The sequence below is a fragment of the Helianthus annuus genome, chromosome 2 (genome assembly GCF_002127325.2).
Source record: "Helianthus annuus cultivar XRQ/B chromosome 2, HanXRQr2.0-SUNRISE, whole genome shotgun sequence".
Taxonomy (NCBI): domain Eukaryota; kingdom Viridiplantae; phylum Streptophyta; class Magnoliopsida; order Asterales; family Asteraceae; genus Helianthus; species Helianthus annuus.
This window is the reverse complement of record NC_035434.2, coordinates 167452092-167524180: the sequence shown is the minus strand read 5'-3', so window position 1 is coordinate 167524180 and position 72089 is coordinate 167452092. Positions and strand designations below refer to the sequence as shown.

The 72089-nt window shown below is 39.1% G+C and overlaps 1 protein-coding gene across 3 annotated transcripts; it reads left to right on the top strand.

Annotated features, from left to right (window-relative positions):
- The first annotated feature begins 53315 nt into the window (after window positions 1–53315).
- LOC110927069 (serine/threonine-protein phosphatase 6 regulatory subunit 3) lies at window positions 53316–63087 on the top strand. Of its 3 annotated transcripts, XM_035985500.1 has the most exons (20): window positions 53327–53480; window positions 55362–55465; window positions 55572–55658; window positions 56115–56190; window positions 56305–56379; window positions 57130–57183; window positions 57699–57758; window positions 57834–57950; window positions 58454–58548; window positions 58640–58845; window positions 59854–59951; window positions 60044–60147; window positions 60236–60401; window positions 60809–60931; window positions 61432–61514; window positions 61594–61726; window positions 61809–61838; window positions 62297–62367; window positions 62438–62697; window positions 62728–63087. In XM_035985500.1, the coding sequence occupies exons 1-20, from the start codon at window positions 53433–53435 to the stop codon at window positions 62919–62921; spliced, it is 2184 nt and encodes a 727-aa protein (XP_035841393.1). In that variant the 5' UTR covers window positions 53327–53432; the 3' UTR covers window positions 62922–63087. The 3 variants fall into 3 exon arrangements, with proteins under 3 accessions (XP_022026353.1, XP_035841393.1, XP_022026354.1); XM_022170661.2 differs by having other exon boundaries at window positions 53316–53480; window positions 62438–63049; XM_022170662.2 differs by lacking the exons at window positions 53327–53480; window positions 55362–55465; window positions 55572–55658 and having other exon boundaries at window positions 56144–56236; window positions 62438–63087.
- Window positions 63088–72089: the final 9002 nt, after the last annotated feature.

Below are 72089 nucleotides of genomic sequence, written 5' to 3'. Positions count from 1 at the left end.
TTACTACGTAACATGGCACATTTGGATTCCATTTTATGGTAATCTACGTGAGCTTGTGATGGATGAAGTTCACAAATCTTGTTACTCAGTACATCCTGGTTCAGATAAGATGTACCACGATCTCAAGACTACGTACTGGTGGCCCCACATGAAAGCTAACATAGCGACCTATGTTAGTAAATGTTTGACTTGTGCTAGAGTCAAGGTTGAATACCAGAAGCCATCAGGCCTACTTCAACAACCAGAGATCCCGACATGGAAATGGGAGCAAATTTCCATGGACTTTGTTATTGGTTTACCTAGATCTCAACGGGGAAACGATATTATTTGGGTGATAGTGGATCGATTGATAAAGTCTGCACATTTTCTGGCTATCAAGGAAATGGATAAGTTTTCTACTTTAGCAGACGTTTACCTGAAGGAAGTAGTTTCAAGGCACGGGGTGCCAACCTCCATCATATCTGATACTCTGAGTTGTGGCACGCGATGCATAGATTCGTTGGCTCTCGATTAGACATGAGTACAACATATCATCCGCAGACGGATGGGCAGTCTGAGCGCACCATCCAAACCCTTGAAGACATGCTTCGAGCATGTGTAATCGACTTTGGTAACGGATGGGAAAGGCACCTACCCTTGGTAGAATTTTCGTATAACAACAGTTAGCACACCAGCATCCAGGCTGCTCCGTTTGAGGCATTGTATGGATGAAAATGCCAATCACCTTTGTGCTGGGCGGAAGTTGGTGACAGCCAAATCACTGGCCCAGAACTCGTCGTAGACACAACAGAAAAGATTGCCCAAGTACGACAATGAATGGCGGCAGCTCGTGACCGTCAGAAGAGCTACGCTGATAAGCGCAGGAAACCACTCGAGTTCCAGGTTGGGGATCGAGTGCTACTTAAAGTCTCACATTGGAAAGGTTGGGGATTCATGTGGAATTTGGGGGTGTGACAGTAGGTAGTCTATTTATTAGATAAGTAGCGGTAGTGAAGGCAAATGGCCAAAATTTTAGGGGCATCTTGGCATGATAAATAAGGGATAAACCGGTTTTGACAATGTGGCGATGGCGCCGTTCAGCGTAGCCATTATGTTCGGGTGTGTGAGGAGGAGAAGTGAGATGAGAAATGCCACAAGAAAGTAGGTGAAAGGATAGTTTGAGATATTCTCCACCATTGTCCGAAAATAATTGCTTAATTTTTGTTTTGAGAAAATTCTCAACAAGGTTTTGAAATCGAATGAATGTATTAAGAGAGTCTGATTTACGTTTTTAATGGGTATATCCAAATGTATTTTGTGAAATGATCTACAAAAATTATGTAATATTTGTAACCATCAAAGGATGTGATTGGTGATGACCAAACATCGGAAAATAGTAATTCTAGAGGTGTGTTAGAATGCATGGAGGGTGAATGAAAAGGAAGTTTATGACTTTTATTAATGCAACAAGAATTACAGGATTCATGCTTGCTAGAAATAAATGGAACAAAAGAAGCTAGATGTTGTAAAACTCGCAAATGTGGATGTCCTAGGCGGTGATGCCACGAAGACGCTTTGTTTGTTTGCAAGTGGAACGCTTGTGGGGACTTGGTTGAGGATAGCTCATAAAGACCATGACTAGTGATTCCCCGAAGAATGGTTCGACGAGTGTGAAAGTCCTTAATGACAAAATAAGAAGAGACAAATAAGATTAGTATGTTGTTATCAAGACATAAATGAGAGATAGATATAATGTTTCGAGAGATAGAAGGGACGCAAAGAACATTTTTTAGAATGATAGGAACATTAGAAAAATAAAGAGTTATAGTGCCAACGTGAGTAATTTTATGAGACGAACCATCACCGATGATAAGATCCTTGGTACCATCATATGGGCTATGCATAGAGAGTGCATTAAGATCATTTGTAATGTGATGAGAAGCACCACTATCCTTAAGCCATGATAGATCGGAGTCCATAGTAGGGTGTGTTGCCATCATGTGTGCTTGCGGTTTTGGTTGGGGATTGGTTTGGTTGTAGGTAGGAGGTGTGATTGAGGGGTGGGTTTTCTTAAAAAGTAGGCAGGAGGTTAAGGAGTGGCCTTTGGTAAAACACCATTGACATTTGCTGAGAAAGGGACGTTGATTTGGGGCGGAGTTGGGAGTGGGAAGCAGGTCGGGGTTGTTGTTGGGTGGTCGTGAGGACCATGGTTTGGGGGACTGACGGCTGTGGGCTGCAAAGGCGGTGGCTGGCTGGTGAATGGAGGCGGAATCGGGTGGGTTTTGGGAAATAGAAAGCTCATGATTAATGAGTTTTTCATGAAGTTCATGGAACGAGATTGGATTGTCACGAGCATGGACAGATTCAATCACAGGTTTATAGGTTTTGGGATCTAATCCTTGAAGGATAATGTCAGTGACATCCTCAGGATCCATAGGTTTGCCAAAATGGCTAATACATCGACTAGTATTTTTATGGATTGCATGAAGTTGGTGATGGATTGGTCAGGAGATTTTATGGATTTTTTGAGACGATGCTGAAGTTGTTTGATGTGTCCACGAGAAGGAGAGGCATAGGTGGATGCCAAAATCTTACAGTCATCAAGGGAAGTTTTCGCATTGGTGATGAGGGGGACAATCTCGGCAGAGAGGCTGCCGATAATTGCACCGAATAGGAGTCGATCTTGGCGGTACTAGGCGGGGTAGTAGGCATGTGGGTTAGTGGAGCCGTCGGTGTTTTTGGTTGGAGAAAGAGCAAGGTGAGAACCATCAATGAATTTGTATAGGTCCAAACCTTGGAGGATGGCTTCTAGTTGGGTTTTCCAACTAAGGTAATTTGTAGAAGTAAGTTTTAGGGATGAAGGGAAATTGACCATGGTGACCGATTGGGTGGTGGCTGGGCCGGTGGGTAAGGTGGTGGTGGTGACGATGTTGTCGGCCATGGAGGAGAGAGGTGGTTGTGTTTAGGTTTTGCAAAACCTGGCTGATACCATATAAAAGTATCAAAACTGATTATTTCTCATCGATACAAGAATTACATTTATACAAAAGGAGAGCTAAAGACTAGGCACTAATCTAGCTACTGATGATAAATTTAGGGTTGGCAATTTTACACGAATACACTAATACACGACAAGAACCTACACGAAGTTAACAGGTATCGTGTATGGCCTTAACATGTATTGTGTACCAAACAGGTAGACACGAGATTACCTGTTAATTTTCGTGTATAAACAGGTTAAATACCTGTTTACCTGTTAATACCCGTTAGTACACGATAAGAAATTAAATTAAGTAAAACTCATCAGCCATGTGCGTGTGGGTTCCTTAATTCCTTTCTATTTTCATTCCTCATTCAATTCAAAAAAATAAAATCCTAAACTCCCTCTGTAACTCTCAGATAGCATGTCGTGTTCGTGTTTTTGTTCGTTAACAGGTAATTTTCGTGTATAACAGTCGAACAGACGTGTTAACAGGTATTAACAGGTAATTTTCGTGTATATCGTGTCGCGTTCGTGTTTTAAAAAAGGACACGATAAGTTATCGTGTCGTGTTCGTGTATGGGGTTTCGTGTATTGTGTCTTATCGTGTCGTGTCTTATCGTGTACGGGTAAACACGATATGCCAGCCCTAGATAAATTACATAAATTATATAGTAAGTTACAATCAAGTAATTAATTTGGAGATTCAATTTTCTTTGGTGGTTACAATCAAGTAATTAATTTGGAGATTCAATTTTCTTTGGTGGAAAATTCGGTTTTGACCGAGGTGGTTCTTATATTCTAAAAGTTCTGCAATTATTTAGAGTTCTGAAATGAACCCAACCCTACTTTATTATACATATATCTTTTGATAAAATATAATGATCTCCATATCAGATTTATTAATTATGAGTTACACAAAATATAGCAATATATTTATTACATTTAATATTAAAGATATACACACACAAATGCAAACAACACAAAGTGAGTGCTAACTCACATGTTTAACTTTCATGCAATAATGTACAAGTGTTTTGAAGCACTTTTGTACAAGTCATTTGAACATGATTAAATAAATATAAATTTAAAGTTACAATATTGTCTCTCAAGTTTTTATATATCATACGCTTTTCTATTTGTTTTTCTTTCAACCGCCTTATTGACACATTACTCACACTTTTTTTGTTTTTCCTTCTAAAATTTCGAATATACCGTTGCGACGTGTATATACTTATCTACATTTTAGTGTGAATTTTGTTCGACGTAGAGTCGTGTGTGTGATAATATGCAAATCATCAAAGCACACACGTACAAGCCATCAAAATTACCTCAAAGATTAGATTTTTGACATGTTCTTTTTCCTCGATGTAAATTTTATTCAAAACTGTGCAACGTGCTTATTCGTTTCAATACTTCGATGTAAGTTTTTATTAAAATTTAAATACACCATTGCACATGCCTCTTTTTATCTACGTTTCCACATTATTTTATTTAAAACAGAGTCTTACTAATTTTCCACCACATCAACACCAATTGGTTATATAAACCCTACATACATTAAGACTAAATTGAAACAATAGAATAAGCCACACATACCTCTTTTGTTGATTGAAGCACTCCAAACAAACCCTAAATCGCCAACGAAGAAAAGAAACGTAACATCTGTTGAAGAAAACAAAATTAGTTAAACGGAGATAACCAAAGGCAACCACGATGAAGGGAAAGAAAAGAGGCGTAACACTAAAATCTTACCCGGGGTAAAAGAGCAAACGGAAAACCAGAGACATGGAGAGTCGAAGAGGATTACTGTGGAGAAGACTGAGTTTTATGAGAGTAAAAAACCAAAGGCGAGAAGGAAAGAGAAACAATGATAAACAACTAGCAGCACACTCGTTATAGGTAAAAAAAGGAACTTCATGAAACTTTCTAGTGGCGGAGCTAGTCCGTTAATTTAGTGGTATCCCAAAAAAAATTTGTGTAACACCCCGAAAATATGAAACGTTATATTAAAATTTAAAAGTATAAATAAATGGGAAAATGAACTAGAAACTTTTAACCTAGTTAGTTAATAGACTAGAAATAGCTTATGAAGGGTTAAAGGCTACTAAACAATAAGTAAAAAAAAGTTGAGGGGCCTAAGTTGTAACAATTAAAAACTTAATTGTTAGTAACATATAAATCAAACCAAACACCCCACAAAAGGGATGTCTGGTCGATCAAAACATCAGGGGCGATCCCCACTTCTCCAAAACCCTAGAATCCCATTAATCTTGCAAAATTGAAGGATTAATCCAAGTAGAAATCGAGAATTGAGCCTAAAATCATAATCCTCATCACAAGAGGATTGTAAGGTATGTGAAATCTAATGAAATCTTTTAACTTGAATTTCTCATGATTTTGGAAAATCTAAAGAATTATGTTGCATGTGTGATTATTGGTTTGATTAGAATTGATAAGGTGTTTAGAAGTGAAACCTAGCTAATTTCATGTGAAATCATGACCAAATTCAGGAAAATTCCATGAACACCTTGAAGGTGGGTTGTGGGTTTTACATGGTGATGATGAACACTAGGGTTAGATGATTATCCTAGTGTAAATGGATTATAGAAAAGTGATTTCAGGAAGGTATGATGATTAAAATGCTATATGAGGGCTTTTTTTTGATGTTAAGTTAACTAATTAATAAGCTATAAACATGAGTATGAATGATGTAGAAAATTCTGCCCTCATAGTGTTTGTAGAAATGCCTCAAAGAAGGCCTAAAAACAGAAATTTAAAGCCTTAATGCCAAATTAAGATGTTTCGGTATATTATGCGTAGTGAGGTCTAAAGAGAGTTCTAAACATGTCTTGAATTGAATTCTATAGGACAAGATACCGGAACGTCGAGTGGACAAGCCGGTGGTGATTCGCGGTTGAAGGGCGTGCGCTAAGGTATGTAACTTGACCCGTTACATTAAGCAAATTTAAATCATTATAATATGCATTGTGAAATTTTAGAATAAAGGTTGCTATGAATCTAGGCGATGATATCGCTATATTGAATAATTGGTCACAAGTTTGTTAGAACTCGTTGGTAGTCGTCAAAAGGAAGAAATTCCGTAGACGAGCCAAACGGGTCGGATAATCAAGTGAGGCATGATTAATGCTTCGGTTTGTGATAGATTGATTGTTGATATTGGTTATATAATGATGTGTGTAAAATGCAACATATAAAACACATCAATTAAGGAATAAAACTAACCCTTTTTAAGTACTAATGTTGGAAAAAGAGTGTTTTTGTCTTCCTTTTGTATTTTCAGGATGAAATGAGCTCAAAATCACAAAAGAAGCAAAAAGACCACTAATTCTACCATGAATACAAGAAAAGGAACAAAAGTGGACTGCTCGAACCCTCAACGGCACCTCCCAAGACAAAGAGAAGAAAACAGAGTCTGAACACGCCCCGTGTCCAGCGAACACGGGGGCGTGCCCAGGAAGCAGCAGAAAAGACAAACCAGTAGAAGCTTCCATTGCTCACCACGGGGCCGTGTCCAGCGAGCACGGGGGCGTGGTGAAAGTACAGCAGGCGCATTAATTGTAATTCGCAATTACAATTAATGAAGAGAGAGAGTGTCAGACGGGCACGGGGCCGTGTCCAGCGGACACGGGGCCGTGTCCAGCGTTCTGTCCAGCCTATAAATAGAGGAGCTTGGTTTCATTCTCTCTCATCCCTTGGCACACCACCTCTCTCACACCTCATCCACCACCCACCACCACCATATCACCATCATCCACCACCATCATCCATTGTCCATCGTAGAGTGTGTGAGTCGTCTCGGGATCCAAGATTGATCGTAAGAGTTCTTGACAATCAAGGCCATGTTTGCCTAAGTCTCTTACATCACTTGGTGAAGACAAGTGTTTAGTATAATACTTTTTATTTTTAATCTTTTGCACTTTTTATTTGGTTTTGTATTAATGACTTTAATAACTAGTTACTTATGTTGAAGATGATCTTTCCTTATCGTTTGTCCGTGGTGTCTTGGCATTATTTTACTGTCTATATAAAATAAAAGATTTTCACCATTCATATCTCCACGGTCTATATGGAGGTATGTTGGCTACCTGGTCGGGGGTTAAGGGAACGGTTTGGTAAGGGTCTTGCCCTTGTTCAGCGTTTAGAGGTCCTGCTTGGGACCTGGGTCAAATTTAGTAGGATCTCCTTCAATGCCCATAGGTATTGGATGGCGGGGATCCAAACTCTTTGACCCCCTCATAAGTTAACTACTATTAATACTATAACCCGGCTATTTAGGACTGTATCCCTGCTGACTCAGACTACTTAGCCGAGGGTAACGTCACCGCCAAACGCGGGGCCTACCATAATTTGCATTAATAACTTAATTCATTATCTTTCAATAATCCGACCCTTTAGGATTGTATCCTTGCTGACTCAAACTACTGGGTTGAGGGTAACGTCGCCTTCAAAAGAGGGGCCTACTACAATAACTAAGATAATCTCTTAAACAAGTGCAAAAGTGCGAAAATAATCAAAGGTTATACTAATACACGTGTCGGATCCAAGTGATTCATCTTGTCTATCTGTTTTTATTTTATTTTATTTTTCAGCATTTAGTTAGTTTTTATTTTTCTTAGTTTAAAACATTTTTCTAACTTTTTGATTTGGTTAGACGTTGAGGATAAACCGGTATTAAAAGCTCTTGTGTCCTTGGACGACCTCGGTATCTTACCAACACTATACTACGTCCACGATGGGTGCACTTGCCCATATGTGTGTTTAGTGTTAGTAAATATCGTGTTTTATAAATTTAAAACTTGGCTAAAAGTGTAAAAAGGGCTTAATTATATATTAAAAACATATTACACCTAACGCACATCAAGTTTTTGGCGCCGTTGCCGGGGACACAAGGATTTTAAGAAAGCTTAAAATCGACGGCCTAATCAGTTTTTCAAAACTTTTTCAAAACGCGCGCATTTTTCTGCATTTTAGTTTAGTTTTTGCATTTACAGTAGCCTGAACACGGGGTCGTGCTCGCTGAACACGCCCCCGTGCTGCATATTTTAGAGTAGATACCCAGATACAGAGTCTGAACACGGGGCCGTGCTCGCTGAACACGCCCCCGTGCTCAACGTGACCAGTAAATTTAATTAAAACGCCCAGATACAGTCCCTGAACACGGGGCCGTGTTCACTCAACACGGGGCCGTGTCCAGCTTCTGTTTCCATCTTATTTTTGTTTTCTGGTCCCGAGACTCAGTTGTGATCTGTTGAGTGATTCTCATGGATCAATACTCAAGAGGTTACAACTACACCTATGATGAGGATGATTATAGAGGTAATTATTGCACTAATTGTCGTAACGCACGCTCGGTTCAATATGATACTTCATATCAACCATCCAATTCATACAATCATTATGAGGATGCCAGGTACGAGCCATCAACTTCATACACATCCTATGAAGACCCAAGGTATGAACCTCCTCCCTCATACTCATATTTTGACGAACCAAGGTATGAGCCTTCGTACTCATACTTTGAGGACTCAAGATATGAGCCACCACCTTCATACTCTTATTATGAGGAACCATGGCGTGAACAACCCACCTCATATGGGTACTATGAAGAACAAAGTTTCGACCCTTATCCATCATACACTTACAATGAAGAGCAATGGTGTGAACCATCTACTTCATATGAGTACTATGAGGAACCAAGGATCGAACAACCGGATTCAAGCTTTGAGGATCCGAATTCTTTCAATCTCACCGAAGTAACTAATAGGATAATAGAACAACTTAAAACTATCGAACGTTGCATAAAAGAATCTCGCGCAAGGGAAGAGGAATCCCGCGCAAGAGAAGAGTTAAAAAATGATAATAACGTAGAGATAGTTGAAAGTGTAAAAATGGAAGAACAAGAAAGTGAAAAACAGACACATGAGTTAAACAACGAAAAAAGTGAGGCCGACAACGTTAAAATTCAAGAAGAGTCTAATTTTGAGGAAATTATTCTCTTGTCACCTACTTTCGAAAATCATTGTTTAATAACCCCTCATGCCAAGTTTTTAAAAGAGTTAAACACTAATGCTAAAATCAATGACTTAGTAAGTGTTAAGTTAACTAATGATCAAACCTCGCTAATAAAAGAAGATCCTTTTGAAATTAACATTACACCGGTTCCGTGTTTCTTTCAAAATTCGTTTATTAGTAATATCACTATTGATAAAGATCTTTGTGTTAACATAATGCCTAACTACATTTTTGAAAAGTTAAGTATTAGTGATTTTACTCCACTTCAAATACCCATTTTTCTATCCGACCGAAAAGTAATGAAATCAATCGGTGTAGTTGAAGATGTTTTGGTTCAAACAAATCAAATGGTAATCCCAACCGACTTCGTCATCTTAGATGATGCCCCCTAGTCTTGGGAAAACCTTTTGTACAAACTCACAAAGCTTTGAAAAACCGGAAATTCAACAATCTACCTCTTCAATTAGGGGCATTCAAAAGAAGCATAGATCTTGAGCGCTCAATGAAATATCCTTTTGGCAATAATGACCCCCTAATTGAAGATGAAGCTGAGCCACCCGATACAACCGACGAAGAAGACCACTTTGTCGATGAAGAGGTAGCCATAGAACAAACTTTTAAAGTTCTTGATCTAGATGAGCCGCAAAATAAGGTGTCTCCTAAAGACCCACCCATTAAGCTCAAAGAACTTCCTAAAGGTTTGGAATATGCTTTTCTAGGCAAAGATGGTAGTTTACCTGTAATTATTTCGTCTAAATTAAGTAGCATAGAAAAAGAAAAATTAGTTAACCTACTTAAAAAACACAAAAATGCGATCGCTTGGAAGCTTGTAGATATTAAAGGAATAAGTCCTTCCATGTGCACGCACAAAATTTTAATGAATGATGACTACAAAACGGTGATTCAACCACAACGAAGAGTGAACCCCAATGTTCAAGAAGTGGTTAAAAATGAAGTCATCAAACTACTCGACGCCGGACTAATCTACCCTATCTCCGATAGCCCGTGGGTAAGTCCCGTCTAAGTAGTCCCAAAAAAAGGAGGTATGACGGTGATAACTAACGAGAAAAATGAATTAATACCCACGAGAACCGTCACAGGATGGAGAGTCTGCATAGATTATAGGAGATTAAATGAAGCAACAAGGAAAGACCACTTTCCTTTACCCTTCATTGATCAAATGTTAGAAAGATTATCCGGTCATAAATTTTATTGTTTCTTAGATGGTTTTTCAGGTTACTTCCAAATACCGATAGCACCAGAAGACCAAGAGAAAACAACTTTCACATGCCCCTACGGAACTTTTGCATATCGACGCATGTCATTCGGTCTATGTAATGCACCTGCAACATTCCAACGTTGTATGGTCGCCATTTTCCATGATATGATTGAAAAAACCATGGAAGTCTTCATGGATGACTTTTCCATCTTTGGAGACTCATATGATCAATGCCTCGATAATCTTGAACGAATGCTATCCCGATGTGAGGAGACTAACCTCGCCCTTAACTGGGAAAAATGCCATTTCATGGTAACAGAGGGAATAGTACTCGGGCACAAAATCTCAAGCGAAGGAATGGAAGTTGATCGAGCAAAAATAGAGACTATTTCTCGATTACCTCCTCCATCCTCCGTGAGAGCAATCAGAAGTTTCCTAGGGCATGCCGGATTTTATAGAAGGTTTATCAAGGACTTTTCAAAAATTTCAAGACCTCTAACAAAATTGCTTGAAAAAGATGCACCCTTCATCTTTGACAAGGAATGCAATCAAGCATTTCTAACCCTCAAGGAAATGCTAGTCAATGCACCTATCATGATAGCGCCAGATTGGAAATTTCCTTTCGAAATCATGTGCGATGCAAGCGACTTTGCTGTTGGAGCAGTCTTGGGACAAAGAAAAGAAAAACATTTCCACCCAATTTATTATGCTAGTAAAACTCTTAATGATGCACAGGAAAATTATACAACTACGGAAAAAGAGTTACTAGCGGTGGTATTTGCTTTTGATAAATTTCGTTCGTATCTTGTTCTTTCTAAAACAATAGTTTATACAGACCATGCAGCCATCAGGTACCTCTTCAAGAAACAAGACGCAAAACCTCGTTTGATAAGGTGGATTCTACTCCTCCAAGAATTCGACATTGAAATCAAGGACAAAAGAGGAGCAGAAAACACTGCTGCAGATCATCTCTCACGCTTAGAAGACCCAGCTTTGGAGACAACCAGGGACGAGCAAATCAACGAAAAATTTCCCACGGAGTCCCTGGAAATGATGGAAAGCAGACAAGAACCATGGTATGCCGACTACGCTAATTTCTTAGCCAGCGGTATAGTCACCAAAGGATGGTCACATCATCAAAGAAAAAAATTCTTTGCCGATGTAAAGCATTACTTTTGGGAAGACCCCTATCTTTTCAAAATGTGTACCGACCAACTCATCCGAAGGTGTGTCCATGGTAATGAAGCACGAAGAATACTCCGTCATTGTCATGAAGGTCCATACGGAGGACATCATGGTGCCGCAAGTACCGCAAGAAAGGTATTTGATTCGGGATTTTACTGGCCAACCATTTACAAGGACGCACAAAACCTTGTAAAGACATGTGATGCCTGCCAAAGATCGGGTAATATTTCTTCCAAAAACGAAATGCCTCAAAATGGCATTCTCGTTTGTGAAATCTTTGATGTGTGGGGACTCGATTTCATGGGACCCTTCCCACCTTCAAAGGGAAACAAATATATACTTGTGGCAGTCGATTACTTGTCTAAATGGGCAGAGGCTGAGGCTCTTCCAACAAATGATGGAAGAGTAGTGGTAAAATTCCTGAAAAAGTTGTTCTCTCGTTTCGGGACACCAAAGGCATTAATAAGTGATAGAGGTACCCATTTTTGCAATCATCAACTCGAAAAAATATTAACAAGGTATGGGGTCTATCACCGGGTCTCAACAGCATATCATCCTCAAACAAATGGGCAAGCCGAAGTGACTAATCGAGGTTTAAAACGAATACTTGAGAAAACCGTAGGAATAAATAAAAAAGAATGGGCTGACAAACTAGACGACGCTTTATGGGCTTTTCGAACCGCTTATAAAACCACTATAGGCACAACCCCATATAAACTCGTCTATGGAAAAAGTTGTCACTTGCCAGTAGAAATCGCTCACAAAGCCTACTGGGCAATAAAAAACGTAAACTTAGACTTAGAAGTTGCCGGTAAAAATCGATTTTGTCAAATAAACGAATTAGAAGAACTTAGGAATTATGCATATTCTAACTCCGAAATTTATAAAGAAAGAATGAAAAATTTGCATGATAAATATATTAAATCTAATGAATTTCGGGTTGGAGACCAGGTTCTATTGTTTAATTCGCGACTTCGATTGTTTCCTGGTAAGTTAAAGTCTAGGTGGTCGGGACCTTTTTCAGTCACCCATGTTTTCCCACACGGTGCAGTAGAAATTAAAACTCGAAATGGGACACCATTTAAAGTCAATGGCCAACGGCTGAAACTCTACAGAGGATCCATTGAGGATGAGGAAGAGGAAATCGCACTTCAAACGGTCAACGAATAAACTCATACCCGACATGTTACAGGTAAGTATACGTTCAAAACCGGTAAAATCATCTAACCATTTTTCGGAAATAAGGGGCATGCACACGAACACGTAAAAAAAAAAAAGAAAAAAAAAATTCAAAAACTTCACCCGGCACTGGGCCGTGTCCGCTGGACACGGGGCCGTGTCGAGGCGACTGTCGGGATAAAACCCTTTTTCCTATCAGTTACACCATTCCACACGCCCCGTTTCGCCGAAAACTCTCTGGTTAGAGGCGATTTTCTGCAGATTTCGAACGTCACCACCGAACCTAACAACGTCAAGGTATGATTCTATCCTTCTTAGTAGTTAGATTAGTTACTTGCATGTAGTTAAAACATCAAAAATTGGGGGAAATCTAGAGTTCTTCATGTTCATCCGGATCGAACTCGAAATTTTTGATGAAAATTGTTAGTAGTAGTTTAGAGTAGAGTAGTAGGAAGTAAATAGACATGTATTGTTGATAGATTTGTCCGATTTCCAACTAAAAACACAAACCCTTGTTCTTGAACCGAAAAACACAAAATTGAAAGGGTAAATGGTTTGATTTTGGAAAAACGACACTTAGGGTTTCATTTTCGGGGGAAACCGCTGCTACTAGGCTAAAAATTTTCAGGTTTTCGAAACCGGGACGAAAAAATGAAAATTAGGTGTTACAGAAGCCTGGACACGGGGCCGTGTCCGCTGAACACGGGGCCGTGTCCAGCCCACTGTTTGCAGTTTTCAACCTGAATTTCCATGTTTCGCGCTAACTTTTGCTGTATTCTTTTCAGATGTCTAGATTCACACGGTTTAATGCCAGCGAACTTGACGCCAGGGCACGCTACGAGGTCCTACAAACAAGGCCCGAAGAGTATCCAAGGCGGGCATGTACTGATTTGCTGACAATGGTAAACCAACTGGACCGCTTCAACAACATAGTGACGGGTCCACTGCACGTCGCATTGACTACCCGACTTCGGTCGGTCCATCAATGCACATTGGAATTCTATAGCACGTTCGTCTTCAACTCGAGATGTGAACCGTTTGATCACGAGGCGGTCGAATTTCGATGTGGAGGTACGACCTATAGAACCTCCATGGCGCAGTTCGGATCCATCATTGGGCTGTACAAAGATGAAGAAGCGGGAAATGAAGAGAATACCGGGGGATTGCGAGACTTGGACGCAACTGAACGCCAAGCCGCATGGGCTCAAATCGGTGATGGGATCTACAACCCAAGCAGCACAAAGAGCACCAAACTGAGGGACCCGTTATACCGTTACATCCACAGGCTCCTCACGTACTCGCTGAGCCAACGCCATGACAGTAGTGGCGTTGTTGGGTTAAAAGATTTGGTTGTCCTTCACTGCATCCACAACCGGAAGCCTCTCGATGTTCCTTACCTCCTACTACGGAACATGCACTTGAACCGCCTTGCCTCTGCTCCTACACCAATCTTCTTCGGGGGATGGGTGTACCGTCTTTTCAAGCATTTCACGAATATCCCAAAGTCCTTCGAAAGGAGTCCATGGTCGGGACGGGTTGATTATCATATCTGCCGAGCCATGAACTTGCTCTATGAAGCGGAGGACGGGACGGTGAGCTTTCAGAGGACACAAGGCTACGCATGGAACCCGCAAGAGGCTCTAGTTCTTCATGCACCACCTCCACATTATCAATACCCTCCCCAAGGCGATCCGGGTCAATCCTCCTCTCAAGGAGGCGGTTTTCCTAATTTCCAAAGTTTACATGATCTTTTGCAGGAAAACCTCATGTGTACCAGGAACACCTACAACCTCGCCAACAACACACACCTCCGGGTTGGAGCTATCGAACGAAGTGTCAACGATATACAAGATGATATCGGTAGCATCCGGGAGTACATGGCGAGGCAGGGAGGCGGAGGTGGAGATAGTGATGAAGATATGGAGTAGGAGGCTGGGAGGAGCAAGGGGCTAGCTGGTGATGAGCCCACAGGTTTGATTACCCTTCTTATCCATCAAACAATTCATGGCCTGCGTGCCATTTGTCGAACAATTTACTTTCCTTAACTACTTTTTATCTTTATTTTGTTTTTACTTTATGTTTGGATAATATTTGACAATGGTAAGTTAGGATACTTTGTGCTTGGTTGGATGGTATTGAATGATTGAACAGGTGCAATGCAAGGGTTAGAGTGCTAAACATTGGCACTTGCAGCCCTAGGATGAAGAAACCGGGGGAAAAACCTATTTTTGTGGCTAACAGACTGTCCACACGGGGACGTGTCCAGCCGACACGCCCCCGTGCCCATCTCCCAGTTCTGCTGTTTGGCTACTGACCTGCAGATTTTTGCCGGACACGTGGCCGTGTTCACCCAACACGCCCCCATGTCCACCCTCTGTAAGTTTTTCGTTACTGGCAGTTCACCACGGGGCCGTGTCCAATGGACACGGGGCCGTGTCCAGAGTGCCAGTAACACAAATCTTTGTTTTTAAACACACTTTTACATATTCTAATCAACCAAAAACTTTATTTTTGGACACATTGAGGACAATGTGTAATTTAAGTGTGGGGGGAATGCTAAAACCTTGAAATTTTGCAAAATCCTAAAACAAGCCTTACACAAAACTCTATTGGAACCGCTAAACACCCCAAATTTTTTCAAAAAACTTTTTCATTTTTTTTTATTATTTACTTGTCTTAGTTTAAGTTGGGAATAACAAGTGATAAAAGAGTTATATTTTTTTAAATTACAACCGATAGCGTCGTGATAAAAAGAACTAACATAAGAAAATTATGAAACGGTATAACAAGTCTAGTTAAAAATTCGATTATATATGCTTGGTCACATTAAAAACCCATTCCCACAAAAGTGAGTTTTGAGCCTTTATTGAGCATAAAAATATACATATTTAGATTAAATGCTCATTTTTCGTTTCTTGTGTGAATAGCCGCTCGGTCTTTACAAATCTAGAACTTGCCACGACGATACATTCCCGGTCCTTACCAACTTAAACCCAAGTAAGTAAATGATGGAGGCATTAGGACTAACTATTTTTCTTTCAAAACCTTTATTTTTCATTTTTTTTACCTACCCAAAATCCCCCTAGAAAACCCCTTTGAGCCTAAACTTTTCATTTCATTACCCCCAAAACAATTTTTTTTACCCACCAAAAACCTTTTTCATTTTTTCACCTTTATTTTAGTAACAAACTCGGTTTTTCATAAACATACCCTTTACGTGACGAAAAAAAAAAAATATGAATAATGAAGTCAAAAACAAACAAAAGCTACAAAAGCTTGTTTGGAGAAATACTTCAAAGATAAATGTCACTAAAAAAATAAGGTATTTTACGAAAACCGACACTTGTTACGATTTTCGCCCTTTTTACTAACCACTAACCAACCACCCACCTTTAAACCCAAGCCTTCACCCCAAAAGTCCTCTTGATATTTACAAAGGTAAAAAGTTAAAAAGGAGGAGGATTGATCGCTTGGCAAGCCTATGGAAAACGTAAGTCCGTGCCGCTCTCGAGCGATTCACTTAAATATACACCTTCGGCCGAGTGATTGAGTGATCTCCCGTGAGGTATGTGAACTTGTATATAAATGGAATTTTGATAAGGCATGTTATGCCCAAATAAGTAGTTTATCTTATGAAAAGTTCAAAATAAATCATGACGAATAGGATTGTAAATAAAATAAAAATAAAACCTATACAAACCTTGGATTCCCGACACTCTAGGACAAGCTAAAAAAAAAAAAAAAAAAAAAAAAAAAAAAAAAAAAAAAAAAAAAAACTTCTCTTCTACCTATTCCATTTGGGAGTGTAAGCCACATTAAAAGAGTTTTGCTTGAGGACAAGCAAAAGTTCAAGTGTGGGGGTATTTGATGTGTGTAAAATGCAACATATAAAACACATCAATTAAGGCATAAAACTAACCCTTTTTAAGTACTAATGTTGGAAAAAGAGTGTTTTTGTCTTCCTTTTGTATTTTCAGGATGAAATGAGCTCAAAATCACAAAAGAAGCAAAAAGACCACTAATTCTACCATGAATACAAGAAAAGGAACAAAAGTGGACTGCCCGAACCCTCAACGGCACCTCCCAAGACAAAGAGAAGAAAACAGAGTCTGAACACGCCCCGTGTCCAGCGAACACGGGGGCGTGCCCAGGAAGCAGCAGAAAAGACAAACCAGTAGAAGCTTCCATTGCTCACCACGGGGCCGTGTCCAGCGAGCACGGGGGCGTGGTGAAAGTACAGCAGGCGCATTAATTGTAATTCGCAATTACAATTAATGAAGAGAGAGAGTGTCAGACGGGCACGGGGCCGTGTCCAGCGGACACGGGGCCGTGTCCAGCGTTCTGTCCAGCCTATAAATAGAGGAGCTTGGTTTCATTCTCTCTCATCCCTTGGCACACCACCTCTCTCACACCTCATCCACCACCCACCACCACCATATCACCATCATCCACCACCATCATCCATTGTCCATCGTAGAGTGTGTGAGTCGTCTCGGGATCCAAGATTGATCGTAAGAGTTCTTGACAATCAAGGCCATGTTTGCCTAAGTCTCTTACATCACTTGGTGAAGACAAGTGTTTACTATAATACTTTTTATTTTTAATCTTTTGCACTTTTTATTTGGTTTTGTATTAATGACTTTAATAACTAGTTACTTATGTTGAAGGTGATCTTTCCTTATCGTTTGTCCGTGGTGTCTTGGCATTATTTTACTGTCTATATAAAATAAAAGATTTTCACCATTCATATCTCCACGGTCTATATGGAGGTATGTTGGCTACCTGGTCGGGGGTTAAGGGAACGGTTTGGTAAGGGTCTTGCCCTTGTTCAGCGTTTAGAGGTCCTGCTTGGGACCTGGGTCAAATTTAGTAGGATCTCCTTCAATGCCCATAGGTATTGGATGGCGGGGATCCAAACTCTTTGACCCCCTCATAAGTTAACTACTATTAATACTATAACCCGGCTATTTAGGACTGTATCCCTGCTGACTCAGACTACTTAGCCGAGGGTAACGTCACCGCCAAAAGCGGGGCCTACCATAATTTGCATTAATAACTTAATTCATTATCTTTCAATAATCCGACCCTTTAGGATTGTATCCTTGCTGACTCAAACTACTGGGTTGAGGGTAACGTCGCCTTCAAAAGAGGGGCCTACTACAATAACTAAGATAATCTCTTAAACAAGTGCAAAAGTGCGAAAATAATCAAAGGTTATACTAATACACGTGTCGGATCCAAGTGATTCATCTTGTCTATCTGTTTTTATTTTATTTTATTTTTCAGCATTTAGTTAGTTTTTATTTTTCTTAGTTTAAAACATTTTTCTAACTTTTTGATTTGGTTAGACGTTGAGGATAAACCGGTATTAAAAGCTCTTGTGTCCTTGGACGACCTCGGTATCTTACCAACACTATACTACGTCCACGATGGGTGCACTTGCCCATATGTGTGTTTAGTGTTAGTAAATATCGTGTTTTATAAATTTAAAACTTGGCTAAAAGTGTAAAAAGGGCTTAATTATATATTAAAAACATATTACACCTAACGCACATCATATAACATACTAGAAATACTAGATTTTAATGTATTGATACCATAGAATACTGAAATCCGAGGGTCGGGGTCTTGGTGTGATGCCCAGCCAAACAAATAAAAAAAAAAGAAAACAACAACATGAATTTCCAGGTACCACCGTAAGTTACGGCGGTACCGTAATTTACGGTGGAGATCAAAGGCTTACGGTGGTTCACTACTGTTTTACGGTGGACCAAGGGCTTTCCAGGACTCACCGTAACTTACGGTGACACCGTAAGTTACGGTGGAACCTGAATAGCTTTCATATTTTCGTTGTTTCTAATGTGATGTTAAATCTTGGGATTATATTGTATATCAACGTCAACACTAATAATTTGATGGTTTCGATCATAGGTAATTTGGTGGATCTTACGGGTGGCGATCAAGTGATTGAAAGAAGAACCGAACACTTCATTTTGAAGCTTCCGCAATATTTTAGATCTTTTGTAGTATTCGTGTATGGGTTGCAAACACATGTTAAACAAAATTATAAAACGTTTTAACTTAGTCCTCAGTTGACTAAGGTCTTTGTTACTTATGAACTTCGTTAACGAATGACATGTTGTTTAATCAATATCTTTACTAGAAATGTGTTGTTTATCATTAAAAACTAGTGAAAAATTTAAGGGTGTTACAAGTTGGTAATCAGAGCCTAAGGTTGTCTACAAAGTGTTCGGTTCAAGCTTGATCGACCGTCCGGTAAGAACTAACTTCTGTTAATAAATTTTATATTACGTAAAGAATGAGAAATGAACAAATATGCATGAAAAGAGCAAGTAAGCTCATTTAAATACAAGAACGATCAAATCAAGTTGTGAACTTGATTGAATCAAAAGCAAGAACGATCAAATCAAGTTGTGAACTTGATTGAATCAAAAGCAAGAACGATCAAATCAAGTTGTGAACTTGATTGAATCAAAAGCAAGAACGATCAAATCAAGTTGTGAACTTGATTGAATCAAAAGCAAGAACGATCAAATCAAGTTGTGAACTTGATTGAATCAAAAGCAAGAACGATCAAATCAAGTTGTGAACTTGATTGAATCAAAGCAAGAGCGATTAAATCAAGTTATGAACTTGATTGAATCAAACAAGTAAAGCATGTGTTATAAATGGAATGTTTTAACAACTTGTGTAAACATTTCAGAAATAGAGATGGCTGATAAAGGTAACGATGATGCGGTGCCAAGAGTCACCGAACAAGTGAGGGAAGCGATTGCCGAATGTAACACCCCAAAAATATTAATGTTACATTTTAAACTAAATATTAGTAGTAAGTTAAGATAAAAGACTAGGAAAGATAACCTAGTTAGTAGGAATCTTAACATAATATGACAAAGTATAATTAAAAGCCCTTGTTCTATAGCTCATGTATAATTGAGGGACCAAATTTGTCAAATCTGGAACTTCAATTATTACTAGTAAAATAACACACCAAACACACACCTAAGTGTGTGTTTGATCGACCAGAACGCAGGCAACAAGGGGATTCCCCTCAAACCCTAACATTCATAGAATCCATCAATTGAAGGTTCAAATCAAGTCCGAATTGAAATCTGAATATAGAATTGTGATCACCTTGACTAAGGGATCGTAAGGTATGCAAAATTTCATGATTTGGTTCTACCTTAAATTTTAGATAAAATCATGAGATTCAAATCTGAGCATGCATGATATTTGTTTTGATTAAAATAGTGTATAGGGATGAACCCTAGTAGATTTCTTGTTGAAATTTGGCCTAATTCTTGTAAAGTTCATAATCACCATTAGAGGTGATATGAGGATTTTGTAGAATAGTATGGGAAACTAGGATTATGATGTTATCCTAGTGTAATTCAGGTTCCATGAAATAGGTCCAGAATTATTGATGTGAAAATCTTGTGAAATTGCTTAAATTAAAGTTCATCATGGCTAAATGATGAATGATTAACTTAATTGTGAATTTTCAGAAAATCGTGCACATAAGATGCTCGATAAAATGCCTAAAAGACATTGATCGACACAAATTGTGGTGTTGATAAAGTAACAAGCTTTAGTCATGAGCCGAATGGTTCTAATGGTAATTGGCTTGTATGTTTTAGGCAACACGAGCGAGGCGTCGGGAAGTCAAGCCGGTGCGGACGCTCGTTTAAAGGGAAAGCTTTGAGGTACGTGGTTAACACTACTATAATATTGATAACTTAGTTTTCATTTTGAATTGTTTACTAGTTATGAACAATATAGAGTTGTGTTGGTTTGGTTGCTTAAGTGAGGAATTTCATAATGGCAAACCAAACGGGTTAACATTGGTGGGTACAAACCGGGAAACGGAAGTACCCCATTCGTAGACCATAAACCCATGTGTCGGGTAATGGGAAGAATAATATTGACACGCAAACCGGTAATGGGAGCGTGTGTGTTGAAGCAAGGGATCCAAAATGGGTCATACTTGTTGCAAAGAATTGTCCCGTACTGCTCTTTGATGACTTAAAAGTGCAAAAATTGGAACAAACGGGTCAAAACAGCAAAACATTCAGAAGCTACCGTAAATTACGGTAGCCACCGTAATTTACGGTAGAGAGTGAATCGTTACGGTGGTTCTTTACTGATTTACGGCAGAACCATAAATGTCCAGCGCCCACCGTAAATTACGGTGACCATCGTAATTTACGGTGGAGCCCAGCCAAAAATTGTCAAGCTTTGTATAATTTCATATTTCGAATCCGTTTTAAGCGTACTCTTAATTATGTGAAATTTTGAAGGATTCTAACATTATTATTTTGTTAAATTTCCAGCTTTCAAGTAAGTCAATCAAGCGGATGGTGATCAACACAAGGCTTATGAATCGAACACATTAAAGAAGTAGTTCCTCACTTTTGTCTTAGATGTTCATTAGTGAAACTTTTGTAATAAAAGGAATACTTATGTATCCTTTTAGTGTTGTGGTGGAGTAAAACGCTTATGTGCTTAACTAGGATTAATATTAATGTTTGTGCTTTTAAATGATTATGAACTTTCTTATTTAGTCGGTAAAAACATTGAGTATTTTAATGAGAGTGTTACAAGTTGGTATTCAGAGCTAAGGTTAAAGAGAATTGTGTTCGGTTCAAGGCTTGATCAACATCCGGTAAGAATTTAATTAAAGCAAATTAAATTTAAAAAGATTAAAAAGGATAACGATTTATTGTGTATGGGAGGAGTATAGTGATAGACTCGAACCCGGGAAGTACACTTAGTATAAATGATAAGGCAAAGTTATATATACTTGGCCGAATAATGAGTACGAAGTCTCATGTAAAGGCATGAGAGCGATTGAACAAGATTATTTATCGAATCATTTTAATATTTCAGTAAGAAGATGTCGGGAGGTGCTAGTGACAATGTTCTATCCCTCACTACCGACGAGTTGAAAGAGAAAATTGCCGAGGAAGTTGGAAGGGCCATCGAAGTTAGCCTACCAAGATTTGTGGAAAGAATGCAAAACACCTTACTTTCGACTATGGAGGAAAGAATTGGTGAATTAAGAGAAGACCTTACCAGTGATAGAGGCAAGGCCAAGGAAAAGAAAGGTTGTTCTTACAACAAGTTTATGGCGTGTAAGCCCCCAATTTTCAATGGAGAGGTAGATCCAATTGCTTGTCAAAGGTGGATAAGCGATATTGAGGGTGTTTTCGAACGAACGCATTGCGATGAAAGTGACTTCGTGGCTTATGGAACTGGCCAACTTAGAGGCCAAGCCAAGGATTGGTGGGACAACCTCAGAAACGAAAGAGGTGTTGAAGCAATAAGGGCAATGACTTGGGAAGATTTCAAAGCACCATTCCTCAAACATCATAGCCCCAAGGCAGTGATAAATAAGATAAAGGAGGAATTTATGCAATTGAGACAAAAAGGTGAAACTGTTGATAAAATTACGGGGATGTTCATGGATAAGCTCAAGTTTTGTGATGACTTGGTCAAAACTGAAGAACAGAAAATTTATTATTATCACACCATGCTTAGGGCTGAATATAGGGAGTTCATGACCCCCTCACATTATGAAAGCCTCACCGATATAATCAATGCGGCGCGGGAACGCGAGATTGAACTAAAAAGGCAAGTTGAAAGAGGTGAGAGTAGGGCCTTGGATGAAAACCCGAGTCCCGCAAAGAAGCCAAAGGTAGCTGAATCTTCGAAGAAGGGAAGTGCAAAAGGAGGTTCTCCGAGTTGCAAAACATGTGGACGCACTCATAAGGGTGAATGCTACTTCAAGAACAAACCTTGTGTGGCATGTGGCAAGATAGGGCATGGGGTTGCAAATTGCCCAGACAAAGTAACGGTGTGCTATAAATGTTACCAACCGGGTCATAAAAAGTCAGAATGTCCGGAATTGGTGGGAAAGAAAGAGAGTGCCGACTCTAGGGATGAAACCCCAAAAGCTAAGGCAAGGTCGTTCCAAATCACTGCTGCTGAAGCAAAAATGGAACCCGACGTGGTTACAGGTATATTTACTGTAAATTCGATCCTTGCACGTGTTTTATTTGATACCGGTGCGAATAAGTCTTTTGTTTCACATAGATTTATTCAAAACCCCATGTTTACATTAACGAAATTACCTATGCCAATGGAAGTAGAAGTAGGTAATAACAAAAGTTTTCTTGTCTGTGACGTATGTCGGGAATGCAAATTGAATATCGATGGCGAGGAATACTCCATTGATTTAATACCCATGTCCATGGGTGAATTTCAAGTGGTCGTCGGAATGGATTGGCTATCCCGCTACCATGCTAAGGTGATATGCTTACGTAAGGAGATACACCTAACGTCTCCGAGCGGAAGGCGTGTCATCATCTATGGGGAGAAGGCTTGTAATCCCATGATATGCTCGATGGTAGAAGCCCGCAAGTTTATACTACACGGGTGTAAGGCGTATTTAACTTACGTACGTGACGTCAAAAAAGAAACGCCAAGGATTGAAGACGTACCTGTGGTGCGTGAATTTGAAGATGTCTTTCCCGAGGATCTTCCGGGAATGCCACCAGAGCGCGAAATAGAGTTCGGGATTGAACTGACCCCGGGTGCTAAACCAGTTGCTAAGACACCTTATAGATTGGCACCGTCAGAACTGCAGGAATTAATGTCTCAGTTACAAGATTTACTTGAAAAGGGATTCATCCGGCCTAGCGTGTCTCCTTGGGGAGCTCCCGTGCTATTTGTAAAGAAGAAGGACGGGAGCATGCGGATGTGTATTGATTACCGGGAGTTAAACAAACTCACGGTAAAGAATCGATACCCACTCCCGAGAATCGACGACTTATTCGATCAATTACAAGGCGCTAGCTGGTTTTCAAAAATCGATTTGAGATCGGGTTACCACCAATTAAGGGTAAAGGAAAATGATGTACCAAAAACGGCGTTCCGAACACGATACGGACATTACGAATTTCTTGTGATGTCCTTTGGATTGACGAATGCGCCCGCGGCTTTCATGGACCTCATGAACCGGGTTTGCAAGCCGATGCTCGATAGATCGGTGATTGTTTTTATAGACGACATCCTCGTTTATTCAAGAAACGAGGCGGAGCACGCTAACCATTTACGAGAAGTATTGGAGGTGTTAAGGCGGGAAAGATTATATGCTAAATTCTCAAAATGCGCCTTCTGGTTACGAGAGGTGCAATTCCTAGGGCACGTCATAAGTGCCGAGGGAATATTGGTGGATCCGTCGAAGGTGGAAGCGGTGTCAAAGTGGAGCCCTCCAAAGAATCCGTCCGAAATTAGAAGTTTCTTGGGGTTGGCAGGTTACTATCGGAGATTCATTCAGGATTTCTCCAAAATCGCAGCGCCGTTGACCAAATTGACCCGCAAGAATGAGAAGTTCGTCTGGGGAAGCGATCAAGAAAAGGCATTTCAGACATTAAAAGAAAAGTTAACCTGTGCACCGGTGTTGACTTTACCGGATGGTACGGAGGATATGGTAGTGTATTCGGACGCATCACACCTAGGCCTTGGGTGCGTGCTAATGCAAAGGGGAAGGGTGATCGCATATGCCTCTAGGCAACTTAAGCCGCATGAAACAAAGTACCCTACTCATGATCTTGAGTTGGCGGTCGTGGTCTTTGCCTTGAAAATCTGGAGGCATTATTTGTATGGTGTGAAAAGTACTATTTTCACTGACCATAAGAGTTTGAAGTACTTCTTCGATCAGAAGGAGTTAAACATGAGGCAGAGACGTTGGTTAGAAGTGGTGAAAGACTACGACTGCGAGATCCATTACCACCCCGGAAAGGCTAATGTGGTGGCGGATGCCCTTAGCCGAAAGGACGAATGCGCCCCAATACGAGTACGGTCTATGCAGTTGGTAGTAACTTCAGGTTTGCTGGAGCGTATCCGAGAAGCCCAAACCGAAGCGTTAAAGAAAGAAAATTGGAAGAAAGAGCGTATAAAAGGGATGGTAAAAGACCTTACGGAAGGAAGTAGTGGGATGAAATGCCGGAATGATAGGATTTGGGTCCCAAACACATGTGGTGTTAAGAGTCTTTTGCTTGACGAGGCTCATAAGTCTCGCTATTCGATCCATCCCGGAGCGACTAAGATGTATAGAGATTTGAAGCAAAACTATTGGTGGCCGGGGATGAAAAGGGATGTGGCTAAATACGTGGAGAAGTGTTTGACTTGTTTACAAGTCAAAGCGGAGCATCAAAAACCATACGGCAAGTTGCAACCATTAGATATTCCAGTTTGGAAGTGGGAACAAATTACAATGGACCTGCTAACCAAACTGCCCAGAACTAGCCGTGGTTTTGATGCCATTTGGGTAATTGTGGATAGACTAACCAAAAGTGCACATTTCATCCCTATCCGAGAAACTTATACGTCAGAGAAGATGTCGGAAGTGTACACTAATGAGATAATAGCACGCCACGGAGTGCCGGTATCCATCGTGTCCGATAGGGATACCAGGTTCACTTCAAAATTTTGGTGCGATTTCCAAAGGCAAATGGGAACTAAATTGTTCATTAGCACCGTGTACCATCCTCAAACGGATGGTCAAAGTGAAAGAACAATACAAACATTGGGAGATATGTTACGGGCGTGCATAATTGACTTCGGGGGTAGTTGGGATGTTCACCTACCGTTGGTTGAATTTTCTTATAATAATAGTTACCACGCAAGCATCGGTATGGCTCCGTATGAAATGCTATACGGTAGGAAGTGTCGAACTCCGGTATGTTGGTGTCACACCCCTATTTCCACGTGTCTCACCGGTGGGCCCGGTGGGGGATTACCGTGACGATGTTGGCAACAATATAGTCAAACCACACAATTATATAATGCACAGCGGAAGCATAAGATAAATATATAAACTTCAACCTCTGATTGTAATATCAAAATGTATTACAGGGGTTGAATATATCCACAGTGGATCGTAAGTAAACATAAAGTATTGTTCCATCAGATACTGCAATCAAGCTTGCGAGGCTTATCCCGACGCTAGGGAGCTAATACCAGCCAATTACGTTTAGGTACCTGCACTTAATCTTTTTGGGGAAAATACGTCAGTTTACACTGGTAAATACATTCAACTGACACATTTGAAAATGTTTATTAAATTGATTTGAATGCACAAGGCACAAACTCTTTTATAACTTGGGAAAATTCATAATGATCTTGTGAACGTTTTACATGTTCTTTTATGCGTTCAGTAGCGCGGGTCGTGCCGGGTTAAAGATTTATAGACACACCACGTTTGCGTAAAACCGTAGTATAAAAACCAACGGCTACGTCTTTTAATTTTAATGTCGACACTTTATACCGGGTGTACGCCTACACCGGGATGTCGATGGTCGTGGCCATTTCGTAAAATGATGCCAAGGATATCCGGGACAACGGTCATTAAACCCCCCAAAGGCTTATAAGCAACAAAACTGTTTAAATGAGCCAATCATATTTAATCAATTAACCACCTAAGCGATGGAATTATATAATGCTCAATCAAGCGGTATTAATATACCGTAACCCAAGCCCATATAGGGGAAATAAGTTAAAGTATTTACCTTTGCAAGTATTAATCCTTAATTTAGATCAAGTCACCGATAGCTTTTACTGGGGCTCCTAATCTGGAACGAAGGTTTTAATTAACCTCTTAGAATCCTAACGGTCCTTATATTAGCCGTAGCTCAAACCGGTTGATTCCGATACATAGATATGGTTAATTCGCACGAAAAGGCGAAAACCGAGAATGGAGTATGATTTGGACCCAACAAGTTCAGTGACTTGTTTTATATGGGTTTATAGTTCATACTATGGATTTTGGGGTTCAAATGATATTATTTGACCCGTATCGGCTAAATTATGAAAACTAGTTTCATAAGCCGAACCGTGTGCGCAAATAGGCGAAACGGTTAACTATGAGAGTCGTACGCTTATTTCCTAAGTCAACATGCCTTAAATGTGTTGTGGTATCAGTAGGATACCTTCCGTGACGCCCGTAACGAGTTTAAGTTAATATTATGCCCCGTAGGGGCTTTTCGGTCATTTTAAAGACTTTAAAAGGGCTTTTCGAGTTCTACAGGAAATCTGAGTTTCCCGATCAGCTTATAAAGCTTAAAATACTTTATTTATTATTTAAAACCAGTAGCAACTGGAATCGGGTCAAAAGACCTTGTAGAACTCCCGTTTTGGCCAAAAAGGGCATATTCGGTATTTACCGAACCGTAGCCATAACCGCAGGTTATGAGCAAGGTAAAAATTATTAAAAATCTTTAAAATTCCCAAAATATTATTTTACCACAGTGGGTAAAAGTTTTGGTGACGAAAACTTGGGTTAGATGGGCGTTATGCTAATTGCGCCGTTAATTACAAAACTTTCTTAAAAGTGCGCCTTTTAGCATAACTCTCATTCTAGGCCTCGGATTGACGTGAAACTTTAAGGACATGCTTATAATTTAACAAGCAAGGTTTTGGTCCGTTCACGTGTCCGAAATACTCGTTTTAATTTTAAAAAGGCCGATACGGTCAACTTTTAGGCGAATGACGGAAATACGTAAAAGACTCGGATAACTCATGAACCGACCACAGAGGCGTATACCATCATGTGACCTGGTCCTAAGAGAGTCCTAAGGTATATTTATACCTCACTAAAACGGGTCAGAACTGAAGTCAAAGCAAAAGTCAAACTTATGCGACTTTCGGCTCCGAACCGGTTCAATATAGTAAATGATCGATTCAAACGAGCGCAAACAGGTTTATATGCTTATTATCATGTTTTATGATTGTCAAAACAGGTTCCATAACATATACATTACAGATTATGCATAAATCGCTAAAATAGTTTTCTGTTGACTTTTTAACCGCACGTTTGACTCGACATTTGACATAGTTAGAGTGGTGATCAGGGGGAACCATTTTAGAGGTTTATTACCCACGTAAATACCAACTCATAACCACTTTTGATTCGTCATAAGACTGAACCATTACTGATTTATTGTAAAGTCAAACCGTAGTTACGACGGTTTGGTTTTTAGCTAAATACTAAGCAAATGTGGAACCACAAAGGTTGAATTACTTACAGAAGTTTAAGAGAAGACTTAAGAACACAGAGGAATGCTTTAGAGCTCTTGGAATGATCAGATGGGTGAGTTTTGAGTGTGATGAACTTATGTTCACAACCTTGCTATTTATAGCCAATGTTAAGGTCCAAGATCATCACAACTCAGCCTATACTGATCATGGACGATGGCCATATGTCCCCTAAGGTGTATGGGTCAAATGTAGGGTGCCCATGCCTCATTTATTGGCTCATGATCGTTCAAATGCTTCAAAAGGCAAGTAACTACAATAATTCTGCATCTGGGCGTCTAATGCGGCCCGCATGGAGGTTCCATGCGTTTACAATGCGGGCCGCCTGGGATTTAAAGATCAGACGTATAGTTGAGGAGGCTCGCGGCCCGCCTCAACTTAACCCAATATGCAACGCGGGCCGCGTGGGGTTAAGATTTCAGAAATTTTAAATCTTTTGTCATGATTACAGAATATGGTAATTAATATCGAAATCTTTCGTAATGATTTACCTGACCTTTCGGTTTTGAAGGGGTAACTTTGCGGTTTGGCCCTCGGTTATTTACCGATAGGGGCCTCGTGTTATTTACCCGCATTATTAAGTCCCCGGTTTATTTATTAATTATATTGGAAAGCCTTAACTTTCACTGTTGACGCTTTTAACCCTTCTTCTACGAATTCGGTCGTAAGTTTCTCGTTTCATATCGAAACTTCGCGAAATTCATATATATTATTTTAGTGAGGGTATAATACCGTTACAAAGTCTTTGGAACGTTAAAGGGTCACTCAGAGGTATTATTAAACATGTTGACACAGTTAACCCCTGTAGTTTGTAATCTCTCACTTTCTTTCGCGTTTTGTTTTTGTACGATCTATAATTTATTCGTTTGAAGGTTTAAGCATTATTTAGGGATACTATACAGTATATTTACCCTTGTTGACATTTTATAACCCTCGAATTTATATACTTTCAAGGTTTGTCAAAATTAGTCCTTTATTTATTATAGATGCCACGTGTAAACAAATGACACGTGTTAACACATCATTGGACACAAAATTTCGAGGTGTTACATCCTCACCCCCTTAAAATAAATCTCGACCCGAGATTTACTCAAATAAATAGGGGTATTTTTCTTTCATTGTAGCTTCGACTTCCCACGTATATTCAGGACCTCTACGAGCATCCCATTTGACTTTTACAATCGGTACGTGCTTTCTGCGAAGCTTCTTCACCTGTCGATCTTCAATCGACAAAGGTTTTTCTATGAACTTTAAGCTCTCATCTATATGCACATCTGTGTGTGGAATCACCAACGATTCGTCGGTGAAGCACTTTTTGAGATTGCAGATGTGGAACACATTGTGAATTCCATTGAGCTCTTCAGGCAAGTTTAGTTTATAGGCAACTGATCCGACTCGTTCAATGACCTCAAAAGGTCCTATGTATCTCGGACTCAGTTTGCCTTTCTTGCCGAAACGCATCACTCCCTTCCAGGGTGACACCTTAAGTAATACCTTTTCACCCACTTCGAAGTGAAAATCCTTACGCTTTGGATCAGCGTAGCTCTTCTGCCTATCGCGGGCAGCCTTGAGACGTTCCCGGATCTGGACAATCTTGTCCGTCGTCTGGAAAACAATCTCTGGTCCCGATAATTGGACCTCTCCTACTTCCGCCCAACAAACAGGCGATCTACATTTCCTACCATATAATGCCTCAAAAGGCGCAGCCTTTATGCTGGTGTGGTAGCTATTATTGTAGGAGAATTCGATCAGGGGTAGATTTTTATCCCAGTTACCACCTAAATCGATCGCACATGCACGAAGCATGTCTTCTAGCGTTTGGATAGTACGCTCACTTTGACCGTCCGTCTGTGGATGGTAAGCCGTACTAAAGTTTAAACGCGTGCCCAAAGATTGCTGGAAACTTTTCCAGAAATGAGATGTGTATCTAGTATCCCTGTCGGAGATAATAGACACAGGTATGCCGTGTAAGGCTACAATCTTATCAACATAAAGTTGGGCTAACATATCGGAGCTATACGTCTCCTTGATGGGTAGAAAATGAGCTGATTTAGTCAGCCTATCGACTATGACCCATATTGTATCGTTTCCTTTCCTGGTTTTGGGTAACTTGGTTATGAAGTCCATAGTTACACATTCCCACTTCCACTCGGGAAGTTCAGGCTGTTGTAGCAAGCCAGACGGCTTTTGGTGCTCGGCCTTGACTTGAGCACAAGTCAAACACTTTGCTACGTGGGCGGCTACAGACTTTTTCAAGCCTATCCACCAATAATTTGCCTTTAAGTCTTGGTACATTTTGTCAGCACCAGGATGGACTGAGTATTTGGAACTATGGGCTTCCTGGAGAGCAACATCTCGTAGTCCTCCATAAATCGGAACCCATATACGTCCGTTTAGCCTAAGAATTCCATCCTTGCTAAGAGTCAACTGCTCCTCAGTTACTCCCAGCTTTTCATTAGGATAATTAGCTTCCAACACAGCCTCATGCTGCGCAGCTAATATCCTTTCCATTAAATTATTCTTAACCTCAATGCTCTTGGCATTGATTCGAATGGGTTTTACCCTTTCCTTTCTGCTCAAGGCATCGGCGACTACATTCGCCTTGCCGGGATGGTACCTGATTTCGCAGTCATAATCATTCAGGGTTTCCATCCAACGGCGTTGCCTCATGTTCAACTCTTTCTGGTTGAACAGGTGCTGGAGGCTTTTGTGATCAGAATAAATCACAAATTTAATACCATAAAGGTAATGTCTCCACAACTTTAGTGCAAATACAACGGCACCCAACTCCAAATCATGGGTGGGGTAATTCTTTTCATGCACCTTTAATTGCCTTGAAGCATAGGCAATCACCTTACCCTTCTGCATAAGAACACACCCCATGCCTGTGTGTGATGCATCGCAGTAGACTACGAATTCATCTGTACCTTCAGGTAGTGTCAGCACAGGTGCGTTGCTTAGCTTCTGCTTCAGTATTTCAAAGGACTCTTGCTGCTTTGGGCCCCAAATGTACTTTTCTTTCTTCTTGGTCAAAGAAGTCAAGGGTGCAGCAATCCTTGAAAAGTTCTCAATAAACCTTCGGTAGTATCCTGCCAAACCCAGGAAACTACGAATTTCGGTAGGCGTCTTTGGCTCTTGCCAGTTCATGACTGCCTCTACCTTAGCGGGATCCACTTGGATACCACGCTCACTCACAACGTGTCCTAAAAACTGAACTTCTCGTAGCCAGAATTCACATTTCGAAAATTTGGCGTAGAGTTTCTCACGCTGTAGTAATTCGAGAATGCAACGGAGGTGCTTCTCGTGGTCAGCTTGGCTCTTGGAATATATAAGGATATCGTCGATGAAGACTATGACGAATTTGTCCAAGTATGGCTTGCAAACGCGATTCATGAGATCCATGAACGCAGCCGGTGCATTTGTGAGCCCAAAAGGCATCACAAGGAACTCGTAATGACCATAGCGAGTCCTAAATGCTGTCTTATGTACATCTTCATCTCTGACCCTTAGTTGATCATAACCCGACCTCAAGTCGATCTTTGAGAAGTAGCTTGCCCCTTGCAGCTGATCGAATAGATCGTCGATCCTTGGTAAAGGATATCTATTCTTTATGGTAACTTTATTCAGTTCTCTATAGTCGATGCACAACCGCATCGATCCGTCCTTCTTCTTTACGAATAGGACAGGGGCTCCCCAGGGAGATGAACTAGGTCTGATAAAACCTTTCGCCAGCAGTTCATCCAACTGGGTCCTCAGTTCTTTCATTTCCGTCGGAGCTAATCTGTAAGGTGCTCTTGCTATCGGAGCTGCTCCAGGAATGATGTCAATTCTGAACTCCACTTGTCTATCTGGTGGCAAACCAGGTAGTTCTTCAGGAAAAACCTCGGGGTATTCAGAAATGACAGGAAGATCCTCGATCTTCGGCTTTGGTTCTTCTAATATCACCTGAGCCATGTAAATTACACAGCCTCTCTTCAAACACCTTGAAGCTTTCAGCATAGATACGTCTTCGGGCAATCCGTAATGCGTATCCCCTCGAATGGTAAGAAATTCACCACTCGGAGTCTTTAAAACTATCTGTCTTTTGCCGCAAATGATTTGGGCCTGATTACGGGATAACCAGTCCATGCCTAGCACAATGTCAAAACCCGCTAATTTGAAAGGAAGTAGAGATAAAGGAAAAGAATGGTTCCTAATGGACATTTCACATCCTTCTAGAACAGTAGAGACGGTTTCTATCGTGCCGTCTGCTAACTCTACTTCGTATTTCACGTCGAGGGTTTTGATAGGCATATTTAGTAGTTGGCAAAATTTCTGGTCTACAAAGGACTTATCAGCGCCAGAATCGAATAGTACTCTTGCAAATATATTATTTACGAGAAAAGTACCTGTAAGCACATTGTCGTCCTTAACCGCTTCCTTTGCATCCAAGCGAAAAACTCTCGCATTCGACTTCTTCGTTTCTTCCGCCTTCTTGGCATACTTCGGGCAATTACTCTTTATGTGCCCCTTTTCGTTACAATTATAGCAGGTTGCATCCTTTATCTTTTTGCACTCCACTGTCTTATGATCCTTGGACTTGCATAGCCCACAGGATGGAGTCTTTTGTTGCGACTGTGAACCAGACGCAAACCTACACTTCCCGGAGTGAGGTTTCTTGCAGACCTTGCAGTGAGGTCTTCCATCAGCTTGCCCCTCCTTCTTTGCTTCCGACCCTTTCTTGCCCTCACCGTTTCCACGGTGCTTTTTCCCAGACTTTCGTGAGGTATCATCCTCACGTTTTCGCTTTTCAGCCTCCTTGCTCCTTTGTGCCCTCAGACGGACATCATCGAGTGTGAGAGACAAGGAGAGGTCAGTAACTGACCTGAAGGTCGTTGGCCTAGAGGCCTTTACGCTGGCCTTGATCGCCGGCTCTAAGCCCCCAATGAAACGGGCAATCCTTCGCGGTTCTGGTGTCACAAGATATGGCACCAGGCGTGACATAGTGTTAAAGCTTGTCAGATAAGCTTGACAATCCAGGTTTGTCATCACTAGTGAGACAAAATCAGCCTCAATCTTCTCAACCTCGTGCTGAGGGCAGTAGTTTTCTTTTATGAGGGTAATAAACTCCCCCCATGACATTTTGTATAAGGCAGACTTACCTGAAGCCTGCACCAGAGCTCTCCACCACGCCAGGGCCTCGCCCTTGAATGACTGGGACACAAACTTAACCACGTCCCTCTCAGCGCACCCGCTAATGTCCACAATCGTGTCCATCTCGTCTAGCCAGGTGATACAGTCAACCGCACCTTTTTCCCCTGTAAATTCACGGGGTTTACATGATACAAAGTATTTGTAGGTGCAACCCTTAGCACTGGACGCATCAGTATATTCTCTATCGCGATGAACGCTGTGCTCAGTAGACGAATGTTTGTCGTCATCTTTCTTGGGTTCAGAGGGTGGTTTGGAGTGTGTCTTCGGTTTTGAGGGTGGTTTTGACACAGTTCTGCCTTGGGACTCAGTATTTTGACGATCAATAGCTGCCTGAACAGCATTGTCAATCAGAGCCTTCAGTTGTGCGCCTGTCAAATGTACTGACGCATTGTCATAGTCATCTTCATTTGTGTGGCTGTTCTCTCCATTGGGATCCGCCATTGTAACTTGAATCTGTTACAGAAGATAACAAAATTTTATTTAGGCGATTATTATACAATTGTCTTTTATGACAATTTGTCAACCATGGTACAGAGACCATATTTGGTTAACTTATTATTTCATTATATATTAGGATCTGAATATCTCCTATTTCAACTATATAAATAGTATTGGCGGCATAAAGCCTAATCATGATGATGTTTTATAATATTAGCCGAGATTTCAGAGAATCAAAGGCATAGAGAATTGAACCGTAGTTCTTTTATCTCTTTCTGACAGAGAGTCATAGACTACCACTGCCTTTTGTTTTTATAGGACAATTATTATGGCCCATAGGCACTACACCTCTAATGGATGTTTTAATATGGTTGGCCCGTAGGCACTACATCACAAATGGATGTTTTAATAATATTGGCCCGTAGGCACTACATCACTAATGGATGTTTTTTAATAATACTAGCCCGTAGGCACTGCATCACTAATGGATGTCTTTATAATATTGGCCCGTAGGCACTACATCACTAATGGATGTTTTAATAATACTGGCCCGTAGGCACTGCATCACTAATGGATGTCTTTATAATATTGGTCCATAGGCATTGCATCACTAATGGATGTCTTTATAATATTGGCCCGTAGGCACTACATCACTAATGGATGTTTTTATAATATTGGCCCGTAGGCATTGCATCACTAATGGATGTCTTTATAATATTGATCACCTTCATTGGTGATTTAACCCACGATTTATAAATCATTTAGTTGGGTTTGAAATCCTTAAAGGATTACTGTATAAGAATGACGTGCGTGATGTTAACGAATCACATCTGCCATGATTGTTAACATGCGTACAGAGGTTAACAGGGAATCAGAATCCTTTCAATTAGGTCGTACCATCTTGACTGGATCTTAAAAGACACCAAGCTAGGTTTCACCTTTCAAGATTCTTTATTTAGGCAGATCAATATAAAAGGAATGGTTTTGATTTATTTTATATATATTAAAACAAAACTCATAACATACATTCCAAAATCTCAAATATAATTACATATTGCCCTAAACGGGTCTTTCAAATAGTACATACCTCCAGAGAGGTTTTAAAATAAGTGACAAGTCCACGCAGGGACTAATACAAGATAGGTGTCCATGCAAGGACTAAAGATAAGTCCACGTAGGGACTGAAATACGATAAGTTGTCCACACAGGGACTTATTTTAAAGTCGTAGTTACATTCGTACAACTATTAAGGGCTAATGGTCACGTTTCTTCTTTTTGCCCTTTAGTAGGTTCGCCAAGCCCTTGAGAAATCCTCGGTGGCTTTTCTTCTCTTCCTCGAACTCTCTCTCCACACGATCTAGTCGATGGAGTATTTCTTCCTGTTCAGGAGGAGAGAAACGTGGTTGTGGCGCTTGATGCGGAACAGGAGGTCTGGGAGGTATTGGATACCCATGAGCTGAGTAGTCCGGTGGTCCCATGTTTCCATGTGCTCCGTCAGGGTAGCGCGCATTATATCTTGCCGACACCACATATGGGTCGCGCTCATAGCCGTAGTTGTATTGTGCTTGTGACGGTTCGAACGGGTTGTATGCCGTCGGACCTGTATAAGCAGGTATGGGTTGGTCATACCCAAATGGTGGCGAATTTCGTGCAGCTGGTGCGGAGTTCGCCTCCTGTATAGGACTTGAAGGTCCTTCTTCTTGTAGCGGCGGATAGTGGCTACTACTAGAATGTCGAGGAGTGCTGAAGTGGATACCCCCTCCTCCTCGTGTAGACATACGAGCATTTGTCCTCCTACGCCTCGGCGGATCAGGTATTACTGGTTGTGCCGGTGGCGGAGGTGGTGGCGTAACTGCCTCAAAGCGTGAATCCTCAGAGGGATCCTGTGGATGTCTCGGTTGTTGAGATGTCTGTCGAGATGGTGTGTAGTACCATTCATGTCGGTCAAACATCGCTTGGAAACTGTCAGGTCCTTGATAGGGCGTTCCATGGAAGGATGACCCATCAGAAACTTCTATCGGATGCGTGGGCGTACCACGAGCTGGTTCAGTAGGATCCTCATCTTCCTCCATGGGATCTTCAGAAAAGTGGTCTTGTGGCCCTAGTGGAACAAAACCTGAAGGTTCCTGTATGTAGTCAGCCGGATTAAACTGACCTATGTAGTATGGAGTAGGGTCGTCATACTTCGGGTGCGAAACCGAACGTTGTAGAGGTATAAAGGAAGGTTGTGGGTTGTTGGGATTATTTTCTGAATCTGGCCCAAAGGAGTGCCGGTAGGATGGCGTCGAGCTGTGCGAAGTGGAATGCCTCGCGGGTTCGTAAAGATCTCTTCGTCGTTGTGGCTCTTCGCTCCGTGTCATCGAAGGATGTCTTGTACCAGATGGTCCAGCTTCGCTATCGTGATGTGTCACGATTTCTCCTCGGCCTCTTCTTCCCCTTCCTCTTCCTCGGAATATAACAGGTGGCATTTTCCTGCTTAAAACTTATAAAAAAAATCAAATCGAAAATAAAGACAAAAAGGAGTAATAATCCGAATTTGTCCTAAGTTCTTGTCTAGACTCAAGTACGTGCAATTGTGTCATTGAGATTAAACACAATAGGGTAGTGTTTAATTCACTCAATGTTGGCTCTGATACCAACCTGTCACACCCCTATTTCCACGTGTCTCACCGGTGGGCCCGGTGGGGGATTACCGTGACGATGTTGGCAACAATATAGTCAAACCACACAATTATATAATGCACAGCGGAAGCATAAGATAAATATATAAACTTCAACCTCTGATTGTAATATCAAAATGTATTACAGGGGTTGAATATATCCACAGTGGATCGTAAGTAAACATAAAGTATTGTTCCATCAGATACTGCAATCAAGCTTGCGAGGCTTATCCCGACGCTAGGGAGCTAATACCAGCCAATTACGTTTAGGTACCTGCACTTAATCTTTTTGGGGAAAATACGTCAGTTTACACTGGTAAATACATTCAACTGACACATTTGAAAATGTTTATTAAATTGATTTGAATGCACAAGGCACAAACTCTTTTATAACTTGGGAAAATTCATAATGATCTTGTGAACGTTTTACATGTTCTTTTATGCGTTCAGTAGCGCGGGTCGTGCCGGGTTAAAGATTTATAGACACACCACGTTTGCGTAAAACCGTAGTATAAAAACCAACGGCTACGTCTTTTAATTTTAATGTCGACACTTTATACCGGGTGTACGCCTACACCGGGATGTCGATGGTCGTGGCCATTTCGTAAAATGATGCCAAGGATATCCGGGACAACGGTCATTAAACCCCCCAAAGGCTTATAAGCAACAAAACTGTTTAAATGAGCCAATCATATTTAATCAATTAACCACCTAAGCGATGGAATTATATAATGCTCAATCAAGCGGTATTAATATACCGTAACCCAAGCCCATATAGGGGAAATAAGTTAAAGTATTTACCTTTGCAAGTATTAATCCTTAATTTAGATCAAGTCACCGATAGCTTTTACTGGGGCTCCTAATCTGGAACGAAGGTTTTAATTAACCTCTTAGAATCCTAACGGTCCTTATATTAGCCGTAGCTCAAACCGGTTGATTCCGATACATAGATATGGTTAATTCGCACGAAAAGGCGAAAACCGAGAATGGAGTATGATTTGGACCCAACAAGTTCAGTGACTTGTTTTATATGGGTTTATAGTTCATACTATGGATTTTGGGGTTCAAATGATATTATTTGACCCGTATCGGCTAAATTATGAAAACTAGTTTCATAAGCCGAACCGTGTGCGCAAATAGGCGAAACGGTTAACTATGAGAGTCGTACGCTTATTTCCTAAGTCAACATGCCTTAAATGTGTTGTGGTATCAGTAGGATACCTTCCGTGACGCCCGTAACGAGTTTAAGTTAATATTATGCCCCGTAGGGGCTTTTCGGTCATTTTAAAGACTTTAAAAGGGCTTTTCGAGTTCTACAGGAAATCTGAGTTTCCCGATCAGCTTATAAAGCTTAAAATACTTTATTTATTATTTAAAACCAGTAGCAACTGGAATCGGGTCAAAAGACCTTGTAGAACTCCCGTTTTGGCCAAAAAGGGCATATTCGGTATTTACCGAACCGTAGCCATAACCGCAGGTTATGAGCAAGGTAAAAATTATTAAAAATCTTTAAAATTCCCAAAATATTATTTTACCACAGTGGGTAAAAGTTTTGGTGACGAAAACTTGGGTTAGATGGGCGTTATGCTAATTGCGCCGTTAATTACAAAACTTTCTTAAAAGTGCGCCTTTTAGCATAACTCTCATTCTAGGCCTCGGATTGACGTGAAACTTTAAGGACATGCTTATAATTTAACAAGCAAGGTTTTGGTCCGTTCACGTGTCCGAAATACTCGTTTTAATTTTAAAAAGGCCGATACGGTCAACTTTTAGGCGAATGACGGAAATACGTAAAAGACTCGGATAACTCATGAACCGACCACAGAGGCGTATACCATCATGTGACCTGGTCCTAAGAGAGTCCTAAGGTATATTTATACCTCACTAAAACGGGTCAGAACTGAAGTCAAAGCAAAAGTCAAACTTATGCGACTTTCGGCTCCGAACCGGTTCAATATAGTAAATGATCGATTCAAACGAGCGCAAACAGGTTTATATGCTTATTATCATGTTTTATGATTGTCAAAACAGGTTCCATAACATATACATTACAGATTATGCATAAATCGCTAAAATAGTTTTCTGTTGACTTTTTAACCGCACGTTTGACTCGACATTTGACATAGTTAGAGTGGTGATCAGGGGGAACCATTTTAGAGGTTTATTACCCACGTAAATACCAACTCATAACCACTTTTGATTCGTCATAAGACTGAACCATTACTGATTTATTGTAAAGTCAAACCGTAGTTACGACGGTTTGGTTTTTAGCTAAATACTAAGCAAATGTGGAACCACAAAGGTTGAATTACTTACAGAAGTTTAAGAGAAGACTTAAGAACACAGAGGAATGCTTTAGAGCTCTTGGAATGATCAGATGGGTGAGTTTTGAGTGTGATGAACTTATGTTCACAACCTTGCTATTTATAGCCAATGTTAAGGTCCAAGATCATCACAACTCAGCCTATACTGATCATGGATGATGGGCATATGTCCCCTAAGGTGTATGGGTCAAATGTAGGGTGCCCATGCCTCATTTATTGGCTCATGATCGTTCAAATGCTTCAAAAGGCAAGTAACTACAATAATTCTGCATCTGGGCGTCTAATGCGGCCCGCATGGAGGTTCCATGCGTTTACAATGCGGGCCGCCTGGGATTTAAAGATCAGACGTATAGTTGAGGAGGCTCGCGGCCCGCCTCAACTTAACCCAATATGCAACGCGGGCCGCGTGGGGTTAAGATTTCAGAAATTTTAAATCTTTTGTCATGATTACAGAATCTGGTAATTAATATCGAAATCTTTCGTAATGATTTACCTGACCTTTCGGTTTTGAAGGGGTAACTTTGCGGTTTGGCCCTCGGTTATTTACCGATAGGGGCCTCGTGTTATTTACCCGCATTATTAAGTCCCCGGTTTATTTATTAATTATATTGGAAAGCCTTAACTTTCACTGTTGACGCTTTTAACCCTTCTTCTACGAATTCGGTCGTAAGTTTCTCGTTTCATATCGAAACTTCGCGAAATTCATATATATTATTTTAGTGAGGGTATAATACCGTTACAAAGTCTTTGGAACGTTAAAGGGTCACTCAGAGGTATTATTAAACATGTTGACACAGTTAACCCCTGTAGTTTGTAATCTCTCACTTTCTTTCGCGTTTTGTTTTTGTACGATCTATAATTTATTCGTTTGAAGGTTTAAGCATTATTTAGGGATACTATACAGTATATTTACCCTTGTTGACATTTTATAACCCTCGAATTTATATACTTTCAAGGTTTGTCAAAATTAGTCCTTTATTTATTATAGATGCCACGTGTAAACAAATGACACGTGTTAACACATCATTGGACACAAAATTTCGAGGTGTTACAGTTGGGGTGAGGTTGGTCCGCGTGAACTTGCACATAAGGATATAGTCGGACTCACGAATCAAAAGATCAATATAGTCCGAGCTCACCTAAGGGCGGCTCAAAATCGACAGAAGGCGTATGCAGACAAACGAAGAAGACCAATTGAGTTTCAAGTTGGTGATAAGGTGATGCTGAAGGTCTCACCGTGGAAAGGAATAATCCGGTTTAGAAAAAGGGGAAAGTTAAGCCCAAGGTTTATCGGGCCCTTCAGAATCATCGAGCGGGTCGGTAGGGTGGCATACCGTCTCGAACTGCCTGCAGAGTTGAGTGGGATACATAGCACGTTCCATGTATCACATCACCGGAAATGTCTAGCTGACGAAACCGCGTATATTCACTATGACGACATCGAGGTGGATAATAGTCTCAACTACGCGGTGAGACCAATTGCAATCCTAGACCTTAAGGTGAAAAGCTTAAGGAACAAGATGATCTGTCAAGTAAAGGTCAAATGGGAACACCGAAAAGGATCAGACACCACTTGGGAGTCTGAAGAGGAAATGAAACGACTACACCCTACACTTTTCGGTACGTGTATGAAATTTTTGTCATATACATAAACAGGTTTCGGGGACGAAACCCTCTTTAAGGAGGGTGGACTTGTAACACCCCAAAAATATTAATGTTACATTTTAAACTAAATATTAGTAGTAAGTTAAGATAAAAACTAGGAAAGATAACCTAGTTAGTAGGAATCTTAACATAATATGACAAAGTATATTTAAAAGCCCTTGTTCTATAGCTCATGTATAATTGAGGGACCAAATTTGTCAAATCTGGAACTTCAATTATTACTAGTAAAATAACACACCAAACACACACCTAAGTGTGTGTTTGATCGACCAGAACGCAGGCAACAAGGGGATTCCCCTCAAACCCTAACATTCATAGAATCCATCAATTGAAGGTTCAAATCAAGTCCGAATTGAAATCTGAATATAGAATTGTGATCACCTTGACTAAGGGATCGTAAGGTATGCAAAATTTCATGATTTGGTTCTACCTTAAATTTTAGATAAAATCATGAGATTCAAATCTGAGCATGCATGATATTTGTTTTGATTAAAATAGTGTATAGGGATGAACCCTAGTAGATTTCTTGTTGAAATTTGGCCTAATTCTTGTAAAGTTCATAATCACCATTAGAGGTGATATGAGGATTTTGTAGAATAGTATGGGAAACTAGGATTATGATGTTATCCTAGTGTAATTCAGGTTCCATGAAATAGGTCCAGAATTATTGATGTGAAAATCTTGTGAAATTGCTTAAATTAAAGTTCATCATGGCTAAATGATGAATGATTAACTTAATTGTGAATTTTCAGAAAATCGTGCACATAAGATGCTCGATAAAATGCCTAAAAGACATTGATCGACACAAATTGTGGTGTTGATAAAGTAACAAGATTTAGTCATGAGCCGAATGGTTCTAATGGTAATTGGCTTGTATGTTTTAGGCAACACGAGCGAGGCGTCGGGAAGTCAAGCCGGTGCGGACGCTCGTTTAAAGGGAAAGCTTTGAGGTACGTGGTTAACACTACTATAATATTGATAACTTAGTTTTCATTTTGAATTGTTTACTAGTTATGAACAATATAGAGTTGTGTTGGTTTGGTTGCTTAAGTGAGGAATTTCATAATGGCAAACCAAACGGGTTAACATTGGTGGGTACAAACCGGGAAACGGAAGTACCCCATTCGTAGACCATAAACCCATGTGTCGGGTAATGGGAAGAATAATATTAACACGCAAACCGGTAATGGGAGCGTGTGTGTTGAAGCAAGGGATCCAAAATGGGTCATACTTGTTGCAAAGAATTGTCCCGTACTGCGCTTTGATGACTTAAAAGTGCAAAAATTGGAACAAACGGGTCAAAACAGCAAAACAGGAAAATATGCAGAAGCTACCGTAAATTACGGTAGCCACCGTAATTTACGGTAGAGAGTGAATCGTTACGGTGGTTCTTTACTGATTTACGGCAGAACCATAAATGTCCAGCGCCCACCGTAAATTACGGTGACCACCGTAATTTACGGTGGAGCGGAGCCAAAAATTGTCAAGCTTTGTATAATTTCATATTTCGAATCCGTTTTAAGCGTACTTTTAATTATGTGAAATTTTGAAGGATTCTAACATTATTATTTTATTAAATTTCCAGCTTTCAAGTAAGTCAATCAAGCGGATGGTGATCAACACAAGGCTTATGAACCGAACACATTAAAGAAGTAGTTCCTCACTTTTGTCTTAGATGTTCATTAGTGAAACTTTTGTAATAAAAGGAATACTTATGTATCCTTTTAGTGTTGTGGTGGTGTAAAACGCTTATGTGCTTAACTAGGATTAATATTAATGTTTGTGCTTTTAAATGATTATGAACTTTCTTATTTAGTCGGTAAAAACATTGAGTATTTTAATGAGAGTGTTACACCGAAGAGGTTGGAAAGGCGATCGAAAACAGTTTGACAGGCTTCATTGATAGAATTCAAAACACAGTTTTATCAATGGTAGAAGATAGAATCAAGAAACTAGAAGATGACTCAAATATAACAAAGGAAAAGCATGGAGGACGAAATCCTTGTTCATACAAGGAATTCATGGCTTGTAAACCACCAATATATAATGGAGAGGTTGACCCAATAGTGTGCCAAAGATGGCTAAGTGATATTGAGGGGGTATTTGAGAGGACCCATTGTGATGTAGAAGACTATGTAGCCTATGGTACGGGTCAACTAAGAAATCAAGCAAAAGATTGGTGGGATAACAAAAAGAGAGAGATCGGTATTGAAGCTGCTAAGGTCATGACTTGGGAAGAATTCAAGACGCCATTTCTTAAGCATCATAGCCCCAAAGCAGTTGTGAATAAAATCAAGGAAGAGTTCATGCAACTTAGGCACAAAAACGAGACCATAGACAAGATTACGGCAACGTTCATGGATAAGATGAAGTTCTGTGACGATCTAGTGACGAACGAAGAACAAAAGATATACTACTATCATAACATGTTAAGCGCCGAATATAGGGAATTTATCACCCCTTCCAAATACGAGACCCTTACCGAGATTATAAATGCTGCTCGGGAAAGGGAGATCGAATTGAAAAAGAGCATTGAAAGGGGTGAACGGAGAGCGCAAGATGTGAATCCAAGCCCTACTAAGAAGGCACGAACAAACGAAAGCGCGAAGAAATCCGATACAAAAGGCGGGTCGCCAAGTTGCAGGATCTGCGGGAAGGGTCATAGAGGCGAATGTCGTTACAAGGATAAGCCTTGTCCCATATGCAAGAAAACGGGACATATAGCTATATCATGCCCGGAGAAAGTGACGGTTTGTTACAATTGTTATCGAACGGGTCATAAGAAGTCTGAATGCCCGGAATTGGTTGGAAAGAAGGATGGGCAGGAACCGAAAGGTGAAGCCCCTAAAGCAAAGGTAAGATCTTTTCAACTAACCGCCGCAGAAGCAAAGGTTGAACCTGACGTAGTCTCAGGTATATTTGCTGTAAATTCAATTCCTGCACGTGTGTTATTTGATACGGGTGCGAATAAATCCTTTGTTTCATATGGATTTATTCGGCATCCTTCATTTGTTCTAACAAAATTACCTGTGCCTTTAGAAGTAGAGATAGGTAATAACAAAAGCTTTATTGTTTGCGATGTATGTGAAAATTGTAAACTGAGCATTGACGATGAAGAATATTTGATAAATCTAATCCCGATGTCGATGGGAGAATTTCAAGTGGTCGTTGGGATGGATTGGCTATCTCAACACCATGCAAAGGTCGTGTGCTTCCGTAAAGAGATAAAACTAACATCTCCAAGCGGGAAACACGTCACCATTTATGGCGAGAAAGGAGGAAATCCCATAGTATGCTCAATGTTGAAAGCTCACGAGCTAATGAGGCGAGGATGCAAGGCATTCATGATATACGCTAATGAACCCGAAAAAGAATCACGAAAGATAGGAGATGTACCGGTAGTACGAGATTATGAAGATGTTTTTTCGGAAGATTTACCGGGGATACCGCCCGAACGGGAAGTAGAGTTCGGGATCGAATTGATTCCGGGCGCGAAACCAGTAGCAAAAGCCCCGTACCGACTTGAACCGTCGGAATTACAAGAGTTGATGTCCCAAATCCAAGACCTGCTTGACAAGGGATTCATAAGGCCGAGTGTGTCTCCTTGGGGTGCACCGGTATTGTTCGTGAGAAAGAAAAACGGGAGCATGCGCATGTGTATCGATTACCGGGAGTTAAACAAACTCACGGTAAAGAACCGATACCCGCTCCCGAGGATAGATGATTTATTTGACCAACTACAAGGTGCGAACTGGTTTTCCAAAATTGACCTTAGATCGGGGTATCACCAACTAAAGGTCAAAGAAGAAGATGTGCCGAAGACGGCTTTCCGCACGAGATACGGACATTACGAATTCCTCGTGATGTCATTCGGGCTAACAAACGCACCCGCGGCTTTCATGGACCTCATGAACCGGGTTTGCAAGCCAATGCTGGACAAGTCGGTCATTGTGTTTATCGATGATATATTGGTATATTCGAAAAGTGAAGCTGAACACGCACATCACTTACAAGAAGTGTTAGAGACCCTTAGACGAGAGAAGCTATACGCAAAATTCTCTAAATGTGCCTTTTGGTTACGAGAGGTACAATTTCTTGGCCATGTTATAAGTGCCGACTGAGTACTGGTGGATCCGTCAAAGATAGAGACTGTGTCAAAATGGAATCCCCCGAAGAACCCTTCAGAAATTAGAAGCTTCTTGGGGCTTGCAGGATATTACAGGAGATTCATTCAAGATTTCTCCAAGATTGCGTCACCACTAACAAAGCTAACACGAAAGAAAGAGAGGTTCATTTGGGGTGTTGACCAAGAGAAAGCGTTTCAAACGCTAAAAGAAAAGTTAACTCAAGCTCCGGTACTAACATTGCCGGACGGAGTCGAAGACATGGAAGTTTATTCGGATGCTTCACTATCAGGACTCGGTTGCGTGTTGATGCAACGGGGCAAGGTAATAGCTTATGCCTCGAGGCAATTGAAGATCGGTATTGAAGCTGCTAAGGTCATGACTTGGGAAGAATTCAAGACGCCATTTCTTAAGCATCATAGCCCCAAAGCAGTTGTGAATAAAATCAAGGAAGAGTTCATGCAACTTAGGCACAAAAACGAGACCATAGACAAGATTACGGCAACGTTCATGGATAAGATGAAGTTCTGTGACGATCTAGTGACGAACGAAGAACAAAAGATATACTACTATCATAACATGTTAAGCGCCGAATATAGGGAATTTATCACCCCTTCCAAATACGAGACCCTTACCGAGATTATAAATGCTGCTCGGGAAAGGGAGATCGAATTGAAAAAGAGCATTGAAAGGGGTGAACGGAGAGCGCAAGATGTGAATCCAAGCCCTACTAAGAAGGCACGAACAAACGAAAGCGCGAAGAAATCCGATACAAAAGGCGGGTCGCCAAGTTGCAGGATCTGCGGGAAGGGTCATAGAGGCGAATGTCGTTACAAGGATAAGCCTTGTCCCATATGCAAGAAAACGGGACATATAGCTATATCATGCCCGGAGAAAGTGACGGTTTGTTACAATTGTTATCGAACGGGTCATAAGAAGTCTGAATGCCCGGAATTGGTTGGAAAGAAGGATGGGCAGGAACCGAAAGGTGAAGCCCCTAAAGCAAAGGTAAGATCTTTTCAACTAACCGCCGCAGAAGCAAAGGTTGAACCTGACGTAGTCTCAGGTATATTTGCTGTAAATTCAATTCCTGCACGTGTGTTATTTGATACGGGTGCGAATAAATCCTTTGTTTCATATGGATTTATTCGGCATCCTTCATTTGTTCTAACAAAATTACCTGTGCCTTTAGAAGTAGAGATAGGTAATAACAAAAGCTTTATTGTTTGCGATGTATGTGAAAATTGTAAACTGAGCATTGACGATGAAGAATATTTGATAAATCTAATCCCGATGTCGATGGGAGAATTTCAAGTGGTCGTTGGGATGGATTGGCTATCTCAACACCATGCAAAGGTCGTGTGCTTCCGTAAAGAGATAAAACTAACATCTCCAAGCGGGAAACACGTCACCATTTATGGCGAGAAAGGAGGAAATCCCATAGTATGCTCAATGTTGAAAGCTCACGAGCTAATGAGGCGAGGATGCAAGGCATTCATGATATACGCTAATGAACCCGAAAAAGAATCACGAAAGATAGGAGATGTACCGGTAGTACGAGATTATGAAGATGTTTTTTCGGAAGATTTACCGGGGATACCGCCCGAACGGGAAGTAGAGTTCGGGATCGAATTGATTCCGGGCGCGAAACCAGTAGCAAAAGCCCCGTACCGACTTGAACCGTCGGAATTACAAGAGTTGATGTCCCAAATCCAAGACCTGCTTGACAAGGGATTCATAAGGCCGAGTGTGTCTCCTTGGGGTGCACCGGTATTGTTCGTGAGAAAGAAAAACGGGAGCATGCGCATGTGTATCGATTACCGGGAGTTAAACAAACTCACGGTAAAGAACCGATACCCGCTCCCGAGGATAGATGATTTATTTGACCAACTACAAGGTGCGAACTGGTTTTCCAAAATTGACCTTAGATCGGGGTATCACCAACTAAAGGTCAAAGAAGAAGATGTGCCGAAGACGGCTTTCCGCACGAGATACGGACATTACGAATTCCTCGTGATGTCATTCGGGCTAACAAACGCACCCGCGGCTTTCATGGACCTCATGAACCGGGTTTGCAAGCCAATGCTGGACAAGTCGGTCATTGTGTTTATCGATGATATATTGGTATATTCGAAAAGTGAAGCTGAACACGCACATCACTTACAAGAAGTGTTAGAGACCCTTAGACGAGAGAAGCTATACGCAAAATTCTCTAAATGTGCCTTTTGGTTACGAGAGGTACAATTTCTTGGCCATGTTATAAGTGCCGACTGAGTACTGGTGGATCCGTCAAAGATAGAGACTGTGTCAAAATGGAATCCCCCGAAGAACCCTTCAGAAATTAGAAGCTTCTTGGGGCTTGCAGGATATTACAGGAGATTCATTCAAGATTTCTCCAAGATTGCGTCACCACTAACAAAGCTAACACGAAAGAAAGAGAGGTTCATTTGGGGTGTTGACCAAGAGAAAGCGTTTCAAACGCTAAAAGAAAAGTTAACTCAAGCTCCGGTACTAACATTGCCGGACGGAGTCGAAGACATGGAAGTTTATTCGGATGCTTCACTATCAGGACTCGGTTGCGTGTTGATGCAACGGGGCAAGGTAATAGCTTATGCCTCGAGGCAATTGAAGATACACGAGAAGAAATATCCCACACACGATCTCGAGTTGGCGGCGGTAGTGTTTGCATTAAAAATATGGAGGCACTACTTGTATGGAGTAAAGTGCACCATATTTACCGACCATAAGAGTTTGAAATACTTCTTCGATCAGAAGGAGTTAAATATGCGACAAAGGCGATGGCTGGAAACGGTGAAAGACTACGATTGCGAAATACGTTATCACCCAGGGAAGGCTAATGCGGTGGCGGATGCTTTGAGCAGAAAAACGGATTATGTTCCGATACGAGTAAGATCGATGCAACTCGTGGTAACCTCGGGTATACTTGAACGTATTCGAGGGGCCCAATTGGAAGCAGTAAAAGAAGAGAATTGGAAGAAAGAAAGAATAATTGGTCAGTTGAAAGATTTGTCGGATGGGAATCACGGGTTAAAGACTCGATCCGGAAGGATATGGGTCCCACATACTTGTGGAGTGAAGGCACTCCTGCTTGATGAAGCTCATAAATCCCATTATTCAATCCATCCGGGTGCGACCAAGATGTATAATGATTTGAAACAAAATTATTGGTGGCCCGGAATGAAGAGAGATGTGGCGAAGTACGTGGAAAAATGCTTGACATGTTTACAAGTCAAGGCGGAGCATCAGAAACCATACGGCAAACTCCAACCGTTAGAAATTCCGGTTTGGAAATGGGAACATATCACAATGGACCTACTAACCAAGTTGCCTAAAACGAGTCGTGGTTTTGATGCCATATGGGTAGTGGTAGATAGATTGACGAAAAGTGCTCACTTCATTCCAATACGCGAGACTTATACGTCAGAAAAGATGTCAGAGGTTTACACGAATGAAATAATAGCACGTCATGGGGTGCCGGTGTCTATCGTGTCTGATAGGGATACCCGGTTTACTTCGAATTTTTGGAGGGATTTCCAAGAGCAAATGGGGACCAAATTGTTCATTAGCACTGCGTACCATCCTCAAACGGATGGACAAAGTGAAAGAACGATACAAACATTGGGAGACATGCTACGGGCATGTATAATCGATTTTGGAGGTAGTTGGGATGTTCACTTACCGTTAGTCGAGTTTTCGTATAACAATAGTTACCAATCTAGTATCAAGATGGCACCATACGAAATGCTTTACGGTAGGAAGTGTCGAACCCCGGTATGCTGGGGTGAAGTGGGTCCACGAGAACTCGCCCACCAAGATATAGTACGAGCCACGAATGAGAAGATTGACATAGTTCGGGCACACTTGAAGGCGGCTCAAGACAGGCAAAAGGCGTATGCTGATAAAAGGAACAGGCCAATCGAATTTCAGGTAGGCGACATGGTTATGCTAAAAGTTTCCCCATGGAAGGGCGTAATTAGATTCAGAAAAAGGGGGAAGCTAAGCCCGAGATTTATTGGGCCATTTAAAATCGTTGAAAAGATCGGCAAGGTAGCTTACCGCCTCGAGCTACCGGCAGAACTAAGTGGAATCCATAGCACGTTTCACATGTCACAACTAAGAAAGTGCCTAGCGGATGAAACAACTTATATTCATTTCGATGATATTGAAATAGATAATAGCCTAAATTATGCGGTGAGACCGGTGGAGATTTTAGATCGGAAGGTCAAATACTTAGGAAATAGACAAATCGATCAAGTCAAAATCAGATGGGAGCATAGAAAAGGCTCGGACACTACGTGGGAGTCCGAGGAAGAAATGTGACGACTCTACCCTACATTATTTGGTACGTATTTCGGTTTCGGGGACGAAACCCTTTTTAAGGGGGGTGAACTTGTAACACCCCGAAAATATGAAACGTTATATTAAAATTTAAAAGTATAAATAAACGGGAAAATGTACTAACTAGAAACTTTTAACCTAGTTAGTTAATAGACTAGAAATAGCTTATGAAGGGTTAAAGGCTACTAAACAATAAGTAAAACAAAGTTGATGGGCCTAAGTTGTAACAATTAAAAACTTAATTGTTAGTAACATATAAATCAAACCAAACACCCCACAAAAGGGATGTATGGTCGATCAAAACATCAGGGGCGATCCCCACTTCTCCAAAACCCTAGAATCCCATTAATCTTGCAAAATTGAAGGAGTCCAAGTAGAAATCGAGAATTGAGCCTAAAATCATAATCCTCATCACAAGAGGATTGTAAGGTATGTGAAATCTAATGAAATCTTTTAACTTCAATTTCTCATGATTTTGGAAAATCTAAAGAATTATGTTGCATGTGTGATTATTGGGTTGATTAGAATTGATAAGGTGTTTAGAAGTGAAACCTAGCTAATTTCATGTGAAATCATGACCAAATTCAGGAAAATTCCATGAACACCTTGAAGGTGGGTTGTGGGTTTTACATGGTGATGATGAACACTAGGGTTAGATGATTATCCTAGTGTAAATGGATTTTAGAAAAGTGATTTCAGGAAGGTATGATGATTAAAATGCTATATGAGGGCTTTTTTTTGATGTTAAGTTAACTAATTAATAAGCTATAAACATGAGTATGAATGATGTAGAAAATTCTGCCCTCATAGTGTTTGTAGAAATGTCTCAAAGAAGGCCTAAAAACAGAAATTTAAAGCCTTAATGCCAAATTAAGATGTTTCGGTATATTATGCGTAGTGAGGTCTAAAGAGAGTTCTAAACATATCTTGAATTGAACTCTATAGGACAAGATACCGGAACGTCGAGTGGACAAGCCGGTGGTGATTCGCGGTTGAAGGGCGTGCGCTAAGGTATGTAACTTGACCCGTTACATTAAGCAAATTTAAATCATTATAATATGCATTATGAAATTTTAGAATAAAGGTTGCTATGAATCTAGGCGATGATATCGCTATATTGAATAATTGGTCACAAGTTTGTTAGAACTCGTTGGTAGTCGTCAAAAGGAAGAAATTCCGTATACGAGCCAAACGGGTCGGATAATCAATTGAGGCATGATTAATGCTTCGGTTTGTGATAGATTGATTGTTGATATTGGTTATATAACATACTAGAAATACTAGATTTTAATGTATTGATACCATAGAATACTGAAATCCGAGGGTCGGGGTCTTGGTGTGATGCCCAGCCAAACAAATAAAAAAAAAGAAAACAACAACATGAATTTCCAGGTACCACCGTAAGTTACGGCGGTACCGTAATTTACGGTGGAGATCAAAGGCTTACGGTGGTTCATTACTGTTTTACGGTGGACCAAGGGCTTTCCAGGACTCACCGTAACTTACGGTGACACCGTAAGTTACGGTGGAACCTGAATAGCTTTCATATTTTCGTTGTTTCTAATGTGATGTTAAATCTTGGGATTATATTGTATATCAACGTCAACACTAATAATTTGATGGTTTCGATCATAGGTAATTTGGTGGATCTTACGGGTGGCGATCAAGTGATTGAAAGAAGAACCGAACACTTCATTTTGAAGCTTCCGCAATATTTTAGATCTTTTGTAGTATTCGTGCATGGGTTGCAAACACATGTTAAACAAAATTATAAAACGTTTTAACTTAGTCCTCAGTTGACTAAGGTCTTTGTTACTTATGAATTTCGTTAACGAATGACATGTTGTTTAATCAATATCTTTACTAGAAATGTGTTGTTTATCATTAAAAACTAGTGAAAAATTTAAGGGTGTTACAATTTGTTACAGTGCAATCTTACAATAATAAAAAAACGATAATAAATATAGTGAAACAAATACCTAACAGATTTGTCATCGTTTTTTCATACCTTAAAATTGTGTTCCATCACATTGTCGTCTTTTACTTCATCAAAAATTCTTTTTTAATCGCACAAACTAGGTGTGAGCATTTGGTACTGGGTACCATACCGTACCGGTACCGAATTTCCCGCACCGAATTTTTTCGGTACCGGTACCCACTTTTTGACATTTTCGGTATCGGTACCGGTAAAATACCGAATTTTACCTTCAAATATCGGTTCTGTACCGGTCCCGTACCGATACCGGTACCGTACTGTACCGAATATTTCGGTACCGATACCAGGTTTTGACTAATTTCGGTATCGGTATTTTCGGTACGGTACCGGTACCACGCTCATCCCTAGCACAAACCATAGCATTGTTCAAATATTTCAGGCTTGTTCAATTGTGTAAATCCGTCTTTACAAGCTTCAATTTATAAAAAAAATTCAAAGGTTGCGGTTGCAACCGGTATAACAAAGCTAGTTTCACTACCTGATAAACCAATGGTTGTGGTTTCATCTTCATTTCAAATAATCAACTTTCAAGTTCAAATCAAAGAATTCAACTCCCTAGTTTAACAACAAAAATAGAAAAATACTAGTTTTTGAAAATTATAACTTATCTAAACTTTTAAAGTCTTAACTCTTAAACCCTAACAAATATACAAAGTAGAATTCTACATACACTATTACACCAAACAAGAAATCAATCAATCAAACATCAAATGCCAAGAAATCAATTAATCAAAAAAGAAGTAAAGACAGGAAATCAATCAATCAAACAAGAAAACTCACAAAGGGACAAAATCGATTTTCAGCACTCAGTAGGGAGGATTAACGATTTCAGCAGGGATGATGATGAATGATGATCAACATTGGCTTGTTCGATAGTTCGAGTCCTCTGTGTTCGACCGTCGATGTTTGGTTTTCCAATTGCCGCCCTTAATGAAAAGGTTTGTTTTAATGTTTTGGGTCTTAGGCTAAGCTAGGGCTATTCACGAGCCGAACCTAGCCAAGCTAGGGCATGCTTGAGCTCGGCTCAATAAACCGAGCTGGCTCGGCTCGGATTTGAATCCGAGTTGAAAATCTAAGCTCGGGCTCGGCTTTGTTTGGCTCGATTTTATGAAGAATAATCAATACCTAACTCTCAAAATTCAGTAGTCTAAAATATTATTCAATATTTCAAAAAAAAAAAAACATATAAAAAATAATATCAACCTAATATATTACAAGCCAAAATTAAATACAATACCACAAAATAAGTTTAAAATTTCAAGAAAATACAGTAAATATTCATTAGCAACGTAATCAATATTAAATATGTCATAGATATCAAATTACACTCTTAAATACATGTAAACAATAATTAATTTTTGTAATATATTATAATATACATAAAAATTAATATATATTAAAAGCAAAATAATCAGAGTTAAGCCGAGCCAAACCGAGCCAATCTGGCTCGTTACGAGCCGAGTCGGCTCGAGTCAGTTTCAAATTGAGCCATATCGAGCGAGCTAAATCCGAGCGAGCTTCTAGCCGCAGGCTTTTTGAACAACCTTAAGCTAAGCTTTGGCATTTACCTATTGAGCCTTCTTTAAATTATAGAATTGTTAATTCGAGCTTAATTATTCTACAACTTTTAGGTCGTAATAGTTCGGGCTTATAAATAATGGGATTTTATAACAATATCAACTATCCTATTTTTTTGTCAGGGGTATTCTCGTATTATTTAAAGGCATCCTTTTTATAAAACAAAAAATATACATCACAAATACAAGGTTAAACCGTAGCCTGTGCTACCCCTATTAATACATTATCATGAAACTTTCACACACATGACACACTTTACCAAAATTGTTAGTGACCAAAAATCAAGATAGAAAACTATGATCGTTTGAAATTTTACATACAAACATATACGTATAAGGAGTGGTTAGATACTTGAGAGTGACAAACTAAAAAATCAACCAATGAGAGTGTGACATGTTAAAGTGGTAAATGATGCTCAAAAGTGTTGGCAATGGTTAGACACTTGGTGAAGTGGTAAACTATTTAAAAAAAGGAAAAAAATATGATTGGTTGAGATTGGAATAGACCCCACCGCACACTACCCTCTCACTCTCATACCCTCCCTTCACCCCTTCGGCAAGCCTACACCGATTTGGCAAACTTTTGAGTGGCAAACCATGTTGGCGGTGGTGTTACCAATTGGCAAACTACACTTTGCCGCACCCCACTCCCTAGGGGTGCAAACGAGCCGAGCCGAGCCCGAGCTCGAGCTCGATTAACTTATGAGAGCTCGGGCTCGAGCTCGGCTCGATTCGAGCTTTGTTTTCAAAGCTCGAGCTCGGCTCGTTTGTATTTTATTAAGCTCGAGCTTGGCTCGGGCTCGGTTCGTTTATTATCTATTAATTAGTATATTAAATAAAAAGAATATAAATAATAGACTTTTTAGGCTTGCGAGCTCGTTTACTAAATAAGTTTATTTTTAGGTTCGAGGTCGACTTGTAAACAAGTTTAAATAAGCTCGGCTCGACTCGGCTCGTTTACACTAAGGCTCGACGAGCCTAACGAGCTTCACATGTCAGGCTCGAGCTCAGGCTCGATAAACAAACGAGCTTTGTTTTAAGGCTCAAGCTCAGCTCGGGCTCGATAAGGCTTGGCTCGTTTCGAGCTTTTTCTCGAGTCAATCTCGAGAGCCGCTTGGCTCGTTTGCACCCCTACCGTATACCCTAACTTTTGAACAATTTTTTTTAATGGACACCTGGCATAGTACACATTTACCGGGTTGATACCTAAAACCCGGATCTGCTTTCGATCCGACCCGACCCGTTTCTCAATCAAACAGCCTGAAACAGTACCCATCTCTCTCTCTCTCGCTCAAATCCATCGATATTTACATTCTGTTTCTCTCTCTCTCTAGAAATCAAAAAATTAGGGTTTTGTTTCCTTTCGCTCCAAATTTTCAAAAGGCCCCAATCTCCTTCATCATGTTTTGGAAGCTCAATAATCTCTCTTATTCTTCTTCTCCTTCACCTGTAAGATATCATAAATATTCTCATTTTATTTTCACTTTTTTTTTTCTTTTTGGATATTTGTTTTCTGATTAATCTGCATTGTTGTTTCCATTAGTCCACAGCTTTAGTTTAGTTTAGTTATAATAACAGGGTTTATAAATTATTATAATTATTATGGTTTATTTTGATGTTAGATATAATTAGGGCTTGTATATATATAATGGTTGCTTCTGTTATAAAAAGTTTAGGGGAATTGTATTGATTACTTGGTTAATCATTTATAATATTTTTGAGCAGATAGGTTTTTTTTTTTTTTTTTTTTTTTTTTTTTTTTTTTTTTAATAGGGTGCTTAATTTATTTGTTAGCTTTTTTTATAAGATATATAGATATGAAGTGTTTTTAATTGTAGATATGTTATTAGGGTTTAAAAAGCGCGAGTTGCGTTGAGGTGTTTTTTTGTGAGATATCGGTGCAAAATGTCGGTACTGATATTATCGGCGATATTGACTGATATTTGACCGATATTTGATTGATATATCATCGATTTTCCCGATATGAGTACCTTTCTTCTTAGTTCTACCTATAGTTATCAAAGGCCCGAGGCGCACTCAAGGCGCATAGGTCTCGCCTTGGGCCTAAGCGCAAGGCGCCGAAAAAGCGAGGGCCTGTGAAAACAAGCGCACAATGATAAAAAGTTAAAAATATATTATGTGGGAGAAAAATAATATTATTTATTTTTCAAATACAATAAACAAAAGCTATTATATAACGTTTAATATTATCTTGTTAGTAGCAAAAGTTGTAAAATATTAGTAAATTAGTGTAGAGAAGTAGAACTCTAGTTGGAATCTTGACGGAATTTAGAGAATCTGACCGCCAACTCTCCGGAATTTGGGAATCTCGCAGGAATCTGCGACCGAACCATCACCTCGAGGACTAAAGCGCAATTGCCGCGCCTCGCCTGGAAAATGGGCCTAGGCGCAAGAGGCGATGGCTTTTAACAACTACGACTTCTACCATTCATCTTTCTTTTTATTGCTGCTATTAGTGTTTTAAGTCTTAGTGAGTTCCTACTTGCTAAAATTGTTAGTGTTTTGCAAGTTGCAAAAGATTAATTTGTTAGAGGTAGGAGAGTATGCTAAATTGTTAGCATTAAATTGCTATACATATACTACATGATATTATAATTACCGATATCTCATAGATGGAAGCTAAAAAACTAAAACTTGCATTTTTTTGGGTCAAATATGGAAAGTATGTGATAATGTGATTCATGGCAAATGCATATTGTAACTGAATGTTAGACCGCCCGTAATGGGGCGTGTTTTATAAAAAATTTTGGAACAAAACGCCGAATCACGCCCCCATGCCACTACACCCCGGCGTTTTGGGGCGATATTCGACAAAAAAAGGCCCAAGGCGTTTTTTGAAACACGCTGAAGGGGCTTGTGGCAATGGTTGACTGACCAATGGGGCTTGTGGCAATGGTTGACTGACGAATGGGGCATTGTGGCATTATTTAATTTAAAAAAAATAATTGTGTAATTAATGGAAGGGGCGTTATTGGGCATTATTCCCACTACGCCACTTTTGCAAAAACGTCCAATAATGCCCCCATGCTGACTGGACTGCCACATGGCAGAAAACGCCCCAGGGTGGGGGCATTATTCGACAAACGACTACGCATGGTCTTAGTACCTTGTCACTTGATTTGTTTGTTAATCTTTTTAGACCAAATAAGAGCGTCATCACTCGGTTTAACTTGTCGACGTAATAAGGGTAACAGGGTATTGATTCACCAGTCACATGTTACAGAAAAACAATGATTTTGTCATTGACATATCGTATATATTTTTGCATTTGGTTGTTTGTTAATTATTACGATATTCAACGTGTTTTAGATCGAGTCTACCTTGGACAAGGAAAATTTCACATTGGAAGAGCTTTTGGAAGAAGAAGATATAATCCAAGAATGCAAAGCGTTAAACAGCCGCCTTATTAATTTGTAATAACTCTATCCTTTACTTGAAACTTAGAACCTTCTAGAAAATTTAATACTTCCCGTACGGATGTTCACAATCTTCAACTAATACGCATGCTTATTTCTCCAGCTTAAAGGATAAAACTCAAGTCGAAAAGCTATTACGGTATATCATAGAGGAGTCTCCGGAGGATGCTGACAGCGAACGTAAATTCAAGTAGGTCATTAATCATTATTTGTTATTTCACACATATAGAATATTTTATGTTTTGGATAGAGGAAAGTACACGGATGGTCCTTGTGGTTTATCAAAATTTTGGATTTGGTCCCTAGCTTTCTAAAAGTACACAGATGGTCCTTGTGGTTTGCATTTTGTAACGCATTTAGTCCCCAACTTTTTCCAAAAATACATGGATGGTCCTTGTGGTTTTCACTTTGTAACGCATTTAGTCCCTAACTTGGACATGCTAACACATTTAAATTTGTTGGCTGGGGACTAAATACGTTACAAAGTGCAAACCACATGGACCATCCGTGTACTTTTGCAAAGCTAGGGACCAAATCCGAAATTTTGGTAAACCACAGGGACCATTCGTGTACTTTACTCTTTTGGATATTTTGGATGTTATTTCACGTTGCATACCGTTTTTATTAACGTTTGTTTGTGCTTTAGGTTTCCTTTCATGTCTTGTGAGATCTTTACATGTGAAGTCGATGTAATTCTCAAAACATTAGTCGAGGAAGAGGAGGTGGGTCCCACTGATATTAAGTCTCGTACATCATGGAATTAATACGGTATTTGTTATCACGTTTATTTAACGTTTAAGTTCACGTTACCATTTTCTTTCTGCTCAAAATTGCAGCTCATAGATTTGCTTTTCTCCTTCTTGGAACCAACGCGCCCGCATAGTGCGTCGCTCGCAGGGTACTTTAGTAAGGTATATACTTACGTATCACTCCTTTACTGCCTTATTTTTTGGCAACATTTTATATGTGTGTGTGTATATATACATATATATACATATATATATATATATATATATATATATATATATAGGACAAAGATCCGTTAGAAACCACCTTTTATTGCGAGAACCGCGAGAACCAATGTGAATACAACCAAAAATGCCTAAAAATAGCTAAAAAACACACAATTTTTTTTTTAATATTTTTTATAAAGTAGCGATTTTAACATAAAAATTATTAAATTTTTGTTTTTGCTACTAAAAGTAGCGATTTTAACATAAAAAATATTAAAAAAAATTTAGATTTTTTTTTTATTTTTTTAGTTTTTTTTTTAGATTTTTAGGTTTTTTGGGGGTTTAGTTTTTAGCATTTTAGCTTGGGGGGTGGGGGAGGGGGGTTTAGGATTTTTTTTTGGGGGGGGGGGGTGGGGGGGAGGGTTAGGTTTTTTTTTAGGTTTTTTGAGGGTTTTAGTTTTTAGCATTTAGCATTTAGCTTGGGGGGGGGTTAGGTTTTTTTAGGGGGGGGGGGGGTTAGGTTTTTTTTTTTTTGGGGGGGGGGTGTGGGGGTTAGGTTTTTTTAGGGTTTTTTTTAGGTTTTTTTAGCTATTTTAGGTTGTGTTCACATTGGTTCTCGCGGTTCTCGCAATAAAGGTGGTTCTCGCATGAACCTTACCCTATATATATATATATATATATATAAGAAAGTTGATTTGTGTCATGTAGGTTGTGATATGTCTCATGATGCGGAAGACGATCCCACTTATGAATTATGTGCAAGTAAGTACAGTCTTTTTGATTCAGTTGCACGTTTTCATATTTAAACATTTATAAGATATGAGTAAAATGCCATTTTCGTCCCTGAGGTTCGGCCAGTTCCGCGACTTGCTTCCAAAGGTTTGTTTTTCTGCAGTTGGATCCAAAAGGTTTGAAATCTTGCCATTTTCATCCGGCTCGTTAACTCCATCCATTAGCCAGGGGTATTTTCATCTTTTTTTGTTAACTTAAAAGGGCAATAAAGGTAACAAAAAAAGACAAAAATACCCCTGCCTTAACTGAGAAAAATGGATGGAGTTAATGATCGGATGAAAATTGCAAGATTTCAAACCTTTTGGATCCAGATGCGGAAAAACGAACCTTTGGACGAAAGTCGCAAAACTAGCCAAACCTCAGGGACGAAAATGGCATTTTACTCTTAATATTTTAACAAGTATTGTTCGACTTAAATGTCATCGGACATTAACTTTTAATGTCTATCAAAAGAATACTTATTTTATAATTTTACGTTTCTACAGGCCCATCAATATGTTTTCCAACAACTGGTTGATTTAATAGGGATTACATCAATCATGGAGGTCGGTACTTAGTACGAAATTATTGTACTTTACGGTACATTGAATTATAGGTTTTTCCAATCTTTTTGCATACAGGTGTTGGTTAGACTTGTTGGAGCCGATGACCATATTTATCCGAATTCTACAGATGTCATGCAGTGGTTGGCCGATAGTAATTTGTTGGAGATGATAGTGGATAAATTAAGTCCTTCTGTAAGTATTTTTTTCTTGAGTAAAATTCCATTTGGTCCTTGAAGTTTGGCCAGTTTTGCGACTTTCGTCCAAAGGTTTGTTTTTCCGCATCTGGATCCCATAAGGTTTGAAATCTTGCCATTTTTATCAGGCCTCTCAACTCCATCCATTTTTCTCTGCTAAGTCAGGGGTATTTCTGTCTTTTTTTTTGCTAACATAAAGAGCAATTCGGTCTTTTTCACTTTATGTAAAAAGACTGAATACCCTTGAAAAGACCAAATTGCTCTTTATGTTAGCAAAAAAAAAAGACAGAAATACCCCTGACTTAGCAAGAAAAATGGATGGAGTTAAGGGGCCGGATAAAGGCAAGATTTCAAACCTTTTGGATCCAGATGCGGAAAAACAAACCTTTGGACGAAAGTCGCAAAACTAGCGGGGGACTAAAATGGCATTTTACTCTTTTTTTTCCATTTTCTTTACATACACTTTTATTATTTATTCAACTTTTCGTTTCATCGTCACAGAACCCTTCGGAAGTACACGCCAATGCAGCAGAAACGTTATGCACAATAACACGAAGTGCACCGTCTCCTCTTGCTTCTAAACTTTCTAGTTCAAGGTCTTTTTGCGTTTTGAGTATCAGACGTTTGTTTTTTTTTTTTTTTTGTTCTATAGATTTTAACTATATAATTTTTTTTTTCTATAACCAGTTTTGTTGCAAGGATATTTGGTCACGCATTGGAAGATTCACATTCAAAATCGGGACTTGTTCACTCATTGTCTGTGTGTATATCTTTATTGGATCCAAACAGATCACCACCTTCATTTTTATTTCATTCTTTCCGTGGTCAACACTATTACGAGTCAACCGTGCAAGTCAACCAAGAGACTGTAGGTGCAATGCTGCCCAAACTCGGTGAGTTTTGTACATATGCTCTCAATTAGGCCTGTAAACGAACCGAACGTTCATGAACTTGTTTGGCGGGAAGTTCGTTTATTTAAACGAACGAACATGAACAAATTTATTTGTTCGTTTAATTAAATGAACGAACATGAACACACGTGTTGTTCATTCATTTATGTTTGTTCGTTTATGTTAATTTTTATTTTAACAAATACATATGGAATTGTATTTATGCAAATATAAAACATAAAAGAGGTTTTTCTAACTACTTATATACTTATAGCTAATTGATAACTGGGCTTTCCAGTAATAAAAAACGTGCTTTCCAATAGAACTTATCGTAATTAATCATTAATCAATAATTTATAAAAAAAACTTCTTTATGTCCGCTTATGTTTGGTCATCTATGTTCATTTGTATTGTTAAATTTTTTAGGCAAATTGGATTTAAATAATCCCAACTTTCTCAATTTGGCCGATAATAATCCCAACTCAGTTATTGGCCGATAATAATGCGAACTGTTCCACTTTTGGCCGATAATTGTCTGCCGTTAAAAATAGCTTAACGGAGTTAAGCTTTTTTCCGAATTACAAACCGATGTTATATGGATTTTGATCAGAACGAGGATACGAGTCGATTTATGTAAAACTTACCTCGAAACGGTGCTTCAAACGTCTTGATTTTTGTTAATTGGAAGTTTAAACACCCAAATTGAAGCACCATTTTCGTCGTTTGGGGCAGTATTTCGAGTTAAATTTTACCTCAATCAACTCGTATCCTCGTTCTAATCAAAAGCCCTAAAACATCGGTTTGTAATTCGGAAAAAACTTAACTCCGTTAAGCTATATTTAACGCAGACTATTATCGGCCAAAAGTGGACCAGTTCGGATTATTATCGGCCAATAACTAAGTTGGGATTATTATCGGCCAAATTGAGAAAGTTGGGATTATTTAAATCCAATTTGCCAATTTTTTTTAATCTTATTTCCCCTCTTTTTAATATTTTAAATCATGTTTTAGGTGACCTGTTAATCTTACTAAACGTCTCACTTGACGAGAAAGTCTTGCCAACTACGTATGGCCAGTTAAAGCCTCCTCTAGGGAAGCATCGTTTAAAGGTTAGTAAAAATAAAAATAAAAAATATAACATTATAACAATAATGAACGAAATTTTAGTTTTCTCGACTTTTGATGTATCTTCTTATTACAGATTGTCGAGTTCATTGCGGTTTTATTGAAGACCGGGAATGAAATTGCCGAACAGGAGTTGATTAGCTCCGGAACTATTCAAAGAGTTCTTGATCTTTTCTTTGAGTAATTTACCACTTATAATAACGATCGATTGCGTAGCTAATTTTAACTCGAGGTCGTACTTAAGTCGTATTGTTATTATTTTCTATAGGTACCCGTATAATAACGCTTTGCATCATCATGTTGAGAGCATAATAGTTTCTATCTTAGAAAGCAAAAACAATATTATCATCGATCACCTATTTCAAGAATGCGGTCTCGTGAAAAAGATTCTACAAACGGATAAAAGTCCCATCCTTTCCGGTGAAATTGATCAGGTAATTCCTATGCAGTTAATGCGGTAAAATATCGGATATCGGTCAAGGACCGAAATTTGAGATATAGGTTATCTCGGTGAGATATCGGTGGGATATCGGTAATTTTAATATAATGCAAAATTCACATATATAGCAATTTAACAATAATAATTCAGTGATATATCGGTGATATCGGTTATATCGGTCAAATATCGGTGAGATATCGGTTATATCGGTCAATATCACCGATAATATCAGTACCGATATTCTGACCGATATTTGACACCGATATTTTACTAGGGGACCGATATGACCGATTACCGATATAACCGATATCTCACCGATATTAACTGCATTGGGCAATTCACACACGATCTTTAAAATCGAAACGAGTTTGATTTTTCTAAAGATTTCTTTTAATAATACAGCCGACACTGGCTGCTACCGGAAGAAATGCACCGCGGGTTGGAAATCTTGGTCATGTGACACGTATCGCCAATAAAATCATACAGTTGGGAAATAATGATATCTGCATTCAGACGCATATTCAGGTGTTGTACTTAAATTTTTTTAATTATTTTTGAGTTAATTACTGCTTTCGTCCCTGTGGTTTGTCAAAAATCACTATTTTAGTCTATTAGTTTAAAAATTGCGATTTCAGTCCCCGTGGTTTCACTTTCGTAACCATTTCAATCCTTTTATTCTGGAGTTAATTACTGTTTTTGTCCCTGTGGTTTGTCAAAAATCACTATTTCAGTCCATTAGTTTAAAAATTGCGATTTCAGTCCCTGTGGTTTCACTTTCGTAACCATTTCAGTCCCTGTGGTTTCACTTTCATAACCGTTTCAATCCATTTACTTGTTAGTACAGGGACTGAAATGGTTACGAGGTGGACTGAAATTGTTACGAAAGTGAAACCACAGGGACTGAAATCGCAAATTTTAAACTAATGGACTGAAATAGTGATTTTTGACAAACCACGGGACGAAAACAGTAAATAACTCATTATTTTTTACGCAAATCCTTATTTGAAAACTTGTATTGTTATTAGGAAAGTAGCGAATGGAATGAGTGGCAGACTACTGTTCTACAAGAACGCAACATTGTTGAAAACGTGTATCGGTGGGCTTGTGGGTACGTTTTAATCATCTTATAAGAATTGATGAAGTTTGGTTTTGATAATTCATTAATTTAATATTTTTATTTCTTTCAGTCGGCCAAGCGCGTTACACGATAGAAATAGGGATAGTGATGAGGATGATATTCATGACACCGATTATGATGTTGCCGCTTTAGCAAATAATCTTAGTCAAGCATTTCGGTACAGCATTTATGACAATGATGAGGTATATGCATTAAACCCTTTATATATATATATTTGCTTGATTATAATGATGTATTTGTGGTAATGTTTAAACCTTGTTTCAGGGAAATGAGAATCTCGATCGTGATGATGAGGTAATATATCTTTATTAATTAACATAATTGTTATTATTTTTTTATTTAGAGTAAACTTCCGTTTTGCTCCCTGTGGTTTAGTCACTTTAACGGTTTTGCCCCAAACCTTTAAAAATAGCCATTTTACTCCCTGATCTATGAAGCCCTTCATGATTTTACTCCCCGCCCTAAACGTCATCCATTTTAAACGTTAAAGCCTGTCACGTGCAAAACACCTGATGGGCAATTATGTCTTTTCCCGACCCTTATTAATGAATTACCTTTTAAATCCTAACGTTTAAAATGGATGACGTTTAGGGGCGGGGAGTAAAATCATGAAGGGCTTCACAGATCAAGGAGTAAAAATGGCTGTTTTCAAAGGTTTGGGGCAAAACCGTTAAAGTGACCAAACCACAGGGAGCAAAACGGAAGTTTACTCTTTTATTTATTTTTAACATAATACATAATATCGGAAGCAGGAGGTTTACTTTGACGATGAGTCTGCCGAAGTGGTTGTATCATCACTTGGTTTAGGTGATGATCAAGGCAGGTATGTAGTTTGACTAAAATTTGACTGATGGAAGTTGTGGCTGACTTTTTATTTTTCTTGATGCAAACAGTTTATTTACAAATTCGAATTGGTTCGCTTTTCAAAATGACAATGTGGGCGAGGACGATGCACCTATAAACGCCACTTCATCCAATGGCGGTACCGGTACGGGTACTGGTAATGGTACTGGTACTGGTAATGACAGTAGCGACGATGAGGTGATGGTTGGAGAAGATGAATCGGTACCAAACGGTACAACTTCTGATTCTAATCCAAATCCTTTCGGTCAAGATAGATTCAATACAGACGACAGTGAAAATTACGAAATAGCTCCTACAATGTCTATCAGTCCTATTACAGAAGGCGAGTCGTTAACCAATGGGACATTGTCAAGTGACTCAGGGTCCGGGTCAACTGAGCGGAGTCAAAAGTCAAACGGTGCGGCAGCTTTGTTTGAAGAAGATGTGGAGTTTGTGGGGGTGGAAGTTGAAGGGACCGAAAAGGCAATCGATCAAGCTCTTAAGCAAAACGGGGCCGTTAAAAAGGAAGATTAAAGTAATCCCAAATAGATCTGATTAAGGATAATGTAGAAGAAGGTAGGGTACAGGAGAAGATAGTTATAATTGTTTACAGATTTTGATCCTTTTTTTTTCACAGTTTAATTTGGATATTTTGTTAATTAGTTTCGGGGCGATCTTATCTAAACCTCTTTACGATTTAGATCGGGTTGGTTGGTCCTTTGAGTTGCTATAATCGACGATAACGTTCGATATACAATCTTCGCAAATGGTTACCTAAACCAAAACAATGTTGGTTTATACAACTCTTTTCAGAGCTTCAAAGATCCTATATATAGAGCTGGATATTAGAACATTCACATCCAAAGAACTAAATTGTGAGTGTGTGGTTTTTAAAATATAAAGAGTATAAAAAATGGTTGTGAGTGGAGGAGAGAGAAAATGTTACTGTTCATCTGTATATTTGGGGGGACACTGTTCATCCACTATAATTTTTTAATATATATTGAAAGTGGTTGTGAGTGAAGGAGAGAGAAAAATGTAATGAAAAAGGTATAAAAATATTATTTAATTGAAAAAGAGAAAGAAAACTATTTGTTTTTAGTGAAAATATATTGATATAGGAGTTGTTTTTTAGTGGAAGAGTAAATTTCTATTTTCGTCCCTGAGGTTTTTCAATATTAACTAGTTTAGTCCAAAAATCTAATTTATAACAAATCCAACCCTGAAGTTTGCATTTCTTAATGCTTTTCATCCCTAAGGGTGCTTTTTCATTTAATTCTTAAGGATGAAAAGCGTTAAGAAATGCAAACCTTAGGGATGAAAAGCGTTAAGAAATGCAAACCTTAGGGATGAAAAACGTTAAGAAATGCAAACCTTAAGGATGGTTTTGTTATAAATTAGATTTTTGGACAAAACTAGTTAAAATGGACAAACCTTAGGGACGAAAACAGAAATTTACTCTATTTTAAAAATGAATATGAAAATTACTTAGATAAGTTAACAATTGTTATAATTTCATTTAAACTATCCATCTGCTTTTTATACATTATAAGTATACACGCGATAAAATGGATTTTCCATCAATTTATCTTTTATAAGTGGCAGCGTCGAATACAAGATTTTTTTTAGGATGGGCACAATACGTGTCAAATATAAATGAGTCAAACGAAAACAAAAAGAATATGAAAAAATAACATAGTTCATGAAATATTGTAATATAAAAATACCTCGATTACAATTGTTCTCTATGTGTTTTCATCTTTTGAAAACGCTCAATTATATGTTCAAATCAACTTAATTTAGGCATAGGAGTGGAGATAGGTCTTCAGGGGAGGAGCTAGTGTATTAGATGGGGTAGCACGAGCTACCCTTCAACCCGTCTTCGTAGTGCAAAAAAAAAACCCCATTTTATACAAAGGACCCCCCAAAATATAAATTGGGATGCCCTTAATTTTTTTTTTTTTGGCTATCTCCGCCACTGTAGGTCTTGTACCATTACTAAATGGGAATTTCATTTCAACATTGTTATTTTCTTTTTGAGAAATAGTTAAAAGTTCTTAGATGAAAAACAAATATAAAAGAACATACACAAATGAGACTATAAGTATATATAAGGGTAAAAAATAGTCACTTTGTAAATGACAAATCTGAAAAAGGTATATGAGAATCATCAAATTAAAGCAAAACAATTAGATGTAAAACCATAAAACTCAATCGACAACAAATGATAAGATGAGATGAGATGAAGAGTAAGGGGCTGTTTGGTAGCCTCTGAATGGTCATTAAGAGGTTACCTTTTAATGGAACCATTAAGAATTTTACCAATGATAAAGTAGAAGAATATGACATGTGATGATTTACCATTCAGAGGTTACCTCTTAACCATTCAGACTTGAGATTACCTCTTATTCATTCAGATGTTTTAAACCATTAAGAGCTAACATCTGAATGGTCATTAAGAGGCCACAAACAGCCCCTAATAGCTAAAGCCTATAAATGTATGCTCGTTTAGAAAGAAATTGAGTACAACCTTATAATTCTTGGATGGTGGGCACATCCAATAAGAAACATGGGCCCCGCTAGAGGAATTATCAAGAATACAAACTACATATTGATAGTTGGGCTGGATGGACGGTGGGCACAGGCCCACCCTCCATTTGCCATGCATCCGCCACTGATAAGGGGTAAGGGGGTGTTTCACGACTTAAGGGCTGTTTGGTAATTTTTGAATAGGTAAGTTCTGTACTAGTAATAGATCTAAATCATCAAGTGCTAAGCCAGTAAGATATCTAAACCATTAAGAGCCAGTATAATATTTAATTATTCAGAGACAAATGTCTGACCAATTCAGATAAGACGTCTTAACCATTTAGACTTAGTATAATGTTTAACCATTCACGGGCAAATGAATAAACCATTTAGACATTTACTCAAAATAAACAATCTGAACTATTAAGTGTTGAAACAGTAAAATGTTTGAACCATTAAGAATCTACAGTACCTTGGTCTGATCTCCTCCAATCCTACAATACTATCCCACATATTCCATTTATAATATTATATAAGACCCTTTTTTGTGTTTGTTTAAAAAAAAAGCATTTAAGTATAAAAAATTAAGCGTTTGAAATATAAATAAATTAGGCATTTAACTAAACTTTCATTAAAATAATTAAAAGATACATTAAATCCAACTAAAAAACATAAAAATACGATAAGTTGAATAAAAAAACAAGCATGATTAGTTTTCATAGCTTCCCAATAACATTCTCAACCATGTTTATTGACAAAATCCCGTTTTCTTTAAAGGCACTCATTTATAACCAACTAATTTGATATCTTACTGAGTTTTAGATCGTACATATTTGTTGCTAATGCAAATATTTCATTAACACGTGTTTCATTTCGATTCTTTATCATAATTTATTGAGATCTCATATTTGTTTGTTCGGTACATAAGTTGGGGTTATTAAAATCCAATATCCCATTTTTTTTATAGACATCTGGATTTTAAAATATACATAGTAAAAAGGATAACATTCGAATAATGTATTTAGGGGCTGTTTGGCAACATCTGAATGGTTAAGTGCTGAACCATTAAGAGGTCTGAACCATTAAGTGTTGAACCAGTAAAAGGTCTGAACCATTAAGAGTCTATATAATGTAAGGCTGGCAAATCGTGTCTTAACAGGTTTAACAGGTTTCTGACGGCGCGCACAACATAAGTTTCAAACATGATTACAACTCGTTTAACTACTTTCTACCTCATGTTTATAAAACAGTTTTATATTTTATGTACAAAGATGAATAAATGATAGATCATAACATTGTAATTTTAATTATTTTAAAAATAAAAAAAGTCAAAGGGTGTATTTTTCAGTCAAACAGGTCTAATCGTGTCTTAACAGGTACCCAATTGCCAGCCTTGATATAATGCTTAACCATTCAGAGGCAAATGGCTGACCAATTTAGATTAGAGGTCTTAACCATTCAGACTCTGTGTAAATCTTAACCATTCAGAGACAAATGTCTAAACCATTCAGACATCTGCTCGTGAAACAAACATTCTGAACCATTAAGTGCTGAACCAATAAGAGGTCTGAATCATTAAGAGCCTGATTAAGAGGTAAACAAACAGGCACTTATGAGTTATGTCCATGATACAACAAGAGTAACTTCACAAGTTATTTTGTCACTAGTGCTTGATTATGAAACTTTTTGTCACGTAGGGTTGTGGCATGTTCCAAGAGACTTGCAATCGGTGAGGGCACCACGGTAAAGCATCTTAATAAGACATGCATTGTAACAATCATAACAAGAAAAAGTATGTATCTGTTTGAGAATTTAGATAGGAGTGTTAAAGGTGATCGAAACCAAAGCAAGCCAACTTAGCTAGTTTGATAAGTTTGGTATCCAGACAGTCCGATTTTTGTGGTTTGATGCTTTAGCAGCTCGGTCCAATTTGAAACTTGAGACCGATTGTTGTAGCTTTACTAATGGTTTTAAAAAAAATGAAAACGGCTAAACCTTCAAATCGGTGAAACCTATAAGTACAATCAACATATTTGATTTGATAATCTGCAGCTAGCCGTGTAACCCATAAATAATTAAATTTCATCAAACCACTTCAACCTAAGAATATATGTATTGTGAAGGGGGTGAAAAGTGATTTTTTTTTCGGACACGGAGTGGCTTTGCTTTTCACATCCATTCACATGTTTTTGCTTTTCACATCCATTAACATGTGTTATAAAGACGTGAGTAGTTCTTTGTTAAAGGAGTATGAATAATACGGGACCTAATATTTGTATTATTTTTAATTCTTATAATTCTTAAAAATAATACAAATATTATGAATTATAAGAATTAAAAATACTACAAATATTAGGTCCCGTATTGACCTCGTATAAGCCTATAAGTATGATATCGTATCGTATAGGTGTGGTTTAGGTCCCGTATTGACCTCGTATAAGCCTATAAGTGAGATATCGTGTCGTATAGGTGTAGTATAGGTCACGTATTGACGTCGTATAAGCCTATAAGTGTGATATCATATCGTATAACGTAGTATAGGTCACATATTGACTTCATATAAGCCTATAAGTGTGGTATCGTATCGTATAGCGTCGTATAGGTCACATATTGACCTCGTATAAGACTATAAGTGTGATATCGTATCGTATAGATGTAGTATAGGTTACGTATTGACCTCATATAAGCCTATAAGTGTGATATCGTATCGTATAACGTAGTATAGGTCACGTATTGACCTCGTATAAGCCTATAAGTGTGATATCGTATCGTATAGGGGTAGTATAGGTCACGTATTGACCTCGTATAAGCCTATAAGTGTGATATTGTATCGTATAGCGTCGTATAGGTCACGTATTGACCTCGTATAAGCCTATAAGTGTGATATCGTATCGTATAGGGGTATTATAGGTCACGTATTGACCTCGTATAAGCCTATAAGTGTGATATCGTATCGTATAGGTGTGATTTAGGTCCCGTATTGACCTCATATAAGCCTATAAGTGAGATATCGTGTCGTATAGGTGTGGTTTAGGTCCCGTATTGACCTCGTATAAGCCTACAAGGGAGATCGTGTCGTATAGGTGTAGTATAGGTCACGTATTGACGATGTATAAGCCTATAAGTGTGATATCGTATCGTATAACGTAGTATAAGTCACGTATTGACTTCGTATAAGCCTATAAGTGTGATGTCGTATCATATAGCATCGTATAGGTCACGTATTGACCTCGTCTAAGCCTGTAAGTGTGATATCGTATCGTATAGGTGTAGTATAGGTCACGTATTGACCTCGTATAAGCCTATAAGTGTGATATCGTATCGTATTACGTAGTATAGGTTATGTATTGACCTCGTATAAGCCTATAAGTGTGATATCGTATCGTATAGCGTCGTATAGGTCATGTATTGTTGGTGCACTACATCTGTTGATTTCGTCTTGGATCATGTTATACATTGTATTGTATAGATTAGGGCGCGTTTTACGAGAAAACTGGAGAGTATATGTGTTTTAGAGAGTAGGTCCGCTTATTCGTACATGTAGGTACGCTTATTTGTACATGTCCGTATATGGGAACCTACCTGGTCCGCTTATTCGTATATGTCCGTATATGGGAACCTACCTGGTCCGCTTATTCGTAGATGTCCGTATATGGGAACCTACCTGGTCCGCTTATTCGTACATGTCCGTATGTGGGAACCTACCAACACTATAAATACCACATGAGCAAACTCATTTGTAACTTTGTCAAATTCCATACCGAAGTGCTGCCGGTGTGAAGATCGAGCTGTAATCATTGTCAAATCAATAAAACAGTAGATTAAGTGAAGAACAAGCTATTTCTACCTACGTTTCTTGTTATTCCGCACCTGAAACATAGAAGAACGCCTCTGAACGACTCATTCGGGTCGAATCACGATCCTACAAGTGGTATCAGAGCTTCAGGAGGAGGAGTTCTATAGAGATTTGCTGGATTTCATCTAAAATTCTTACTTCTACACCTTCTTTCTTCATCAGAACGAGATTTAACGGTCGGAATTCGCTCAAAATTTCACAGGTTGTAGGTAATCGATCATAGTTAAACCCTTGAAAATTTGACACTGAAATTTGGACTAAAAATGGGTCAAATTAGTCTCCGAATAGGTTTCGCTTTTTCGAACAAGTAGTAGGTCCGCTCCAAATTGCAAGTCTGCTCCAAATTACAATAAGGTCCGCTCCAAATTTCATTAAGGTTCGCTCCAAATTGCAAGTCCGCTCCAAATTACAATAAGGTCCGCTCCAAATAACAATTAAGTCCGCTCCAAAGATGTAGGTCCACTCATCTGGTCAATCTGGTCCGCTTTTAGTGACATAGTTCAGTAGTTCCGCTTATTCGGTCATCATTAGATTCGCTTATCTGAACATCAGCTGTTGCATGTGATTTTGGATTGTCGATCAAGCATCATCACGTGAATTCATTGGGAGTGGGTTAGTTGCATGTGATCAAAATAAATGACTGAATGATATTGTAACACATTGATAAGTTGTCGGTTTAGTGGTTAGTTCGGCCCAGTCATAAAGTTTGTGGTGAGATTGCATGAGAATTTGATATACAGAGTTGTCGGATATTAATTCAAATTAAAATAAGTTTGGTGTCGGGTTAAGTGAGGTGGGTGGTCCAATCAAAAGAATCAAGTGCATGTGAGTTGGAATATAGAAGTTGTTTGCATGTCGGTTAAGTAAAGTTGTTGGTTAAGAACGGCCAAATCAGTTTTACTTTGAAAGTTGTCGAGATATGGGACACTGAGTGTTGGTTCAATCAAAATTAAACACCACGTGAACATCATTATGTCGGCCATTTCAATAGTTGTCTGATCGATATTCTCGGTACAATCAGTTTTTTTGTTTAGTGGATTTTAAGGTTCAATAGGATCAATTGACAAATTCATAATATACAGATCCATGTGACTTAAGTATATTCGGCCCAATCACAGTTTATATCTCGGCACATGTGACCCATTTTGATTTTGGCCCAATCATTCTCATTTGGTAATTACTAGTTGTCAGCCCATTGCATGTGTTCGATTCCATGTGATAATATTCAAACAGTTGTCGACCATAATTGATATTGCATGGGTCCAATCAGATTCAATATACATTTAAAGTCACCGACCCATCACTGGTCCATGTGTTAAAACTTGTGTCTCTCAATCATTAATCAAAGTTTGCAGCCCAATCAGAGTAATATCAAGGTTTGTCAGTTTGCACGTGACAGAGATTTGTATTGTGTGTCAAGGCCAAATAAATCAGTGTGTCAAAGATTCAAGGCTCACGGTTTGATTATTCAAAGGTTTAGTTCGTTTGAACTGAAGAATAGTTTCAAATACATTTGTACCATATTTCATTATATAGGAAATATATTTGCGACTGAAATTTAGTCTCAAATAAGGCACCTATATATCAGCGACTGAATATTAGTCGCTAAAATGTGTTGTGTAAACATTAGTCCCCAATGTTATCAGCAACTGAAAATCAGTCCCAGATACGATATATGTGAGACTGAAACATCAGTCTCTGATAATTTAGTCCCTACTGCTCACTTTATTTGTAGTGCTTGTTAAGTCATTGGAAAAGGTCGTTTGATTTTGATCTGGGTCATAGCAGTCCGCACAGTTTTTCAAACTTCAGTCCGCACAGAATATTCATCAGTTCGAGTGATTCAGTTCACACGAAGTATCATTTTGATTCAGTTGGTTTGATAAGTGTTTTTTTTTTAAACTGATTGTGTTTTGTTTGTTTGTGTACATCAGGTGATACAGGTGTGAAACATGGATACCAAGTTCTACAACGCATTTGCAACACCGTCTACTCCAGCTGCGATTGCTCAGGCCATGAATTTAGAGAATGAGACGGGAACACCCAGAAACCCCCGAAATTGATGAGTATCGAAGAATATTGCGGGTGGAAAGATAGATTCGAGAACTGGGTTCAGGCGAATCATCTTAGGTCATGGGAATGTATACTGAAGAAATATATGTTGCCTCGAACGGATTTACAGGTTTTAAAAGAGTTATTAGAGTTCACGGATCAGGAACGGGTGATGTACAAAGCCGAGAAGATGATGATCAGTCTATTGCAACAAGCGATCAAAGAAGATATATTTATTCTGCTACAGCATGATAAAACTGCAAAGTCAATCTGGGATGCACTTAAAGTCAAATTCGAGGGTAGCGAGAATATGATAAAGAGCAAAAAGGAACTACTAAAGAAAGAGTTTGATCTGTTCAGCAGCTTACCAGGAGAGGATACAAAGAAGCTGATTGAACGTTACTGTCACCTTGTACGATCAGTGTCGATGTTGAGTATTACTAAAGATCGTGAAGAGTGGGTAGATAAACTTGCTGATGCGTTACCACAGAAGGAGTAGGGAACATATCTGATGATTCTGAAAAACACGGGTGTTTATGATGGGTTAACGATTTCTCAGTTTATCGAAAAGATCGAGAGTCAGGATTTGGAACAGCAAAAGATTGCAAGGATGAATAGTTGAGTGGTGTCACACCCCGACCACGTGTAACAACAAAACGTGGCGGAAACGTCGGGGAGTGTTGTAACAGAATCATTGTTTCATAACGCATGGAAATTTAAATATTGTTTTATTGATTAAATGAACTCGTTGTTCTATTACAATCACATAAGTACAACTATGATCTTCCAAGTTTTAAAGTTGCTAAGGCACGAGTCCATCCTAAATGTAGCATGCATCAACAATCATCTCAAGACAGCACCTGAAACATGTGTAAAAATAGGTACGTCAGCATAAAAATGCCTGTGAGATACATAGGTTTTGTGAAAACGGAGTTCATGACTTGAGTTTGAGAAAATGTTTAGTCATGAACCTCGTATTTTTGCTTTGTCTTGTAAATCATTTGAAAAACGATAGGATCAGATGATATGTATAAATAAGAGAATAATGTATGGTTAACTGAATAACCATGTAAAAATGAGTTTGTATAAGTTAAGTTGTTTGAAAAACAATGTTTTAATAAAACGTTTATGGTATATATAAAATATACCTTGGTTTTAAGAAAGTTGAATAAGTAATATATTAAGATATATTTCAGTTCCAATATTGTTAACCCAAGTGTACTAAATAACGCCACGGTATGTAATGCAATGAAAACACTTATATA

Coding starts and splice junctions, on each gene's coding strand:
- LOC110927069 (XM_022170661.2), top strand. CDS start 53,433: ATGTTTTGGAAGCTCAATAATCTCTCTTATTCTTCTTCTCCTTCACCT. Junction 59,952..60,043: donor TAGGGAAGCATCGTTTAAAG/GTTAGTAAAAAT, acceptor TTCTTATTACAG/ATTGTCGAGTTCATTGCGGT. Junction 61,515..61,593: donor GTGTATCGGTGGGCTTGTGG/GTACGTTTTAAT, acceptor TATTTCTTTCAG/TCGGCCAAGCGCGTTACACG.